The sequence below is a fragment of the Miscanthus floridulus genome, chromosome 7, assembly GCF_019320115.1.
Source record: "Miscanthus floridulus cultivar M001 chromosome 7, ASM1932011v1, whole genome shotgun sequence".
Taxonomy (NCBI): domain Eukaryota; kingdom Viridiplantae; phylum Streptophyta; class Magnoliopsida; order Poales; family Poaceae; genus Miscanthus; species Miscanthus floridulus.
This window is the reverse complement of record NC_089586.1, coordinates 120,650,876-120,722,964: the sequence shown is the minus strand read 5'-3', so window position 1 is coordinate 120,722,964 and position 72,089 is coordinate 120,650,876. Positions and strand designations below refer to the sequence as shown.

General features: G+C 45.1%; 3 protein-coding genes and 1 pseudogene across 3 annotated transcripts in view; 3 read left to right on the top strand and 1 right to left on the bottom strand.

The window, feature by feature from the left end:
• LOC136464506 (laccase-21-like) overlaps positions 1-990 on the top strand; it is a 2,233-nt gene extending 1,243 nt beyond the window's left edge. Inside the window, exons 4-5 of the mRNA XM_066463451.1 lie at positions 1-676; positions 770-990. The exon at positions 1-676 is cut by the window's left edge and continues 416 nt beyond it. Coding sequence (XP_066319548.1) covers positions 1-676; positions 770-900 — 807 coding nt within the window. The 3' untranslated portion in view covers positions 901-990. The remainder of the gene's footprint in view (positions 677-769) is intronic.
• A 23,024-nt stretch (positions 991-24,014) lies between these two features.
• Positions 24,015-51,543, top strand: LOC136467756 (uncharacterized). The gene is made up of 3 exons (XM_066466535.1): positions 24,015-24,273; positions 26,133-26,194; positions 50,811-51,543. Exon 3 carries the CDS (start codon positions 50,866-50,868, stop codon positions 51,253-51,255), a length of 390 nt encoding a protein of 129 aa, XP_066322632.1. The 5' UTR covers positions 24,015-24,273; positions 26,133-26,194; positions 50,811-50,865; the 3' UTR covers positions 51,256-51,543.
• LOC136467755 (putative laccase-9) lies at positions 26,721-37,803 on the top strand. Its single transcript, XM_066466534.1, has 3 exons — positions 26,721-27,534; positions 35,793-37,293; positions 37,412-37,803. Exons 1-3 carry the CDS (start codon positions 27,388-27,390, stop codon positions 37,540-37,542), a joined length of 1,779 nt encoding a protein of 592 aa, XP_066322631.1. The 5' UTR covers positions 26,721-27,387; the 3' UTR covers positions 37,543-37,803.
• On the bottom strand, positions 47,255-49,727 carry LOC136462262 (protein FAR1-RELATED SEQUENCE 5-like; annotated as a pseudogene).
• Positions 51,544-72,089: the final 20,546 nt, after the last annotated feature.

The following is a 72,089-nucleotide window of genomic DNA, read 5'->3' as shown; positions in this document are numbered from 1 at the left end:
AACAGCACCGCCACTGCCGTGCTGGAGTACGCCGACGACGCGGCGGCACCGGACCCGGAGTTCCCCGTCCTGCCGGCCATCAACGACAGCGCGGCGGCGGACGCGTACACGTCGCGCCTACGGTCGCTCGCCAGCGAGGAGCACCCGGTGAACGTGCCTCGCCACGTCCAGGAGCACATGCTCGTCACCCTCGCGGTGAACTTGATCGCGTGCTCGCCCGACGAGCACTGCCAGGGACCCCGTGGCAACCGCTTGGGCGCGAGCCTGAACAACGTCAGCTTCGAGGCGCCGCGGCACGCGAACATCCTCGACGCGTACTACCACAAGGTCCGTGGCCTGCACACGACCGACTTCCCCAGCAACCCGCCGCTGCTGTTCAACTTCACGGGCGACGTCCCTCCGGAGCTCTGGCTCACGAAGCGCGGCACGAAGGTGAAGGTGCTGGAGTACGGCACCACGGTGGAGGTGGTGCTGCAGAACACGGCGATCCTCGGCAGCGATAGCCACCCGATGCACCTGCACGGGTTCAGCTTCTACGTGGTGGGAACGGGTTCCGGCAACTTCGACAGACACAGGGACCCCGCCGGCTACAACTTGGTCGACCCGCCGTACCAGAACACGGTCGCTGTGCCCAGTTTCGGGTGGTCTGCGATCCGTTTCCGTGCCGAAAACCCTGGTGCGTACGTGTTGCTGTTTTGTGTTTGTTGTTTCTATATGCAAGTTTCAGTTATCGGTTCCTCATGATCATGTTTTTGGTATGGTTGTCTAGGTGTGTGGTTCATGCACTGTCACATTGAACGGCACATGGCGTGGGGGATGGACACCGTTTTCATCGTGAAGGATGGGAATGTACCGGAAGCTAATATGTTGCCACCGCCTCCGGGGATGCCTAGGTGTTGATGACCAAAGGTTGATATGGTACCGATTTCATTAGTAGCTTTTTTTTAAGGGAAGATTTCATTACTAGCCAGGCGCCCAGGCCTGGGCCAATTCTCGTTGGGCCTTTGAAAGCAGACTGCAACCCCAAACTCTGGCCAATCAAACTTCACCGATATTGTATTATGGCTAGATCAATTTGTATACTTCTATTGTTTTTCTTCTTTCTTGTTTGTTTATTGATTGTTGTGTGTAGCTAATCGTAACATTTTTTTTAATATCTATATACTTATACCTAATATTAAACAACGAGTTCAACTGTCCTTTTTTACTTTCCAAAATACCATGCATCCTTTACGTCCTATATGTGACCTGTACCCACGACCCGTGTTCATACGAGTATGACTCATGTCCAATGATAATATGAAATTCGATTTCAAAACGCATTGGAACCTGAACACATTTGCTAGTCTATTTAATACTAAAATATGGTAGTTTCACTCTCCGTTCTTTGGTCCGTCGTCCCTTCTTGTGTTCACATGCAAAATCTTCGCTGGTGGCGTGTCATGGCCAAGTCTAAGCCTTTGGGCATCGCGACTCGACGTGGCCTCCCGCATGCACGGGCCTGTGACTTGCTTTCCACATTTTCAACCTCATAATAGATACACATGATAGCTATACATTTAAGTTGAGTCAATCTAAACCCATATCCCCATCTTGGATTAATCATTTATGTACCTAGCATTTATTATAAACCTTAAGATTGATATGATTTAATTAAAATATGGTTTAGTCAAGCGTAACTAAACCTCTTCGCTACAACTAAAAAGCAGGACGAGCCTCGATCGCCCACTCCCTACGCCTACGCCTAACACACACCGTGGTTTTGTATGGTTTTCTCTCCACCATGTGATTGGTTGCATGCGTCCTTTACCTCTCTCTGGTTTTCTTTAAAAAACTAGCTTAGTGAATCAACAAAGCCCCCTCTAATCATTGTGACTCGATGAACAAAACCAAAATCTCTTCCTCACTAGCAACCTGAAAAATCATGCAAAGTTTCCCTGGCCAATAACTACCTTAAAAACTTTTCCTCCTCCTACTCGACCATGCCACTTCCTTTTCCAATCTAATGTTTCCCTATTGGGACTTGGGAGAGAGGAACTCAGCGGCGAATGCTTGAGATCAATGGCTAGCAATGGCACTGCTGGTGGGTTGTCTTCTCGACTTTATCATCTCACATTCTCAATGCCTCAATATCATGCTCTTCGCCTGGGCCTGGGCCATCGTGATGGCTTGCAACGGCAAGCCAGAGCCCGTTGCACTAAATTTGTCTTCGAAAAAGAAGGGGTCCCCATGAGCACCATCTTACCCTTCCTCCTTGCAGCCAACATCTTCTTCAAAGGTTAGAGAGAAAATCACACATAAATGTTGACGCACTCGTACGAAAACCGCATTTTAGTGGTAGTCAAAATTGGTCTATAAAGGTGGGTTTTCCAATCATCTCTAGTCAAGTGCCTATACAACCATTTCTATAAATCAATTTATATAGAGGCAGTTAATGCTTCTAGAAAGCAATTTATAAAGATGGTTGGTAATAACATGGCCTACTTGTATTTTTTTTTCAAAAAAAGGCCGTAAAAACCCTACTAGGGAGGCCACCACATCTAAGAACTTAAAACATATTTTTTGTACCCTAAACGATTTTAAATAAAAATGTCTATCAACTATAAAGGTGCAGATCTCTTCAAGCTCTACAACCTTGATATAATATTCACCTTCATCCAACTACATTTTGAAAAGTTATGTTTTTGTTGCACTAACACTAACCTTCTTTACAAATGCTTTTTATACAAACGATTCGTAACACTAACCGCTTCTAGAAATATTTCTAGAGATGTGGTACTAACCACCCTTGAAAATAGATGATTTTTTTAGGAGCGGCTAGAAACATTGATCGCCTATATAAATTGATTTCTGGATACCGATAATCTCAGAAATCAAGTTTAGAAATGGTTTTTAATGAACCCCTTTCGAAGTAAGAGACATTTGTGTAATAGTATGAGCTTTGAGGATGGCCAACGGATGGCCCAACGGATGGTCAACGGTTAGGTAGGTTTGGTAACTCGCGTGCTCTGACGTGGTGGCCCAACGGATGGTTCTGGTGCTCCAGCCTGTTCACTGGCCGTCAGACGTCAGTGGTATGCTGACAACTCGATCTCTAAACACCTGGTCAAACACTTAACTAATCTACTCTTACTTGATCTTCTCCACCGAGAAATTCCAGCGCAGGTTGACTCCACATGTCATTATGATACAAGTGTTAAATCTTAAAAAGTTCACGAATTAAATGTCAATTATCAAAATCTCTCCCGCTAAACATGTAAGTCAAGTGAAGATGATTACCTAAAGGGCGGATATGGCGATGAGGTCCAATGGAGACCTGTAAAAAAAATTGTGATCTATTTATATATTCATCTTTTCCTATCTTTTCAGTGAATCACACAATAAACTAATATATTCTTGTGAAAATGGTTAGAACGTGATGCCCTCTCGGGCTCACGGCTTCGTGTTAATATAGCCAGGAAGAGCCTCTGGAGTGGCGGTACAACTTGTACAACAAGAAGAAGCTAACTACTTTGATAACTTTAGATTACATCATAAGATTACATCAATTAGGAGATACCTATCCTATCTAACCGAAGCCGTGATACTTGCCTTCACCCGCAATCCAAGCCTGAGCGCACAACCAATCTTCAGGAGATATCAATCAACCAGATATTGCGGTCATGTGATCCTATTGGATATTCTTAACATCCCCCTCAATCACAACTTATCAGCGAGGTTGAGATTGTCTCTGAACATAACCATTTGCTTCTCTAGAAGAGGCTTAGTGAAGCCATCGCGCGATCTGATCCGTAGTGTTGATGAATCTGATGTCTAGGCGCTTTGCTGCAACTTGTTCGCGTACAAAATGAAAATCGATCTCTATATGCTTGGTGCGTGCATGAAATATAGGGTTAGCCGATAGGTACTTTGCGCCAAGATTATCACACCATAAACATGCTGCCAAAGGACGTGGACTACATAACTCATCAAGTAATTTTTGTACCCATATTACCTCTGCAGTAGCGTTGGCCAAAGACTTGTATTCAGCTTCTGTACTTGATCTTGAAATGGTAGGCTGTTTTCTTGCGCACCATGACACTAGGTTGCAACCTAGGAATACAACAAAGCCGCCTGTAGATCGTCTGTCATCAGGGCAATCGGCCCAATCAGCATCCGAAAAAGCACTTACAAGCAGAGTTAGATTTTCTAATTTTTAACCCTAGGCCGATTGTTCCTTGTACATATCTCAATATTCTCTTCACAGCTTCCCAATGAACGGTCGTCGGCGAGTGAAGGAATTGACAAACTTTGTTGACCGAAAAAGACAGATCTAGTCGTGTGAGGGTGAGATACTAGAGAGATCCAACAATGCTCCTGTATCTGGTTGAGTCCTCCACTCCTAACCGAGTGCCACTAGTGACTAAAAGCTTTTTGATAGTATTAAGGGGTGTTTTGACGGGTTTACACAACTGCATATTAACTCTCTTGAGGATATCAGAAGCATATCGTTCCTGTGTCAAAAGCAATCCACCTTTCTTTCTTTGAACCTGTATGCCAAGAAAATAGTGAAGGTTCTCGAGATCTTTGATTGCAAAGTCCTTCTCTAAATCTCGGAGAAGAGCATCAACTGCTTCCTATGATGAACTGGCCATAATTATATCATCAACATATACAAGCATAAAGATGACATGATTTCCTTTTCGATAAAAGAATAATGATGTGTCAGCTTTGGAGGGAACAAAGCCTAGACTCTGAAGTTTACCACACAACCTAGAATACCAGGCCTATGGTGCTTGTTTTAAACCATACAGGGATCTGTCAAGTTTGCATAAGTGATGTGGTTTGGTCTTATCTTCATAACCTTGCGGCTGTTTCATGTATACCTCTTCTTCAAGGAAACCATGCAAGAAAGCGTTCTGAACATCGAGTTGCCTCAAACACCAATCCTTAGACATAGCTAGAGAGAGCACAAGATGAATTGTGGCTGCTTTCACAACAGGACTAAAAGTATCCTCATAATCAATGTCGTATCGTTGTTTGAACCCCTTTGCTACTAGGCGTGCCTTATATATGTCAATTTTCCCATCTGATCTTCTTTTGATTTTATAGACCCACTTGCAATCTATCACATTTTTACCTTTTTGAGGTGGAACTAGATGCCAAGTTTTATTCCTGACCAATGCATCAAATTCAACATCCATAGCACGCTTCCAATTATTATCGACTAAGGCATGTTGCAAATCAATAGGACCTTCAGTGGTGGCTGCTAACTGACCATATCGAATAGTTCCATCTGTGTAAATTTTTGGTTTGCGTATACCTTGTTGTAGACGTGTGGTGGGTCGCTGGAGAGCCGGTGCTGCAGGCGATGTAGAAGATCCAGTGGCTTGATCTGTGGCTGGCGCAGAAGATCCAGCGAGCGAAGATCCAGTGGGTTGATCTGTGGCTGGCGCAGAAGATCCGGCGAGCGGCGGACCCAAGGGAGATTCTCCACCACCGGTTGAAATATCCTATCCCCCCGTCCGTAGAGCCAGGCAAGGTGAGTTTGAGACAGGTGGCGCACGCGGAGAGGATGCTGATGGAGCTGACGCGTTCATCCCGAGCGCAGGAGCTGACGCCACCGGATCCAAGACCGATCATGTCGGCTCCGCAGTGGAAGGTGCAGGTGAATCAGCCTAGGGATCACCGCCTGTTCCTGCCAAAACAGGAAATTGCTCGGGAGCATGAAATGACGCCTGTTTCCAGCCAGATTTAGTTCGTTTGACGCCGAATTTTTTTCATGTGCTGCACGCTTAGACATAGGGTTAGTATGCAGGGAATAATTATCAAAATGATCTGAAGAATTGTCATCCCCAAAATCATGAGAAGGATTTGTCAAAGTTGGAGGAAGGAGGAGAATTTCAGATCGTAATCGAGCACCGGCGTTTGGGTGGAGTTCGGCAAAGGGGAAGACGTGTTCATCGAAGACCACGTCTCGAAAAATATAGACACGTCCTTCATTGACATCCAGACACTTGAACCCCTTGTGTATGTTACTGTATCCTAGGAAGACACAACATTTGGAGCGGAATTGCAACTTGCGAGTGTTATAAGGCCGTAGATTCGGCCAACATGCGTAGCCAAAAGTACGAAGAGAGGAGTAGTCTGGTGTTTGATGAAACAGACATTCAAGAGGAGTTTGGTTATTGATAATTTTACTAGGGAGGCGATTAATAAGATAGGTGGAAGTGATGAAAGCTTCATCCCAAAATTTTAAGGGCATAGAAGCATGGGCTAAAAGCGAGAGACATACTTCAACAATATGGCGATGTTTGCATTCAGCGGAGCCATTTTGTTGATGTGCATAAGGGAATGAGACATGATGCGAGATGCCAATGCGCTGAAAGAAGGCATTCAGCTTTTGATATTCCCCTCCCTAGTCAGTTTGCATAGCGAGAATTTTTCTATCAAATTGGCGTTCAACCATAGCTTGGAATTCATGAAATATTTGAAAAACTTCAGATTTACGACGAAGCAAATAAATCCATGTAAACTTGCTGAAATCATCAATGAAGCTAACGTAATAACTGTTTTTGCCAACAGAAGTGGGCGCAGGACCCAAACATCAGAAAACACAAGTTTTAAGGGACTCAATGAGATACTCGTGGATCTAGGATAGGGTAGCTAGTGACTTTTGCCCTTTTGGAAAGCATCGTAAACAGTTTCTTTATTCAAATTGGCAACAAAGGGAATACTATTTTTGCTATGGACTTGCTGAACGACTGCAAAAGAAGGGTGGCCGAGACGACTATGCCACCTGGACGAAGGAGACTTGACAGCACCAAACGCCCCTTTATTTGATGATGGCCTAGACTTCAACGGGTAGAGGCCGCCTTCACATTCCCCTCTAAGGATGGTTTTTTCGTTGCCTGGTCCTTAATCAAAAAATAGTTGGGATGATATTCAATAAAAGCATGGTTATCGGATGTAAGACGATGAACGGATGTAAGGCTTTTGTTAGCTTCAGGAACATAAAGAACATTGTTTAGGATGAGATTTTGATTTGGGGGTACGAACAAAACTTCGACCCATTTGATTGATTCTCATACCTGCGCCATTAGCAGCATGAACCTTGTCGTTTCCATGGTACTTGTCCCTCACGGTGAGCTTCTCCAGCTCTCCCGTGATGTGGTCGGTAGCACCAGTGTCGGTGTACCAGTTGGTGTCGATCCCATATGACGTAGAGGAGTGTAGGGTCGAGATGGCGGACTAGAGGGGGGGGGGGGTGAATAGTCCTTTCTAAAATTAATTGCGTCGGCTAACTGAAACAAGTGCAAAATTATAACTATCGGTCTAGCTAAGACTACACCCCTCTATCTATGTTCTCTAGCACCTTCCAAAGATATTGATTAAGCAACAAAAGTGCCGGGCTAGCTAGAGCTTGCCTAACCAATTCTAGAAGCAAGGTCACACAAACCTATGCCACTAGTACTTTAAGCAGCAAGGGAGTTCCTATACAAACTAGTAAGCAAAAAGCATAAATATATCTAAGCTTACTAGCAATGCTCAATAACAAGGCAACCAATGCCAAATTAGGGAGCACAATTACTTAGCTACACAAACTAAGCAATGTGACTAATAAGGTTACACAAACCAAATTAGCCACGCAAGGGAGCTACTTCTATGCTACACAAGCAAGAAGGTAACTAGTAAGCTACACAAGTTGACTAATTACAAGAGCAACTACACAAGCACAATGTATATAAAAGTAATTACAAGCTTGTATAACGAGGATGCAAACCAACGGGAAGAACAAGGTTGACACGGTGATTTTTCTCCCGAGGTTCACGTGTTTGCCAACACGCTAGTCCCCGTTGTGTCGACCGCTCACTTGGTGGTTCGGCGGCTAATTGGCATCACCCGCCAAGCCCGCACATCGGGCACCGCAAGAACCTACCTTGAAAGTGAGGGTAGCTCAATGACACGCTCAACTAGAGTTGCTTTTTATGGCTCCCGCGGGGTGAGCACAATGCCCCTCACAAAGCTCTTCTTCGGAGCACCGCACAAGCTTCTTGTGGGCTTCGACAGAGACCACCACCAAGCCATCTAGGAGGTGGCAACCTCCAAGAGTAACAAGCACCACCGGCTTGCAACTCGATCACCTAGTGTCACTTGATGCAACCTCATGATGCAATCGCACTAGAATCGCTCTCTCACACAATCGGATGATCACTATCAAGCATATGTGAGATGGAGGGCTCCCAAGCACTCTCAAGCATGGACACAAAGTCCCTCGAGGTGCTCAGCCCTAGCCATGGCCGAGGCCACCTTCTATTTATAGCCCAATGGGCTAAACTAGCCATTACCCCTTCACTAGGCAAAACTCAGGACGACCGGACGCTCCGGTCATATCGACCGGACGCGGGACCTCAGCGTCTGGTCAACGGATGCTCGCCACGTGTCGCCTCCATTCAACCTCAGTCACTTGATCTCAACGGTCAAGTGATCATTAGACGCAGTTGCTCAAACTGACCAGACACAGCAACCCCCAGCGTCCGGTCGTTTCCAGTAAGGTACCAGTGGCGACCGGACACGTCCGGTCGGTCACGATCGGACACAGCGTCAACGTCCAATGCTTCTCCAACTTTTTTGTGTCGCCTATGTCATCATACGTTAGCCTAACCGGACGCATCCTACCAGCGTCCGGTTAGCGTTCAGTCACTTCCAGCGCCAGCGTCCGGTCGAAGACCAACGCCTGCACGCTCTCGGACGTAGGACCCCAGCGTTCGGTCACCACGTGACCAGCGTCTGGTCCACTCTGTGAGACCCTGTCTTTTCTGTATAGGGCTCCAGTGGCACCGTCGGACTGTCTGCACTCTACGGCCGGACACTCCGCCGGTGGAGTTTCAAACCCTTCTCGCCTCCGTTTCATCGCCGAGTTGATCCACAACAACTCCAACTTCATCTCCTTTGTAAATGTGCCAACACCACCAGGTGTACACCATCATGTGTATGTGTGTTAGCATTTTCACAATAATTTTCCAAAGGATTAGCCACTCAACTTGCCATGCCACTCAATCCTAGCGACGATGCAAAGTTAGATCACTCGAGTGGCACTAGATGACCGATATGCAAACAAGTTTGCCCCTCTTGATAGTATGGTCATCTATCCTAAACCCGGTCATCAACTTCTCTACACACCTATGACCGGTGAAATGAAATGCCCTAGGATATACCTTTGCCTTGCGCATTCCATTCCATCTCCTCCAATGTCGATGCAACACATGCACCAACATGATCAACAATGATATGATCCATTTCATATCATCACGTGATCATATTGGTTCATCGATCTTGACTTCACTTGATTTTCACCGTTGCCTTCGTCCATCGGCGCCAAGTCTTGCTCAAGCTTCACCGCCATGCGGTCCATCGCTCCAAAGCCTCCGACTTGCCCTTCACGCTTGCAACCGGTCCATCAAGCCAAGTCTTGTCTTGATCTTCTTCACCTTGATCACATGACTCAATGTCATGTCTCATGTGCAATGAGCTCCTTCATCATCACATGTGTGAGCTTTGCAATATCTCCAAGCCATTTTCACCTTCATGGCATATGTTGCTCACACATATGTACCTGTGGACTAATCACCTATGTATCTCACATAAACACAATTAGTCCACCTAGGTTGTCACTCAATTACCAAAACCACACAAGGACCTTTTAAGGAGGTAGATCAGGATTGCTCTGGTGGGCTGGTGAAGGAAGCGTCAAAACGCTTGAAGCAGTGGAGTGCGGTGTGGCTCTCCTTGCCACAGAGCTGGCAGATGGGTTTATCATCGTTGTAGTTTATGCCGGGGGCGCCCGCTGTTGTTGTTGTTGCCACGGCTGTGGCCATGCCCGCGTCCTCGGCAACCACTACCACGGTTGAAACCGCCACGGCGTCCACATGTAGCCGTGTTAGCAGATGAACCGGATCCACCGTGTAGGAGATCCATCCGATGTTCCCAGCTCACTAGCTGGGTGTAGAGCTCGCCCAAAGATAGCGGCTCCGTGCGTGCCACGACAACCGAGACTGTTTACACCAAAATTTGGAAGGAAAGTCACAAGGACCTAGAAGCTCCTAGGATCGTACCATCAAGGGATCAGTTGCGGGCGGATTAGAAATAGCTGATTCAGACACAAAATCTAGGAATCGGCTTTCTTCGGACAACGCCAGCAGATAACGACAAGGCTACGCTCAACGGTAGGACGAAAACATGTTGGACTCTACAAAAAGGGAAAGATTAGAGTCCAAGTTATCTTAAGTTAGGAATATTTTTATTTTTATGCCAAATTCTGTAACAAATCATGCTCAAATAGGATTCATGTTTAGGCTCCGGGTATAAATACCAAACCCCAGCTATTGTAAGGGACAACCAATCAATCAAATACAAGTCAATTTACATTTTTTGGCTCCGGCCAACCCTTAGGAGTAGGAGTAGAGTAGATCTCGATGAGTTCTTCAGCGAGTACGGCTGCATCGATCCGGTCAACCTCCACTGCTTGTCTATAAGTACCATCATGGTTTATACCTCTGTTCGTATGGCTGCATCGATTCGGTCGACCCCCACTGCAACTCTGGTATAGGCTAGTTATCGACTCTTGCCTAGTTCAAGTATGGCCTGTGTGATTCTGCCTCACACCCCACTGCTTGAACTAGATCAAGGTCAAGTTATTCGGCTCTACCTTTGAATGGCAGTCTTTGGTAGATTCATTAAGTTACCGATATTGCTTATTGCTTTCATTGTTTATCTAATTACAGCAATATCACTCTGCCCGATTGAGATTGATCTAGGATCGGCCTTATATCTTATTTAACCCATCGTTTGCTAATCTTAAACTGATCTAATCTACATCTTAAATGATGAGTTATGTTTTTATTGGTTGTTTTATATCAATCTTAATCGTGCATAGCTGTGCGGTTAAGGCATGTTCGATCTTGAGTAGATCTATCGGTTAGCGAGAACCGTTTCATGGCCCGTTATCACGGCCTGTGGGATTCTGCCTCTCACCCCACTATTAGCACCGTGGAGCGGGGATCGTTAGTTGATAGATCCATTCCTGAGAAGGCATGACCTTAACTGTGCGCTATGCCTGAATCGGCTGTTTAGCCGATATCGAGTGCTTTCACGAACAGCTCACATCACGAGATCGTTGAAGTAGAGATAAGTCGAAAGATGTGTTAGCCCCATGATCTTGTTATTGTATTACGGCCTGCATGATTCTGCCTCATGCCCCACTGATATTAGTAATGAGTTAGGGTCGTCGAGTCTATTGTTGTTTCTACGGCCTGCATAATTCTGCCTCATGCCCCACTGGTCATGGTGATAGATGAGATCTAACATGTTCATTAAATTTATCTTTATTAGATGGTTGAGTGGTGTTGAATTGTTTCTTTACATAAACAAGAGTTCGGTTACTTGTAATCATTGGCTCAGTGTAAACTGACCATCATCGATATCTTATTGCCATTGATTAATGTTTGCTTAAATGATATTTATTCTGAATGATAACCGATTCTCTTCACACAACCCCATGAGCTCTAACTGACTTATTCTCATGAGTATACTGGGATCGGCTATTTAGCCGATTTCCTTCCTATATCGGCTCTCACAGCCAGTACTTTCAGAACTGTCTGGCAACACCGGCAAGTTCTGCCCTTAATTACTGATGAACTTTCTCTCCTTGTCAATTGCAGGGTCAAATTGACTGGCATGCCTCGGGAGGATTGCGCAGGATCGACCACCCCTGCACTGAAGCTAGGTGGATCTGCTCCATCGAGCGGACCCTTCCGGCTTGCTGCGTGTGTCCTCGGCATGGATGAAAATTCTATGTCGACACACAGTTTCTGGCATGCTCGGTGGGACACCACAATCGTCATGGCGGTTCACAACAACGATGACATCCTTATGGTACATTATGAAGACCTACCTGATGAAGATAGGGATACCATCAACAAAGCTACGGAAGAATTTCAGAAGAAGTGTTTGTTGTCCTACACCAAAACACGTGACAGCACAGTTATTCGAAATTTCCACTACCAAGAGTTCTACTACACGGACAGACAGATACAGTTGAAGCTGAAGACAGGCGTTTCTTTATGGAAGTCATAGACAAATCTATTCGTGATGCCCGATCAAGCCGTAATGAAGCTTTCGTTGACACATTTCACAACGCCATGAAAGAGGCGATTATGGAATTCTAGTTAGTCAGGTTGGATCGACTTGTTACAACATTCTAGATCCATTGACCCAAGGGACTAATCAAGTCAGCACCAGCCAATCAAGAAGCAGCACCAGCTGGTAATGGTGAAGTCCAGGCACTTCAAGGTTCATCCGAACAAACTCCAGGTACTACTATGAATCAGACACAGTACAACCCTAGACCGTCAATACAGCATGTGCAACAGCCGGTGGGGAAAAGTCAGAACCAGATGATCAATTTTGGCACATCAGGCCACATACCGTCGTCAGCTCAAAAAATAGCACCATCGATTCAAAGGATCCGTAGAGATATAGATCCTTATGTCTATAATCAAAGACTTCAAGTAGCAAGCCAGCAGAAGACCCAGCAGATTGAGATTCCACAAGGATATCACTATGGCACAGATTATAACACTCCACATGATGCCAAATCCAGGATATCAGGGCACGAGGGATTTCAATCCACAGATGGGCCAGCAAGTACCAAGAAATCCAAATCCATAAGCTGACGAGTTGCTGCTGAAGGTGACCGAGATGACGAAGAATCAGTTCGGCCTGAAGCCAAAATGGCTGACCTTTTCGTACAAACACCCATATCCAGAGTGGTATAATTTGGTCGCTCTTCTTACAAATTACAAGCTCCCGGAATTCACCAAGTTCACTAGTCAAGACGGTACAAGCACAATAGAGCACGTCAGTCGGTATCTTACACAATTAGGCGAAGCATCAATTGATGATGTCCATCGACTTCGTTTCTTCTCCTTGTCCCTGTCAGGGCTGGCCTTCACTTGGTTCTCGTCGCTACCAGTCAACTTCATTGCCAATTGGGCTAACCTAGAGAAGAAATTTCATACATATTTTTACACTGGGACTGGAGAGAAGAAAATAACCGATTTAACAACCATGAGACAGAGGACTAATGAATCAGGCACTGAGTTCCTTCAGAGATTCCGAGAGACTAAGAACCTATGTTTCTCGTTGAGCTTGGTCGATGATCAGTTAGCTACTTTGGCCGTCCAAGGAATGCTGCCGATATGGAAAGAGAAACTTCTGGGACAGGAATTTGACAACTTGGGTCAATTGGCTCAATGAGTGGCAGCACTTAATAGCCAATTCTAGAGCATACGTAGAGATACCCGATTCCAGAAGAGTACTTCAGTGGCCAAAGCTTACGATCCATATTTAGTCGATGACGGCTATGAAGATGAAGAAGAAGAGGTTGTTGCAGCTGAATGGAATTGGGGCAAGAAGACAATGATGGTGCCAAATCCTTAGGGAAAAGGAGTTGAGGAGAGTTATGACTTTGATGTTACCAAATCGAACAAGCTCTTCAATTTCTTGCTTGAGAAGGGGCAGATCAAGTTGCCCGATGGTCATGTCATGTTGCCCCCTGATCAGTTGAAGAACAAGAAGTTCTGTAAATTCCATAACACTACTTCTCATTCCACTAATGATTGCAAAATCTTCAGGCAGCATATACAGAGAGCTATTCAACAAGGGAGGCTCAAGTTTGATATGCATCGGAAGATGAAAGTTGATGATAATCCTTTCCCAGGGGATCAAAATATAGTTGATGTTGGGCTATTCAAAGGAAAAACTAAGGTTCTAACATTGTCCAAATCAAGAGAAACTAGAACAGTTGATCCCAAGATGCAAATATCGACCGATGAATACAGAGAGATTAGAAAACGTCGTGCCGAACAAAAGAGCCGATACGAGTAGGGGAAGACGTCGAAAGTAGAGACATCAAAGCCACGGGTCACATCTTGAATCTTGTTGAATAAGTGGCAGCGGCAGAAAGAAAAGGATTATCAGCGATGGTTGGAGGATCGAAAATACCAGCGTCAACTAGAAGAAGAAAGGTATGAAAAGAAACAAGCCGAATCGCACTGGAATTGTCCTTTCTTCAGATACTACTGTAATGAAGGTTTGAAGTTGCCTACTAGACATGACTGTCCAGAATGCAGCAATTAATATTGGGAGTTTAGACAATCTCAGATCAACCACTGGTCTATCCATGCCCAGGATGCATATCATCATAATAACATGGACCGGTGCTTAAAAAATAAAAATATTCATGATTGGCTGGGAAAAAGAATTGTTGACCAAGACTGGGCTGATCATAAAGAAGGAGGCAACCAAAGGGAGCATGTCTGGCAGGAAGGCCAGTGGTGCCCAGGAGATTTGACGAGAAGCCAAAAGAGGAGGGTGCAACGTCTAAGGAATAAAGAGTTGGAACAGGCTCAAGTATCTGGTAAACCTCAAGTATGGCGTGTCAAGCAAATAGCCGATAGAAAGCAACCATCGGCTAGTATCCAAATGGCTTTTCTGTTGCCATCAGAGTTCAGAGCTTCGGCAAATCAAGAAGTTTATTCGGATTTCGATGAATCGGAGTATGAAGAGATGGTTGCCAAGTTGACAGTCGTGCAGCAAGCGATATTTGATAGACCAGTCAAACATCGGCACTTGAAGGCGTTGTATATGAAAGGTCTTGTTGATAGGAAGCCGATGAACAGGATGTTGGCAGATGGAGGTGCTTCTGTCAATCTTATGCCATACACCACTTTCTGTAAGCTTAGCAAGGGACCAGGAGATTTGCTTGAGACCGACATGATGCTTAGAGACTTCGGAGGAAATACATCCAAGACCCGGGGGGCAATAAACGTTGAACTAACAATCGGGAGTAAAACTCTGCTCACCACGTTCTTTGTTATTGATGGGAAATGATCATACAGTTTACTCCTCGGTCGTGATTGGATTCATGCGAATTGCTGCTATACCATCGACCATGCATCATTGTTTGATTCAATGGCATGGGGATGATGTCGAACTGGTTCGTGCTGATGAATCCGTAAGCATCACGACTAGCCGATCCAGTCTTTTGGGAACTAGGAGATTTTGAATGTTTCTCTGGCAAGACATGGGAAGGAGGCTTCATTAAAATCAGCAATGAAAGCCAACAGCCGATGCAAGCGATCGGCTCTGAGAGTTTGTTTTAGTAGAAAAGTCACAGCTTCACTGTCGGTCGTTGGATCAAAGGAAAATGAGTATTAAGTCTTAGAGATGGGTTTAGGCCGACAGTATGTGAAGGCTGAGTTAAAGTGTAAGTGCGATTCAGAGTTAATGGATTTCTTAAGGAGAAGTTCTGTTTCGCTTAATAGGACGCTTGACCTAGGTTGATTACTCGTCTGACCTTTTATATTGAAAGTTCTGCGGGACGTTATCCTAGCGTCTGATCAACACTTGGTAGCCGATTCATTCTTGGCTCTAATAGCCGGTACTAGGAGGGTATCGCCTCTAGTTCAAGAAGTAAACATCTTCAAAGATAATGAGAGCCGATACGATATGTATCGCCTATAGAGCAAAAAACACAAAGATTCACAGTCATACATGAAGGCATTGCATTGAGGCACGATCATAAAAGAACAAGAGTCTTCATTCATTGGTTTATCCTAAATACAAACTAATGAAAGACCTTGTTCACCACATCTTGGGTGGATGTGATGTCCACTATGGCCTCGCTGCCATGACGACCTCTTTGAGCAGGTCTTCGTGCTCCTCAGGGCCATCACCAATCAGGGAAACCAACCTCCATAGTATGAAGATCGTGCCTGGTCTGGACTTGCGCTGCAGTTAGAGCCACTGATGCGCCGTGGCGAACGCCGTGAAGGGCAATCTCCTGGACACGGGCCGGGATATCTTGGAGACGAAATGTCGGTGGAGGAACCCCAGGGCATTGACGGCGTCCACGGCTGTGTTCGCCGCCAGTTGGAGAGATTCCAACTGTGCTGTCAAGGCTGTCATTCACAACAAACCTACAGGCGAGTCAGAACTATTCATCATCATGAACAAGAAATGTTGATCTCACCTCATGCGTCGAAGACGCTGGTTCATTGGCATACTCTCCTCCGGAATTTCCTCCGTCGCGCGCTTACCTCGGTTATCTTCGCTGGCCATGGAAGAACGGTTGGATCTATGAAATGGAGAAAGAGAACCGCTACAGGGTTTTGACAGGCGGAGAAGAGTGGAGAAACAGTTGCGAGTAAGGATATATTCGAGGTCGAAACCACCAACCGGTATTTGAAGACCTAGAGCAAAGGGATGGGTGCCTCGGGACGTGTAAAAGGCAATAACAATTAATGGAAGGCGAAGCACCACTTCACTAATGCCGATGGAAATACAGCACTGAGCAACTGAAAGGCAGGAAATCGAAGGGTTCTCTTAATAAAAGCCGTGTTTTCAGACTTGGTTAAACCAAAGAGTCTAGATCGGCTATATCAAATCGGCTCTTTAGCCGAAAAAGAAAGCATAAACAAAAGTAATGCGCAGAGTGCCAAGACAAGAAAATTATCTGTTAAATATCGCCTATTACAAACTACGGGCCGAGGAAAACCTTGCCTACTATGTCATCGACCAAGGTATTAAAAGCTACAGAATTGGCGGCACTCATGAAATCCTTGACCAAGCGCTCCTGCTCCCCAGGGTATGCTGCATCTGGAAAACCATGGGGAAGAAGCTGAAGATTTTGGCCCAAACGGGCTTGGGCGGCAGCCAACACCGTGGCAGCACCATGACGAACGCCATGGAGAGCAACCTCCCTGACACGATTCGGGATGTCATGCAAACGAACCATCGGAACGGCGCCTCTGGCATTGACAAATCCCGCCGCATGATCCACAGCTGATCGAAGGCTCTCCAGTTGAGCAGATAGATCTAAAAGATTCAAAGGGGAGGTGATCAGAGTCTCGGAGACAAAATTGAAAAGAAGCAGAGGTTACAATAGGCATCTCACCTGCAATTCTAGCCTCGGCCTTGGCCAACCTATCCTCCACTAAATCGACCATAGGAGGTGATCGACATCGAATCATGGCCAGGGCTGATTCTGCGAGGGATAGACACTCAGCGAGACTTTGGCCATGTCGATCAATGGAGGCAAGTAGATCATCATTATCAATCTACCTCATCTGATGGCAAGAGGGCTAGCGGCAAGCCGTCGATGAGGAAGGCCCTGAAGGCCGAACGGAGTCGGCCCTGTTCCCTAAGGTAGCGGAGGCATCACGGGATACACCTTCCTGACGACGAAGGCACTGATGCGATGATGTAGATCCGATGAAGACCTTCTCAGGGGGCTCTTGCTGTTCTCCATAATCTCTGACCTATGGAAAAGCAGGAACTATGCTAAGGGTGCAAGGGTTTGAGGCAAAGTGAGTTATACTTGGATCCACTGCCAAGGCCCATTTATATAGCCCAGGAAGGCGAGAAGATAGATTTCGCCAGGAGATATGAAATTGAAATCAGAAATGGAAGCGAATCGGCACTCTAGGAATTCAGGGGACGGATAACGGAAGGATAGCAAATTCGAGCTTATCATTTCCCAAAATTACAAAGCGTCGTGAGACGGATACAAAGAGTCTACATTGACTAGGGATCTACCCACCAAGGCTTCTTTGGATTGAAGGGAGTCTGGGCCCCAACAAGGCCAAAGTCCATCACGAGGCGAGTTGACGTTGGCCCATTGCTAACATTATGCCCAAGGAGAGAGGAAATCGCCCACCTAAACATAAATTCAACCGATTTTTTGATAAATCGGAAAACTATGGGGAAGAAGCCTGTGGCTTTCCTAGTTTATGAACATAAATTCAGTGGAGTAAACAAGGGGAAGGTGTCCACATATTTTAGCCCTTGCAAACACTAGGACAACTTTACGAGCATGGAGAGAAGACTCAGGTGATATCACAAGAATTCTCCAAACTGCAATAGCTGATCCTCTTGCTCGACAGGACGCTAGAATGAGCGACACAATCACCCTATGCACAAGAATTCTCCTAACCACTCAAGATCTACATAGCAAAAAGGATAAACCACGGAGGATCCAGCGGGATCGGAAACACCCAAGGAGGCAGATAGAAGTGGAACATGGCTGAATCGTTGAGTTTGCTCTCACCAGGGTCGGATAGCCATTTTATAGCCGGCTTGGAAGGATGAGTCCAAACGCCCGTGAAGCAATAATGCTCTGAAAAAGTTTTGTAGCATGGGCTCATGGTTTGATATGGATGGCGACGAATAGTAGACCCTCAGGATTCCTTACCCGTGACTACGGGCCTATCGGGAGCACGGACATGGTAATTTTGGAACAAAATTTCTTTTGTTCCAAAATTAGGGGGCATGTGTTTACACCAAAATTTAGAAGGAAAGTCACAAGGACCCAGAAGCTCCCAGGATCGTACCATCAAGAGATCAGTTGCGGGCGGATTAGAAACAGCTAATTCAGACACGAAATCTAGGAATCGGCTTTCTTCGGACAGCGCCAGCAGATAACGACAAGGCTACGCTCAACGCCAGGATGAAAACATGTTGGACTCTACAAAAAGGGAAAGATTAGAGTCCAAGTTATCTTAAATTAGGAATATTTTCATTTTTATGCCAAAGTCTGTAACAAATCGTGCTCAAATAGGATTCATGTCTAGGCTCTGGGTATAAATACCAAACCCCGGCTATTGTAAGGGACAACCAATCAATCAAATATAAGTCAATTTACTTTTTTCAGCTCCGGCCACCCCTTAGGAGTAGGAGTAGAGTAGATCTCAGCGAGTTCTTCAGCGAGTACGGCTGCATCAATCCGATTGACCTCCACTGCTTGTCTATAAGTACCGTCATGGTTTATACCTCTGTTCGTATGGCTGTATCGATCCAGTCGACCTCCACTGCGACTCTGGTATAGGCTAGTTATCGACTCTTGCCTAGTTCAAGTATGGCCTATGTGATTCTGCCTCACACCCCACTGCTTGAACTAGATCGAGGTCAAGTTATTGGCTCTACCTTTGAATGTCAGTCTTTGGTAGATTCATTAAGTTATCGATATTGCTTATTGCTTTCATTGTTCATCTAATTACAGCAATATCACTCAGTCCGATTGAGATTGATCTGGATTGGCCTTATATCTTATTTAACCCATCGTTTGCTAATCTTAAACTGATCCTAATCTACATCTTAAACGATGAGTTATGTTTTTATTGGCTATTTTATATCAATCTTAATCGTGCATAGCGTGCGGTTAAGGCATGTTCGATCTTGAGTAGATCTATCGGTTAGCGAGAACCGTTTCATGGCCCTGTTATCACGGCCTGTGGGATTCTGCCTCTCACCCCACTGTTAGCACCGTGGAGTGGGGATCGTTAGTTGATAGATCCAGTTCCTGAGAAGGCATGACCTTAACTGTGCACTATGCCTGAATCGGCTGTTTAGCCGATATCGAGTGCTTTCACGAACAAGCTCATATCACGAGATCGTTGAAGTATAGATAAGTCGAAAGATGTGTTAGCCCCATGATCTTGTTATTGTATTACGGCCTGCATGATTCTACCTCATGCTCCACTGATATTAGTAATGAGTTAGGGTCAGTCGAGTCTATTGTTGTTTCTACGGCCTGCATGATTCTGCCTCATGCCCACTGATCATGGTGATAGATGAGATCTAACATGTTTATTAAATTTATCTTTATTAGATGGTTGAGTGGTGTTGAATTATTTCTTTACATAAATAGGAGTTCGGTTACTTGTAATCATTGGCTCAGTGTAAACCGACCATCATTGATATCTTATTGCCATTGATTAATGTTTGCTTAAATGATATTTATTCTGAATGATAACCGATTCTCTTCACACGACCCCTTGAGCTCTAATTGACTTATTCTCATGAGTATACTGGGATCGGCTATTGAGCCGATTTCCTTCCATATCGGCTCTCACAGCCGTACTTTCGGAACTGTCTGGCAACACCGGCAAGTTCCGCCCTTAATTACTGATGAACTTTCTCTCCTTGTCAATTGCAGGGTCAAATTGACTGACACGCCTCGGGAGGATTGCGTAGGATCGACCACCCCTGAGCTGAAGCTAGGCGGATCTGCTCCATCAAGCGGGCCCTTCCAGCTTGCTGCATGTGTCCTCGGCACGGGTCGAAATTCTGTGTCGACACACGTTTCTGATTAAAATCCATGTCAAGTCTAGCTAGTACATAGGAGATGATCTCTTCATCTTCAAGACATTTGCTGGTGGCCGCCATGTCGTCAGCAAGAGATTTCACCTTGTTGAAGTAGTCGGCGATTGTAGACGAGCCCTTCTGCACTGTGGCCAACGCCATGCGCGTGTTGATGATACGGCCCCGAGACTGGGAAGCCGTCATCTCTGAGATCACTTTCCAGATCTCGGTCGATGTGGCGCAATTGGAGACTTGCACCTGGATCTCCTTGGAGATATTGGAGAGCAGATAGTTAACGATCTGCTGGTCCTACGCAACCCAAGTTTCATACTCAGTGTTGGGGATGAGTTCAGTCGACTTGTCGGCCGCCTTGGGGATCTGCTTCGCCGGCACCACAATGTCGGACTTGAGATAGTGTGCTATCTGCGCATCGCGAAGAGCAGACAACACCTGGGCGCTCCATAGGGGAAAATTCCCTTTGCCCAGCTTCTCGGTGACGGGACAACCGATCAGAGAGAACGATTGTTGAAGCGCGGAAGAGGAAGCCATCGAGAATATTGTGAACTAACCTAGCTCTGATACCATGTGAAAATGGTTGGAACGTGATGCCCTCTCAGGCTCACGGCTTCATATTAATATAGCCAGGAAGAGCCCCTGGCGTGGTGGCACAACTTGTACAACAAGAAGAAGCTAACTACTTTGGTAACTCTAGATTACATCAATCAGGACATACCTATCCTATCTAACCGAAGCCGTGATACTTGCCTTCACCCGCAATCTAAGCCTGAGCGCACAACCAATCTTCAGGAGATATCAATCAACCAGATATTGCGGTCATGTGATCCTATTGCATATTCTTAACAATTCTTACTCGATCTTTTCTTTTAAGAAGTCCTTGCTACTGAATCAAGTCGATTACTTGAATCCGGATGGGCAAGTTCTACTATAAAGAACCTAACGAGCTGAGCTACGCTAAGTCCATCATCTCTTCCTATCTTAATTCTTATGTAGGCATAGTTTCTCGTATCTTGTATAGCAAAGAATTTTCATCTCTCTATTATTTAGTTCCAATATGACCACCATTTTGTTAGATGACACCCTAATTAACAGTCATAGAAATAATTCTAGTTTCTAGTTTAGACTATTCTTGCACCCCTCGCCAAATCCCGACAATGACTGATTAACACATTGTTGATTTGCGTGGTGGAGCCGTGGAGGTGGTGCCAACATTCAAAGAACACACGGCTTTGGAGAAAGAGACTTACACAAGGTATCTTTCAGTCTATTTTCACAGGATTGTACGTTTGAGTGTCATCCTAAATCCTAAATTCCTCGAAATTTACAGCAAATTTGTATGTTAGTTACATATAGGAAATTTGTTGGATAGGCTTCTTTGTTCCAAAGGAACACGCATGGGTGAAATTTTTCCACGGTGGGCCAGGGTTTTTCTCGTATGCATGTTTAGCACGTTTTGTCCAGAGAGTCCACACTCAGTACATGCATGTGCTCGTCAAGGTGCTCATGTCTGTTACGTTTTAAATTCTTCGAAACCGGTGGCAGCTTTCTCTGGATTATAATACTTTATTAAAACCACCGGCATGAATTTTCGGTTCAAACACAACTCCAGCTCTGACGAAATTTTCTTGGATCTATCCTTAAAGAAGTAACTGATCCACGGCTTTGACTCACCAAATGATTAAAGCCTGCAGGAGGTCAGGTCATGGCGGCAATCACGTCTAGAAGAGACCCCCATTCCGGCTGCCCGCGAGGTGGAAACAGGATTTTTTTTGATGGAAACAGGAGGGGCTTGCCCCTACGGCCCTACCGTGATTTTATCGGAAACGGGATATTTTAGCAGGATATATTCAGAGACAATGAACCAGCTGTTATGCTTCCTGCAGGCTGTGCAAGACATTTTGAGCTGACAACTGAGCATGTCTATCAGTCTATGTCTCCGGATACAGCATGGATTGAAATGTTCTTTCTGAGGGAGGAGATGAAAAAAATCTTTGAAAGCTTCTTCCTATAGGTTACTCATCAGTTTTGATGAAATCTTCATACTAGTATTTTGTCAATGCGGAGTTGGAATGGACTTATGGACCTTTGCTTGCATTGGGCATGAGGTGGCTGACCTTTTCTTTCTTCCACTTACTTTGCCTATACTCTATACCAAACAACAAAACACGGAAGGGACGCAGATTGGCATCCAATCCAGGGTTTTCACTTTCACAAAGGAGAGGATTGGATTGATAATATAATACACTATAATAATAGAAGAAAAGTAGTGATACAAAGATGCAGATGACACTTTCTTGTATATCTAAACCTAAGTGATTTTTTTCGAAAGGCGGCAAAAAGCTTTTGCCATATTTTTATTAGACGATAGAAAGGAAAAAAAGAGGTGTTACAACGTTTTTACAACCTCAACAACAGACTCAACTCTACTAAGGCGTACAGACCCAACCACTCTACTGAGTAAACCTAAGTGATGACACCTTTCAAAAGAAAAACCTAAGTAATAGAGTTTTGAGACAGCTATGCATATCACTTTCGTCTATATCCAATAGCAATATTTAGCTTTGGAGATAAACCTACGCACTCATGTCCCTTTTGTAAATCTAATAGATCTGTATTAGCTAGGTTTTGATTCAATTGATTGATTGATTGATATCACTTTAGTATATCTAACGACCTACGTATTAGCTAGTGCCTATAATATTACAATGAGATAAATATGATAGCCAAATTAAGTTTTGAAAATCTAAAATGTCGACGTCATTTGTGAAGTGTTCGACTTTTGCGCCGGCCGCCCATATGCACTTCACATTGCCAGTTTGATGGTCCGTCCGTCCTACTGCCTATCGGTTCATGGTCATGCATATATACGTGCTCGCTTTCGTAATCCATGCCAGACATGCCCTGCACTGCAATTAAGAACCACTTGAAAAGTCTCTGCGCGCGAATTTCTCTAGTTATTGAAGTCAAAACGACATAATCTACTAGTAGTAATTTACTTCAAAAAAAAGTCAAGACCGATACCCTGGAAATCGGTCTGCTTTTAGCTTGCTTCACGCGGAGTTCAAAGAGTAGTCTGAGATGTTTGGATGACAGACGAACGGACGAACGCCGGCCGGTCGATCAGATCAGGACCTCGCAAGAGGACATTCGCGCTGTTGGTGTCACAGTGTCGCAGACGTGCCCGCCGTGCATACACTCCCCCGATCGGATCACATCACACGTCGCAAAGAGCATCTCTTTTAATTTGAGAGACGCAAGATAACATTTCTGGCTGTTAGTTGGTGTCACATAGCTAGCTTGGTGTCTCGATCAGTCGTACTAACCGTACGTGCATACAAGCCTAGCCAGCTAGGCACGTACACGACCGTTACGTACGTACAGACATGCATGTATTGGAGTATTGTTTACGTACATACGTGCATGGCTGAGCAACTCGCCGTAAATATCCAGCAAAATCTTCTTCGTGATTGCATGGTCAGCACAGCATCCAAAAGCAGGGCCACGTTCATATATATTATTGGTAGTAGTCAAATTGATCACCTCAACCTTCAAGATTAGGTACGGTGTGCCAAATAATCTAAAACAAGCTAGCCCTAACTACTGGCCTGGTCTGCTGCTACAGCATCCAAAAGCAGGGCCATTCGCTGTAAGCCAGCATCTCTCGGAACCCTCCTTGCATGCTGCCGTTCGTTGAAAACTTGCATGCATGCGGCGCGCATTGGGTTCCTTTCGCTATCGGAAACAGTAGGTATGCCGAGTGTTTGAAGGTTTGTCGAGTGTCCATCAAACACTCGGTAAACCTGCTGTGTGCCGAGTGCCGCCCTGAAAACATTGGGCAAACATATCCGTGCCCGCCGCCTGCCCCGCGCCTCTTCGTCACCCAGCCAAGCCACCTCTTCGTCACCCAGCCAAAAGCCGCCGCCCAGGGCCTACTCCTCCGCGTCCAGAACCCCGACGCGACCTCTCGGAGCCACCTCGTCGTCACCACGAACGCCGGCGCGCGCACCTCTGCACCGGCCCTGCCTGCACCAACCCCGACCGGCGTCACGCGATCCGTCTTCACCTAGCCCGCCGGTGAGCAACCCGACCCAAAGCTCCACCTTTTGGCCTTGACAACATCCCTCTCTTGCTTGACTTGGTCAGACACTAATTTCTGTGAATACAACTTATCAATCATTGCTTTACTTCAAGTCTGGCATTGCCAGATGTCTCTGTATGCTTGATAGCTGTTTCTAAACCTTGAAGTAACAGATTGGCATTGGTTGTTCTGTCGATGATGCTTATGTACGGGTAAGCTAGACAGGGATGCAAGCAGCAGAATATGCCATAGTCTTGCTTGGTGCATATATTATGTACAATTGTGCCTGTCTTTTCAGGAATCGGGGAAAAAGTAGGCTCCTTTTTGAAAGGCACACATGAGCATGCCTATACCATGCTGTTGCGTGTAGATTCTTGATTAGTTCAAACATGGGGTCCAGTCCTGTGTTTATTCTTGTTCTTTATCAGTTCAAACAGATTGCCACGAACATGCTTGATTGCCTTCATTTGACAGGAAAACCAATATTCTAAGATTGGCTGGTGAACATGGGGGACATGATTTAGGCTGGTGGTGCCGTTCCACAGCCTTGTCATGCCCTGGTGTTTGTAATATATAAAATCCATGAGCAGAGGTCCCTGAACCATGGTATTATAGTGGGCCTCTGGGTACTCTGTATCTGATCTAACCTTAGACTAATGCAGGCATTAGTTTATGTGTTGCTACCTGTTTGTTTACTTGATATAATATATAGTTGCAGTTAGATATTTGGGGAAATTCTGGTGTGCTCTTTCTTTTTGTGTGTGTGAATTGTACTGCTGGTGTAGTGGTGTTTTTGATTCGTGATGAAGAGAGTGTTTTTGATTCGTGGTGAAGAGAGGTGCGTCTCTGAGATTGGGTGAAAGTGACATGTTTCTGGTGCTTGTGCCGTGTAAGCAAAGACGGTTGATTTTGTTGGTGACCTGGCGCGTTCTTGACTAGAAATAACAAGAGATGAATACCAGTAGTTTGGATGTCAAAATGCATGATTGATCTCCCTGCGAATACATTACTGAATTTCTTTTGTGTGGCAAGGTCATAAATTTCTGTTGTTTATATGTTGTCTTTTTTCACATTTGTGTGGGTAGTACAGTATAAAATTTGGAAATCAGTGGTCCTACATACAACTTTTGTTGATTAATTTGTACTTTTGTAGAATTCATTCTGTAACTTCTTTTACTAATTTGCTGAGGGGATCATTTACATGTCTCTGCAGTTTCACATACCATCGCACCCCTTAAACTGTACTGCTAAACGAAGAAAACATGTAATTTTGCCTCGTGGATAACATAATTGGGATGCTGGCAAGGAACATTCTTTTGTGAAGCATGGACTGTTCCTTCTCTAGCTTTATTGTTAATGTTTGCAAATGAGAGATTTGCAATGACTTTAACTAAATGAAAGGTACTGCCACACTGTTTTAAAACTTCATTTATCTATCATTGTTGGCTGAGAACAACAGTATAAATTGAGTGAGGCCGGGGGGGGGGGGGGGGGGGGGGGGGAGCGGTTGGAAAGGTGCTTGTGCTGAATCTGATTTACCATTTCGTCTATTGACAACTTGACATTTTAGGAATTTCTAACTTAATGGAACCTGTCAAAGAAAGTGGTTTTGGTTATATCACCGCGCAGGGCCGGGCCTCCGGCTCCGGAGCGGGCCGTGCCGTGCCGGCCCACGTGCCTGGGTAAGGCCCAGGCACGTCCTGTTCCTCCAGCTCGGGCCGCTAGCCACGGGCCGGGCCGGGCCAAAAAAATGGGCCTCGGGCCGGGCCGACGGGCTCGGGCTGCATGGCCATATATATGTAGGGGAGGTGCTGCCAAAATTTACAATTGACACTATTATGTTCGTTTGTTGCAGGAGAGTCTATTGCAAGGATCATTCCCCACTGTCCTCGACTCGTCACTTTGCAGGACAGCAAGGTGAGGCATCCTACACCCCTCTTTCCATATCATGTACGTTCTGAGCCAGTCTTTGCCAAGTGTCAGGTATTTGACACTCAGCAAAGAAGACAGGTTTGCTGAGTGTCCCAGAGTTGACACTCGGCAAAGGAGCCAGGTTTGCCAAGTGTCTGGAAGTTGACACTCGGCAAAGGAGCCAGGTTTGCCAAGTGTCAGGTCCGGGACACTCGGCAAACGCGCCGTGACCGTCTCGACGCAGTCACATTACTTTTTTTCGCCGAGCGTCGGTTTCAGCTCTCGGCAAAGTATTTGTTGAGTGCTCGATAGAAAACACTCGGCAAAGTGACGTTTGCCAGCACTGTAGATGTCGTGTGCTGTTTGCCAAGTGTTACACTCGGCAAAGCCTTTGCCAAGTGTTTTTTTTTTATCTTTGCGGAGTGGCTGGCACACGGCAAAGCCAGTGTTTCCGGTAGTGTTTGACCTTGACTCGTTCCAGGCTTCCAGCCTTCCAGGCGACTGTGCATATATGCATGCATGCTGGCATAAACTAGCTAGCAACCCAAGTCGCCGTCGTGCCAGTTCCCGGGTGAAGATTCAAGCCTAGGTAGCTCGGACGTCGTCGTCGTCACACGCTCGCGCCACCGCGGCGAGGCAGTCTGGTAGGCCACACCAATCAACTCACGCTAACGGAGGAGGAGGTGGGCGTTTCAGGCTAGTACGCGGCTTCTGGAGCCACACCGTGCATTTGTCGCCGGGAAAACGCTGATAGGACGCGCGTGGACGAGTTGCTAAGCTAGCCAGGCAGACAATCATTCGAAGTTATCGACCGGACCGGGGTAGTTTAGGTACTCACCCTGTTCGCTTGGTTTCCGCTGGCTTATTCAACCAGCTAACAGTGTTTTTCTCTCACAACAAACCAGCACCAGCCAGCCCAAACCAGCCCAGAAACCAATCAGCGAACACGCCGACTGACTGGTGGCGGTATGACGAATGGAGGATGCACATGTATATGCATCCCCTCGTCGTTGCATTGGCAGCTCTCGCTCTATAAATTAATACCTGCGGCGTCCGAGCCAGATGAGCATCGCAGCAACACAAGGAGATCACATTGCAGAAGCTAGAGCTAGCCTTTTGCATCCTCTCGCTCGCTGCTAAACACACATTATAATCATACACGAAGATCAGAGAGCTGAGCTGAGCTCTAGCTCTGCTGCATGCCCCTTCGGCAACGTCCGACGATGGGCGGTGCAGATAAGATGCCGGCAGGCCGGCTCAGCTGGTTACTGCTAGGCGTGGTGTTAGCCTTTGGAGTTGCAGCTAGCCCGGCCCAGGCCTCCAGGAATACTCACTACGACTTCGTTGTAAGTTGATCCATACATCTCATTTCAACTTGTATATACTACTACCAGTTTAATTTCAGAGATCCAGGCAGTTTGTTTCAGTACGTATAGTATTTGAGGGCACGTGCAGAACAACAGTTGTACATATGTTATCGTTTTGAAATATTTAGCTAAGCTATGTCGATGTGATGATTGCATGCCTTCAGATCATTTGCATATGCGAGCTAGATATCTGATCTAGCGACTATGAATTGTTAGATACTCGATCTGCATGATGAAGTAAGTAGACCTAGCTAGCTGTATTCCGACCGGCACAGATTGACTTCTTACTTGCTTGTCGAGAAACACTAGCTATATATCTTGCTAAGCATAGAAATTACGGAAGCCACAATTTTCCAATTTCCCTGATGTGAGCTGCTGAACATCGTCATCACTCGAGAAAAAAGCTAGCAACGATGAGACACATCTTATTAGCTGCTTGCTAATCTTTTCCATTCCAGCATGCAGCATCGTCTTATCGAAATTAGCCTCTTTGCTAGTTATCCAAGCTCCTTCACGCCCACTGCTTGCTTCGTCCTACACACCATGCAGTAGGCGAACGGCAAAACTGGCCAGAGCAGCAAAGCACGCGATCGATCGATGAGGGAGGATGTCACCTCTCGCTCGTCCCCCACCCTCCCCCGCGCCGTCCGGCATTTCGCCGGCGGACACCAGCCCCAGCCTTCCCCATCCACCCAAGCCGTCCTTCCCCCGTTTGCTGACAGCACCACCAGTTCATCATCTCCCCCTCATCTTCCCCCCCACCGGTGTTCTCCTCTCCCACCCACCATCCTCAGCCAAAAGCTCGTACCTTGACCTCACCGGAGACTAAGGAGGAACTGGAGGAGCTCGACCTCCTCTGTTTTTCTGACACCGACGTCGACAGCCCCTGTCCGAGACGTGCAATCAACATTTCTCTGGAGTCGAGCAAGACGCAAGGACATGAAGACATTGAAGATGCACACAAAGATTCCAGCGACAAGAGACACCAAGGGCAACACGGCAAAGGAAGTACCTCGCCGGATTGCTTCCCTGGTGATTAAGCCGGACAACCACCAGGTATCTTATCGCGACGCGCTTGTCAGGCAAAGGACTTTCAAGCCCCGCTTCCCGCACGACCCATCACGTCGCGGGGATCTGGCCTGGCTCCATGAGCAGCGCAGGAGGTCCCGCTTGAAGCACCATGCGGGCAGCAGCAGGACTTGTCCCCTCAGGAGTGGCCATGTCGCGTCCCTGCCTCGAGCACCTCCCCTCGGCGCAGCTCGCTGGCTTTCACTGCTCAAAGCAAAAGCCGGGAACAGATGCTTCAACTGCTTCGCGTCGGACCACCGCATTGGTGAGTGCCGGTGAACTGCCGAGTCCAGCTGTCCGTTGATGAAGTGCGAAGGGACGTGCTTCGGCAGCTCGGCATCCAGGACCAAGACATGGGAGTCAAGCGCCTCTCTACGGCCATGTTCTTCCTCCACTTCTCCACGCCTGAGCGCCGGACTGCTACTCTGCGGCTCGGCGGTCTCTACGCCGGCCAAACTGCTCTCCGTCTTCTACCTTGGACCAGGCAAGTTAATGCTTCAGCAGACAAGCTTATGTTTAGAGCAAGGGTCTGTTTAGAGGGAATCCCAGAGCATGCTCAGCAGTTAGAGACTATAGCCAAGTTGTTTAATGCACCATCGTTCATAGAGGCAGTTGACACCGAATATGAAAATGATCAAGAACGGGCGTGCATGTGTGTCTGGATTTGGACCGCCAACCCGGACGGTTTAGCAACCACGGCCTCTATGCAAATAGCTGAGCCAATTACTTTCCCTGAAGAATTTTACTGGCAAATGGGGGATGTTGAGTTTCCAACCACTAGGTCTGCTCCTGCAGATATGTTGGAATATCAAGTTATCATTCATCTAGACAGGGTTCATGATTACTCCCCCCTTCCCTCAAGCCTTTCACATGAAAGCATGCATAGTGGAATAAGTGGTCTTCCTGATGATTTAGAAGAGGCAGAATGGCCAGTGAAACATCGGTTTGTTTGGCGGTATGGAGTCCCTGATAATAGAATCCCACCAAGGCGCCGTCCCTCGGTGCATGAAAGAATTGGGACTAGAAGGGATAGATCCCCTTCAGGAGGTTCTGGAGGAGGAGGGCGGAGAGCCATGCAATTCCCTCCCCCAAATCTTCATGATCTCAGGCAGGCAGGCTTAGGAGAATCCAGTGGAAACAATGGACAAGAACAAGGCAGGAGAAGTTTTCATGGTAGAAGGAGAAATGTGAGTACGCAGACTGAAGGAACTGAAGCAAGCACCATAGTAAGCAAGCAGCAGGACACAAGGGGTACCACATCGACCAAGTTTAAGTGCTCTGCGAAGGTTTGGAAACCAATTTCAGGAGTTCCAGATCCAATTTGCTGGTCTGATGCAAGGGAGGTGCAGGTTTACAGTCTGGACCCAATGCTTGGGGAAGCTTTGATGGGAACAACCAACGAATACTGTTCACCATCAGGAAAGAAGCAACAGACAGAGCTAGCAGGTTTGGTGCACTGTTCCAAACCATTGAGGTTCCAGGAGCAACAGGGCAGGAAGTGGGTCCAAGACATGAATTCAAACAAGTTTGAATGCTTGGTAACTAAGCCTGAAAAGCAATCGAGGTATAGGCCAGCCTCTCAGCCTGCCCTGCATCTTGCCGAAAACAAAGTGCAGCAACAGGAATCCCATTTGAAGCCTAAACCAGCAAAAGACAGCTCTGAGAATTTGAAGATACAGGCTTGGGCAACTAGTCTTACTGAAGCAGACCCCCTAATTTTCCCAAACCAAAACAATTTTTTCAGTGGCACTTTGCACGAAGATAACCACCTGAAACCAGGTAATGACCCCATGGCAGAGGAGGCTATACTAGTACCTATACAGAGGACTAGAACAACCTATGAAATGGGCAAGTGGACTAGGGAAGACAGCTATATGGCAGTAGAGGAGCATGGGCAAGAGATCTCGCGGCAACAGAATCTGGAACAGTGTTCAGGGCCTGAAACCAGCCGAGAAGCTGGCCATGAGGGAAGGGGTCACAAGGCACCAAACAAAAATGATAAAATAAATGGTATGCTGGAGATGCAGCAAGCCTACATTATTGCACCTGAGCACTGTGCAAGGGCGACCCCACCCCAAATCAATGCAAAAGGAAAAGACACCAATGGAGAGAAAAAGTCAGATGCTCAACAACACACCCTAACCTCCATCACAACTAAGACGGGTTCGGCTGGTCAGTCTTTCAGTGAAGATGCAAATACGCAGGGGTCAAACAAGACCACACAGTTAGAGACGACAGAGGAGAAAGAAAATAGGGAGCAGGAATATGGTGAAGAGCTATTTCACAACCCTAACACTGATGTTAATGTGCAAAACAATGCTGAAGCTAGGCGAAGCAGCATGCCAGAAATGCAAACTACAGGGAGGGAATGTTCCATACAGGCTACAGTCTTCGAGCCACTAGTGATGACTGTCGGATTGCCTACAGTGAATGAGCTGTAGATCACCCAGTCTGTAACTTCAATTAAAACTCCTATCAAACTGATCACCATTCACAAAGAGGTACCTGCATTGTCTCAAACTGAGGCAGCTACTGCTGAGAAGCACATCCAGGGGAAGGAGGGGAGCACTGAAGAAATGAAAAATACCGGATCTACAACAGTAAATGACATACTGCAGCAAGGCACTGAAACAAACTTACCAGTACCACCACTGCTACATATTGATGACCCTCAATAGAGAGCAATGCAGAAACTGACCTAAGCAGAAGAGAACACTAAAATCAGGAATCACAAGCAAGAGGAGGCTGACCAAAATACAGAAAAATAGCCCGACGCTTATCAGATTTGGTACTCACCAAGCAAGTCCTAAGAGCCATTTTGGAAACATTGAGCAAAGCAAACGGATGCAGAAGCCAAAAGATAAGATCAGCAAGGGAGATGCTAAGGAAGTGCTTATCGCCTCGGTGAAGGAAAACAAGGGCAACAAAGCAGTAGGGAAAGAGAATGAAAGTGTACACACAAGTAAAAGGAAAAGTGAGAGGATTGCTAGTAGACCAAAGTCTAACCTGACAATGCAGGAGCAGGCTACCAGACTCCTCATGAAAAAAATGCAGAATTGTGGACACCAACAAGAATCTGGAAGAGGGCCAGTGCGAAAAATTCAGACAACAGTTTGTTGAGCCTATGAAGGAGATCACTGTGCAAGGCCTTCTTGAGACTTTTCGGCTAAATGGCAATGAAGCTGATCCTCTCGACGCAATAGCGTTGGAGGGGGATGAGTGAACCATGCCTCTCTTCAACTGGGGGGGGGGGGGGGGGGGGGGGGGGGAGGAAGTTGTGTTTGTTTCAATTACCATGAACAAACCAGCATCCTGTGTATCTCGTGTACGGTGGGAGCAAGCTCAGAGGAGAAGGGCTACACTGTGTTATGGTCCATTGTGAACAGTGTAATTTACTTAGTGCATAATAAAGGTGTGCAAGGGAGGAGCAGGAATGGCTATGAGGTTGTTGGTCCAACAGTTATTTTGGGTCAGAGCTACCATAAAAGTGATCATTAATGAACAACAAGAAGATAGGTGGTCAGAAATTTAGTAACTGGGCATAACTGCAGCATAGTGTGTTTGCAAGAAACAAAGATGCAAAATCTCGATGCTACCATTGTATCAGAAGCTTTAGGTCCAAAATTTGTCAACAATTTTACTTATTTACCTACACAAGAAACCAGAGGGGGAGTGTTGCTGGCAGCGAATGAGGACTATTATAACCTGTCAGAGACACAAATCAGAGATCATACAGTGATAGCAAAATTAGAGGCAAAGACATACCCTGTAAGTTGGTGGCTGACAGGAGTATATGGTCCACAATCTGATCAGGATAAAATGCATTTCCTGAAATAAAAAGTTGTAAGCAACCTGATCCAGATAGATGGCTGATCCTGGGGACTTCAACATGATTTTAAGTGCAGAGGATAAAAACAATAGCAACATCAATAGAAGACTAATGGGTGCCTTCAGGAGCACGATTGAGGAACTAGAGTTAAAGGAAATCTCCCTAACAGGCAGAAAGTTCACATGGAGCAACAATGTCACACATACAAGAATTGATAGGTTTTTTTCCACAACAGAATGGGAGCTAATGTTGCCCAATTACAGATTGTATGCTGATTCATCATTAGTATCAGATCATTGCCCCTTAATACTTGCTACAGAAGGATATATCAGAGCTTACAGAGGGTTCAGGTTCAAAACCTTTTGGATAGAAATCCAGGGATTCAGGGAGGAAGTACAACAAGTCTGGAGCAGGAATCTAACCATTTAGAACCCTTTCCTGAAGTTATACACTAAATTGCAATGCACAGCAAAGAGGTTGAGAGGATGGGCAAGAGGAATTATTGGCAATAACAAGTTACTGATGTTGGTTGCCAATCAACTCATTACAATTCTGGACGTGGTATAGGAGTTCAGACAGCTAAGCCAACAGGAGGTGCTGCTAAAAAGAGATCTAAAGAACAGGTATCTTGCCATGGCTGCTATTAAGAAATTAAGGGTAAGGCAAAGATCAAGATTGAAGTACCTTAAGGCAGGAGATGCATCCTCAAAAAATTTCTTCCAGTCAGCTAATGGGAGAAGGAAAAAGAACTACATCCAAACATTGCAAACGCAGCAAGGGTTCCTGCATACATAGGAGGAGAAAGAAGGGGCAATTCTACAACACTTTTCATTTGTACTAGGGATACAAGCAGTTAGGAATCAAACACCGAATTGGGAATCAATTAATATCACAAGGCAAGACCTGAGTCACCTGGAAGAGGAATTCAATGAAGAGGAAGTTAAGCAGGCAATCTAGGACATGCAACTCAATGTTGCACCTGGCCCTAATGGTTTTATTGCAAAGTTCTTCAGGTCATGCTAGGACATAATCAAGGAGGATCTTTGTGCAACATTGCATTACTTCTACAATCTGCACGGGCAACATCTCAAGATGCTAAATTCTACCCACATTGTGCTCATTCCTAAATCTGCTGAAGCTCTGAAAATTGGGGATTATAGACCAATTAGCTTGACTAGTAGCATCACCAAGATTATATCCAAAGTGCTGGCAACCAGGTTGTCCTAGAGTCTGAGCAGTCTTGTGTCAAGAAATCAAAGTGCTTTCATCAGGAAACGAAGCATCCATGACAACTTCCTCTACACACAGAACACCATCAGGCATTTACACAAAACAAACCAACCAACATTGTTTCTCAAGCTCGATATTGCAAAGGCTTTCGACTCGGTGAGATGGGACTATTTGCTGGAGGCTATGGAAAGTATGGGCTTTGGACAAAGATGGAGAGAGTGGATATCATTACTGCTCTCCACAGCATCTTCCTCAATTCTGGTAAACGGATCAAGAACACATTTCTTCAGGCACAAAAAAGGTTTAAGGCAGGGGGATCCTTTGTCACCGATGCTGTTCATACTAGCATTAGAGCCATTGCAGAGAATCCAGTCAATTGTAGAAGACCACTCTTTAATCACCCCAGTGCCATCCCAATCAGCCAAATTTAGAGTGAGCCTTTATGCCGACGACGCTGCTATTTTTGTTAATCCAGTCGGACAAGAGGTTCACACAATCAAAGAGATTTTGGATATTTTTGGGGAGGTGTCTGGCCTCCATATCAACCTCAACAAGTCTGCTGCCTACCCAATTAGGTGTGACAACATCGCTGTAAATGATGTAATGCAAGATATGCCCTGCACGATCAAACATTTCCATGCAAATATTTAGGTCTCCCACTGTCACTCAAAAAACTCAGAAGGGTGGAGGTCCAACCACTAATTGACAGGGTGGCATCAAAATAACCAGCATGGAAGGGAAAGTTAATGGACAAGGCAGGAAGATTGACTTTGGTAAAATCAGTGCTATCAGCAATGCCGGTTTACTTCCTCACAGTTTTCTCCTTGCCAAAATGGGCAATCTAGAAAATAGATAAGATTAGAAGAAGTTTCCTCTGGAAAGGTGAAGAGAATGCTAGTGGAGGTCACTGCCTGGTGAATTGGAAGAAATGCAAGCTGCCTAAAGAGTTGGGAGGATTGGGCATTCTAGACCTGCAAATGTTCAGTAGAGCTCTAAGGTTGACCTAGAGAGGCCTTGGGTTGGATCGCCAACACCCTGTGATAACATAGACATGCAAGTTTTTAGAGTTAGCACTGTTGTCACTATCGGCAATGGTGCGGTGGCCAAGTTTTGGCATTGCAGTTGGCTGCAAGGTAGGCCCTGATTGACATAGCACCAACCTTGTACAAATTGGCATGAAGCAGCGAACAGTTCAACAATAACTCCAAAACAACAACTAGACTCGTGGTCTGTGGCGAATGACAACAGCACAAGAAATGGCAGAATTCATCATCTTGTGGGAATTGATACAGGGCGTACAACTTAGTGATGAAACTGATTCAATAACCTAGCGATGGACTGCTGATGGATCATACACAACCAAATCTGCATACAAGATGCAACTGCAAGGCACCTACTCAGATGGCAGCCAGCATAAAGTCTGGAAAGCATTCGCTGAGGGGAAGGTTAAATTCTTTGCCTGGGTTCTGCTACAAAGGAAAATCTTGATGGCCGACCTGCTATCAGCTAGGCATTGGCAAGGTCCAGCAACCTACCCTTTATGTGACCAAGAGCCTGAAACTACATGCCATCTGTGTCTGCAATGCTACTTTGCAAGGGAGGTGTGGTTCCTGATTGGCAATTGGATAGGGTTGGGTGCCGGCTTTCTCTCAACAGTTGCAACGGATATCCAAGATTGGTGGAATCAAACGTTACAACCATTGAAGGTCAAAGAGAAAAGATCGGCAGCGGCAGTGTTAATGTACGCGACCTAGAACTTATGGATGGAGAGGAATCGGAGAATATTTAAATCCAAAGCTTTGTGGGCAGATCAAGTCTTCGAGCTCATCAAGCAGGACATCTTGTTTCGGTGTCGGGCGTGTGCCACACCTCTCATTAGAGAAGACTTGCACCTCCCTTAGCGCTGCACTGTTTAGTTGTTTTTATTACTGTGTGTCGAGTTCTTTTCATCAAACTATAATAGTTCGTAATTTGTAATCGGTAACCAGAACTTCTATTCTCTTCTTAATTGAAGGGCGGCGCTCCTGCCAATAAGTTCAAAAAAAACCATGCAGAAGGCTCGATTAAGAGGAGACAAGGACTAACGTCGCATGTGATATATATTTTGCAGATCAAGGAGACCAACGTCACCCGGCTCTGCCAGGAGAAGACCATCCTGGCCGTGAACGGGCAGTTCCCCGGGCCGACCATCTACGCGCGCAAGGACGACGTGGTCATCGTCAACGTGTACAACCATGGCAACAAGAACATCACCCTCCACTGGCACGGCGTGCACCAACCGCGGAACCCGTGGTCTGACGGGCCGGAGTACATCACACAGTGCCCCATCCAGCCTGGCGCCAACTTCACATACAAGATCATCTTCACCAAGGAGGAGGGCACGCTGTGGTGGCACGCGCACAGCGACTTCGACCGTGCCACAGTGCACGGTGTCATCGTCATCCACCCCAAGCGCGGCTCCGTCTACCCCTACACAAAGCCGCACAAGGAGATGCCCATCATCCTCGGTGAGTGGTGGAATGCAGATGTGGAGCAAGTTCTCCTGGAGTCCCAGCGGACCGGCGCCGACGTCCAGATTTCGGACGCCAACACCATCAACGGCCAGCCCGGCGACTTCGCCCCATGCTCCAAGAACGACACCTTCAGGATGTTGGTGGAGCACGGCAAGACATACCTACTCCGGGTCATCAACGCGGGGCTCACCAACGAGATGTTCTTCGCCATCGCCGAGCACCGCCTCACGGTGGTCGGCACCGATGGCCGCTACCTCAAGCCGTTCACCATCGACTACATCATGATCTCCCCTGGACAGACCATGAACATGCTCCTCGAGGCCAACCATGCCACCAATGGCTCAGGCGACAACAACCGCTACTACATGGCCGCGAGCCCATTCTTCACCAACATCGGACTCCCGGTCAACGATAAAAACACCACGGCCATTCTAGAATACATGGACGCGCCGCCCTCCGCGGGGCCACCAGACTACCCCGTCCTGCCGGTCATCAACGACACCGTCGCGGCAGCGGCGTACACATCGCAGCTCCGCTCCTTGATCACCAAGGAGCACCCGATCGACGTGCCAATGGAGGTCGACGAGCACATGCTCGTGACGATCTCTGTCAACACGCTCCCCTGTGGGGCCAACGAGACGTGCATGGGCCCCGGCCCTGGAAACAACACCCGCCTTGCAGCGAGCCTGAACAACGTCAGCTTTGTGCCGCCGACCGTCGACATCCTCGACGCCTACTATTACTCCATCAGCGGCGTGTACGAGCCGGACTTCCCCAATAAGCCGCCCTTCTTCTTCAACTTCACCGCCCCCGACCCGACGGTGGAGTTCCAGCTCACGAAGCGGGGCACCAAGGTGAAGGTGGTGGAGTACGGCACCGTGGTGGAGGTGGTGTTCCAGGACACGGCCATCCTCGGTGCCGAGAGCCACCCCATGCACTTGCACGGTTTCAGCTTCTACGTGGTGGGCAGAGGCTTCGGTAATTTCGACAAGGATAAGGACCCGGTCACGTACAACCTGGTCGACCCGCCGTACCAGAACACTGTCTCCGTGCCTACGGGTGGTTGGGCTGCAATGCGCTTCCGCGCAGCAAATCCTGGTGAGTATTTGCTAAATTTGAGCAACAGTGATTGAACTACAGTATATATGCTGCTATATATATATATATGATTTTTTAATCTTACTTTGTGCTGTTTATTTCTTTGCTTGTCTGTTAGGTGTGTGGTTTATGCATTGCCACTTCGATCGTCACACGGTGTGGGGCATGGACACCGTGTTCATTGTGAAAAATGGCAAGACCCCAGGCGCTCAAATGATGCCACGTCCTCCTAACATGCCTAAGTGCTAAGGAAACAAAGGCATGGGCCACGGATGATGCGGTATATGCAAGACAATCGAGCAAAATAAATTTTCTCAGTTGATGATTGAATTAATTATTTGCGGTACATATTTTAATTAGTGTCCTTTGTATTTTTTTGTTTTTCATTTGATTGGAAGTGAAAAATATATTCGTTGTATTCATTATTTGTGTTGTTTTACTCCTATTGCAATCTTTAAAAAGTGTAATTAAACAATGTATTCTACGGAGTTACATTCTGTATCCTGTGAAGATTCAGTATAAATACGTACTTCATATATGTATTCATTTATTTTCGCCATGATAAGACCATGATCATTTAGGTCCCTTTTGGATCCTTAGCAATGAAATCTACGTGAAAATCGAAGTCTAGGCACAAATCCAGCAGGTTGCTGATACCAAGGTATTGCATTTCAGGTTATGGTCTCCTGTTGCATTTGTCTTTGTCAGACCTTGGCATGGATTGAGCAGTGGCGAGCCAACGAGCCTAGTAGGCATCATATAGCCTTGATGACAAAGGCTTCGATCTGGTATATCTTTCGAGGAAAAAACAAGGAGAAAACACATATAACTATATTCTTCCACATGACAAAGACAACAAATTCCAATGGACATGTTGAAATTCTTCTGTGAGGAACACGAACCAACAGATTAATTACATTTTTTCTGTGAGCCTTTCGAGACCCATCAAGAAAAATAAGTGGTACACAGGGAAAATACAGTTTCTAGTGGTGTGATTGTTAGGAGACCACCGAGCCCAGAATGAGAGAATAAAACATTGAGCAGCAGCATGAAGACTACTATCTCGACTCGGCTGTAATGTAACATTTTCCTATATCCCAAGCTCACATAGCTTTGGTTTGATGGTGGCTACAATCCCTATATGTGTCTTCTCCACACATTGCTGAACACCAATCAGTACCCCCCACCAACAAGACAATCACCGGTGCCAAGGTGTAAGTGATGCATGATTACTGGTATCTTAGAATTAGAAATGGTGGTGTATGTCCAACATAGCAAATGCATGGATCATCGTGATTAGCCACACCAACTAGATTAGGTTCAGAGATGACGGACCATCAGTTCTGCTTACTGCAAGCATGAGTGCATGACAATTTGAGTAGGGCATGTCTATGTCTCCAAATACAAGATAGATTTAAATGTTCTTTCTGAGGGAGGAGACGTTTTTTTGGAAAGCTTCTTTCCACAGGTTACTCATCAGTTTTGATGAAATCATCATACTAGTATTATGTCAATGCGGAGATCCAATGGACTTATGGACCCTTGCTTGCATTGGGGATGAGGTGGTTAACCTTTTCTTTCTCTCATTTCGTTTGCCTATACCAAACAAGCAAACATGAAAGGGCCACATAAAGCTAGCTAGATTGACATCTGAATATCCGATCCAGGGGTTTACTTTCACAAAGGAGACGACTGGACTGGTAATACACTATAATAACACAAAAGCAAGTTGTGATACAAAGACGTATATGACACTTTCTTATATATCTAAACCTACTAAGGATGAGTCTTGAGAAAAAGCTACGCATATCACTTCCGTATATCCAACTAGCAAGATGCATGGCCCGTGCAATTAGCATGTGTAGCTAGCTTTTTCATGGTAACATTTAAATCTTTTTATTTACTCAAAAATTGTTTTGCTAATAGTTTTGCTTATTCATTTGACTTTGGTGTCCTCTCTCCATGCACCCCATATATCATTGGCATGAATTATATATAACTACAATTAAAGCTATTTTTATCTCATTTTCCATTTCCATTTTTCCCACTCCTATCCTATCCCATCTTTGTTCAATTTCTAGCAACGCAAAATCAAGATATGCTTTTTTTGAGCTTTGTTAGCTACTATCCACATTGTTCACTTCTTTAGCCCTTGTCATAGGTTAGATTCCACGGCAGTAATCGGATTGTTCGACGTGGGTCGATGCGTGTGTCTCCGGTGACTTAAAAATTCAAAACATAAGGGGTTTATCCTGGTTTAGACGTCTAAGCCCTACGTCTAGTTGTGGAGTTCTTTGTGTTAGGAATACTCAATTGAGTTCTTACAAGACACACACACACACAGAGAGAGAGAGAGAGAGATGTAGGGGGAGCACTATGATGCTATTCTCCTGGCCAGGGACCCGAGCTGGAGGTCCGATCTTGGTTTCGGTGGGTTCCAATGGTTTGTTCCCTTGTACAGGATCCCATGCCCCACCCTATATATCGAGGGGGCGATGGGAGTAGAAGTTCAATGGGTTTCCTAGGGTTTTGAGTCCTAAGCTTTGATCTCCTGGCTACGTCGGCGCCGTCCTTCGTCTTGTAGCGGGGTGAGCTGACAACGCTCCAACTGCCTCTAACATCTTCCACCACCGCTTGGAGTTGACTGTCAGGTGTTGTCTGCTGTCATTGTGTTGTCCCTGGGTTTGCCTTCGCGTGGCGTCCTTCGCATGCTAGGATCCCTCCCACACATAGAGGGAGGCTGCCATGCGGGCCTTGCATTCTACGTAGCGGGTGAGTGGGAGCTCTTTCGTGTTGCATCACGCTTCGGACATGACCATTCATTGGGAGTGGCCAATACAGCCATGCAAGAATGGGGAAACAGAATCCTAGCAGGCCTGCGCTCTACCACTATGCCCGCGTGTTAGACCCTGAATGCCTGACAGATTTTGTAGTATACTCTCGAGGTTTGTCGGGGTTGGAATCTGTCAGGCTAGGCACTTTTCAACCGAGAACCAAAACCGAAATGAACCGAACCAAAATGTCAGTTTTTTTGGTTCTCGGTTTTGGTTCTTGTTTCATGATACTTTGGATCTCGGCTTCGGCGTTTGTTTTGGAGGCAACAACAACCGAGAAACCGTGGAACTAGATAAATCCTAGTGCAGGTGGCGAGCGCCATGGCACCCTACGTCCACCCCACACGCACGATGCACTAGGCCCATTCTGTACAGCCCAGCGAGCCCAACATGCCTCCACACCACCCCGTAAACCACCGACCCCATTTCCCCACTCACGGAGTCATGGTCCATCCTCATCCTGGACGAGCAGGGCGGCTTTGCCCCCAAAACCTAACCCTAGCAAGCGCGAGCACCAAGCGGGGGTCGAGGCAGCGGGCTGGTGGCAGCATGAGCAAGAGCATGTAGGCCTCACGCGGTGGTCGCATGAGCAGGGGTCGCGAGCCTTGCTGAGTAGGGCACGCACGGTGGTGGCCTGAACGGGCATGCGGCGGAGGCACCTACAACGTGCGGGTCTCACGCGGCGGTGCGTAGATCTTGTGGTGGCAGCGCATGGAGCTGCTGCGTCTCACCACACGGCATCGACACGAGCAAGAGCTGAACGGGGAGCTCTCGTGGATCCCCTAATTCTCCTTCTCCTCTGTGTTGAGCTTCAGTTGGCTCGATTTCCACCAAAAAACTGAACTATAAAACCAAAACCGAATCTATGGGTTTCTAGTTTTGAAACAAACCGAACGGTTGTTGATTGTTGAAAACCAAAATTTAACCGAAGAAACCGAACCGAATTTTTGGTTTAAACCGAATGCCCAGCCAGAGGAGCCTGGACTGAGCGAAGGCCAAGGTGTGCATGGCAGTGCTAGCTCGGTTGTTACCCCCATGGTCGGGGGCCTCTTAGGCCCAGCCAAGCCCTTGAGTGGGCGACCTAGATGTGTATTAATTTAGCCTTTTGGTTTGTTTGCTAGGCACTGAGCTCTTCTTCTGAAATGGGACTTCTGAGGCCCACAGAACCAATAGTCAATGGACCAGAGGGTGCACACGAGTGCACCTGATGGGTGTTACCCCGAGCCCTTGGCTAGTTAGGAGAATCAGTCAGGGGGTTAATCGAACTATGATGGCACTAACCTAGGGATTATATCTACTCCTATGTTTCATACTCAATAGGAGACCCTGAGCCCCTCATAGCCTCTGTGCCATCTCTAGGGTGGTGGCGAGGGGATCTTCTCATCTTGACCTTTCGCTCGGTTAAAGAGGAAAGCTTTCACTTCGGGTTCAATTTGTCCATCTAAGGATGTGAGGAGCGCCTTCATGACTCTTGGTCGAGTAATGCCCTCGGTGAGCTAAAACTGGTTAATCCTAAGTGGGGCGCAGTCAGCCCTTCATGGGACTATGACTTTGAGCCTCAGTGTTGTGCCCCATTTACACAGTACGCTGTGGATCCAAGAACTTTGGCTCGGGGCCTTATATGTCGCTTGGCGTCCCACTCCTGTCAACGACTTTGATAGCATACTTCGTTGGCTTAGTTGCATGTTGCGACGGTCAGGCACTCTATGCACCCAAGATAAAAGACCGCTAGTGGGTCTGTCTGTCACGCAGTGCACGTCTGAATGGGAGCTGAATCCAATTCTCTTTTGATTTTGACCGTTGTCCCAAATCGATCCCCAAAGCACTCAAAACACCAATACTTCCCATTGGAGTGTACGTAGGACAACTGGTGACCATATACCCTCTAAACACCTCAGAGAACTCAATGGAAAAAAATGAGAAGTCAAACGGACAAATAGAGCACCAAAACAGGTGAAAACTAGTTGCGGTGAGAACACAACACAGAAAGTCGGCCTGGCCGGTTTACTATTCACCCAAACCGGCATGGCCAACTTACTATTCACATTGGCCTTGCTAGTTTACTATTCAAACCAGCCTGGCTAGTTTTTGGTACTATTTAAACCGGCCTAGCCAGTTCTATAGTCCTTGCAGCCTGAAAACTTCTGTCCAAAAGGGTTTTTTTATCCAAACGAACTCCGATTGACTTGAAATTTGGCAGAGGGGTTCCCAAGGATGCTTAGAAGCTATACCCAAAAGTTCATCACCTAGAAATTAAGGAATCAAAGTGGATAGGTCTTTGTGCTCATGGGGAATCCAGCCAAGCTATTTGGTAGAGATGTTCCTCAAAGGTCCCAGCACATACCAATCCACTCAAATCAACTCCAAACAGGCAAAATCACAAGATCCAACAAAGCGATCAAGAGGAGAAAAGAGTGGAGAAAAACCAAATCAAACCAAAACTCAAACTAGATCTTGACATAAGAATTTCAGAGGACATGATTTCTTTATTGCCAATATCAACAATGTCTGGTCTTACACATAGATAGTGGTTTCAATCACTCATTTGTGAGATCTCTCAATTAGTACAGATCTCAGGCTAGAAAACAATAAACTATGCCTAGAGACAAATAAAAGTAATGGAAGAGATGGGATGGTTTGGGCAGCCTCCCCTCTTATTTATAGAGCTATTACACAATCCTAAACTTGTCTTTAGATATTTTGCCTGAACCACTTAACCCTAGGGGCAAAATGGTCCAAGTGAAGATCCATGCATTCAACAGTCATGAGCCCTTCACGAAGTAGCTTCTCCTCGATATGAACTCTTCGATGATGCCACGTGCCCCCTAAACTCTACTCTTAGGATTTGAGGCCCAAACTAGGCAAACCGTCTATCCATGGTGTTGAGGACGAAACCACCAAACCCAGCTGGAGTAGCGTATCCGCTACGCTCCTCCATGATCTCGACGTGTGTTACCACTTGTCCTCAACCGCCCTATCACCAAGTCCCCGTGCCTCGCTTGACTTGGTCAACTATCGTCTTGACTTGCTCAACATGGTCTACTCCTCCACATGTACACTTGCTTGTGAATATCCCCAAGTGTCAGCTACCCACAGTCAGTCTTCTAGCCCTTGGTCCCTTAGTCCAAGCCTCCACGTCCGTCCTTCACCATTCTCAGTCCATCGGCATGAACTCTCTTGGCCTTTTTCATTGTCATTGACTGTATTAGTGCTCCACATCCGTGCACCACAAGGCAAGAGACATGTTGCACAAACACCACACTCACACAATGGTTAGTCACCAAACTCAACCAAAGCTTTATCATCTCCTGACATTACTCATCATCAACACACACATGGGCATATATCAACCATGTGTTCTCACCATCACTCTTGTTCCTTTGGTCCAGATGTGGTCGTGTGCCATCCGTGCCGTCCGTAGACTGGCCTTCAAACCCTTGGAATCATGGGCTAGAGGAGCCCTCAGGCCCTTCGTGGGGGTCGATTTGTCAGTGAGCGGGGTGATTTTTTCGCACGCGCCCTACCCATAGCATGGAGTATTTTTGATATGTTTTCATTCTTGCTCCGGTTGTGGAGTTAATGCATACGGCATGCCATGCTCCTTTTTGGGCAAACCAGCCACCACATGGCATCGACCCGTGTTGCCTACAACCATGGCATTTTGAGCATATGGATCCAGGCTGCCGTGCCCATCGTGGAGGATTTAAGGGAGCACGGTCCCTTGATCTGCATGAGGGCACACATGGGCGGCGTTAGCAGGCTGACACTATAGATTCGTCACATTGTGGCACTAGTTATTATGGGGTTGGACACGACGGTTTAGGGATGCCCATCAGGCTTGCCATAATGGTGAGTGATTGCCCTCACGCGATTGGGTTGTTCGGGTCGTCATTGTGAATAGGGTCTGGCCCTTTGGGGGTTGAGGGGGGCAAACGAATGATCTACCGCTCATGGTCAATTGGACAGTTGCTGTTGTTTTGGCTATTCATTGCCTCGGCCTATAAATAGCCCCATCGATAGAGGAGGGATTCACAAGAGGAAGGCAAACACCCTTCAAAAGCTTATCATCTAGTACTAGTCGCAATGGGAGGAAGGCCAGAGTGGGACGACGCCTCCCACATGAATCTTCATGGTGGTGACGGTGAAAGGCCCTAGTTTAATTTGGTTTTGTTAATTAAGTGACAACTTAGGTCGACTAACATGTGTTTGATGTGAAGTACACAGGTACACTAGTGTGAGCAACACTTAAAGCCATGGTGGAGAGGTGGCTTGGTTTTGTTGCAAGTTCTCAATTGGAGCTTTGGAGAGGCTCATTGCATATGAGACATGACATGGTGTCATGTGGCTAGGTGGAGAAGATCAAGTGACATGGCTTGGCTACGAAGGACTAGGTTGCTAGGGTGAAGGGCAAGTTAGAGGCTCGGGTGCAACGGACCGTGTGGCGGTGAAGTTAGAGCAAGGACTTGGTGCCGATAGACCAGGTGCAACGGTGAAGAGCAAGCAAAGTTGCGATCGATGAACCAATAAGGCCACATGATGATATGAAGTCGATCATATCATCTATAAGATATCAAGCCATGGATTACTTCTGATGATTACAAGTGGCTTGATGGAGGTTGGATGCTCGTGTGGCATCATTGAGTATGGAGATGAAATGGAATGCACAAGGCAAAGATATATTTGTATGACAGTTCATTCCACGGTCTAAGGTTGATGAGAGAAGTGCTTGACTGGGTTTATGATAGATAGTTGTACTATCAAGAGGGGTTTTCTTGTGCGATAAAAGGTTATCTAGTGCCACTAGGTGAGATCTAACTCGCATTGCATTTAGATCGAGTGGCGTGGAAAACAACAAGTGAAAATCTTTGCGAAATGTTTGTGAAAGGCTAACTCACATGTACAAGTTGGTGGAAGACTTGGGGAGTTCGCACAGAGTGAAGTATTGTTTCTACACTCATCGAAGATGTCCTATGTGGCACTGAAGTGCACACCGGAGTTCTCGGGCAATGGCGGCTAGCGGCAGTATTCAGAAATGCACACAGTGGCTTCCAGTGTGCACCGGACGTGAATCACTAGAGAGGTCTGGTGCAAAGGTAACAAAGCGCGGGAAGTTCAAATCTAGCCACCGGAGCTACTATTCAATGAGACCACCAGAGGTGCCACTGGATAGGAGTTCCAAGGAGGTTGTTGGCACGCGGTTGAAGAAGTTGCACGCACCGTTGTTGTCTGGTGGTCACCGGACTTGTGCACCGGATGGTGAACAGTGCCAACAACTAGTTTCAGAGACATTGGAAGTCGACCGTTAGGGGCATCCGGTGTGATGTCCGGTGGTGCACCGGACATATCCGGTGGTGCACACGCAGAAAGTGCATCTTTTAGGCAACGACTAGTTTGGCTAGTTTGGTTTGGTGGGCTATATATATGTGGGTTGCCCGGCCATTTGAGGTTGGTGTGGATATTTTCACCAAGACTGAATGGACAAACAATAATATAATTTGTTTTTTTTTATTTTCCCTATAATTTTGTGTTCTCTTATCCGTTCAACTGTAATCAACAAATGAGCTGAAAACTTTGTAAGAATTTGGCTGTGTGGGTTCGCAGACTGGAACATTTATTTTTTCAAAAAGAATCTAAACCTAAGTGATGAGTTTTGAGAAAGCTACGCATATCACTTTCCTATATGCAATAGGAATATTAGCTTTGGTGATAAACCTACGCATGCATATCCCTTTTGTAAATCTAATAGATCCGTATTAGCTTTCGATTCAATTGATTGATTGATTGATATCACTTAATATATCTAACGACTTAAATACTAGCTATTGCCTATAATATTACAATGAGATAAATATGGTAGCCAAGTTAAGTTTTGAAAATCTAAAAGGTCAATGTCATTTGTGAAGTTCTAAACATCGATGTCATCTGTGAAGGGGCTATCACATCCAACTTCAAATAAGTATCAGCTTCGTGTTCGACTTCTGCGCCGGACCTCGTCGGCCGGCCACTCCTATATATGCGCATCACATTGCCAGTCAGTTCGTTACTAGGCTATTGGACATCTGCCGATCGAACGTGGAGCCATGGAGGTGGTGCCGACATTCAACGAACACACAGCCGGTTTTGGAGAAGGCTCTGGATCAGGTGGAAATCATGTTCATGTGCAAACTTTGGAAACTATCGATCTAGACCACGGGCTGCGCATCCGATGGCTAGGGATGGAGGTGGGGCTTTTTTGCACTTAAACACCCGCCCCCAGCACTGCTAATCATGTTGTTTTGCAAATCACCCCTCCTCTAATCGCAGCGCACCCAGCAAATAGGTCCGTGTTATCGCCCGGCCCGTTCGTCTTTTCCATCGAAAGCAGGCGAGATCCCGCCGCCGCGTGCCCGCGACTCGCCGGTGGGCCGCCCTCCGCCTCGCCGCTCTCTGCCGCCGCCGTTCCCTGCACGCCTGGCTGTGACTCTCGCCCAGCGCAGCCGGATGGACGCCGTGCTGGTGCTCCGGGTCCTACTCTCCGTCGCGCGCCCGAGGAGCACGGCCCTCGGCAAGGTGCCGGGCTCCGTGGCGGCATACCGGAGGATGGACCAGTACGCCACGGCGCGGGCCACGCCGGGGGTGCTCGTCCTGCGCGTCGACGTGCCCATCTGCTTCGCCAACGCCAGCTACCTGCGGGAGAGAGTCTCGCCGGACGAGATGGTCTGAACTCTGAAGCTCTGAATATCATTGACATGAACACTAGGGTCTACAGTGTGTCTGACTGTACTTCTTGAAATTGAATGTACTCATAGAAGATGACGAAGTATATAAACTAGTATCTTTGCAATTTCAGTCTATTTTTTCACCGAAAGTGCTTTGCAATTTTTCATGCAGTTGAGTTCAGTTCAGTTGAGTCACAGAATTGAAAATAAACTAGTATCTTGTGCATTTCAAAAGGAGTTCACAGAAAGTGGTTAACTAAATTCTTCTTCTGAACTATGGCTTCAGCCACAAGGTCATATTGCAGGTACACTCGAACTGCAATTAAAAAAAAAGGAGCATGGTACAGTCGTACATTGCAGTGAACTCAAAATCCAAAGTACATTGCAGTGTTTACAAGAAGCACAAGAGTAAATTGTTCAATTGAAATATCAGTCAACAACATTGTTTGGGCAGTTACGTGCATCATGATCCCCTTCTTGCTTACATTTTCGACACGTCTGTTTACCTTTACCCTTACTTCCAGCCTTCTTCTCCTTCGTCTCCTTGCTCTTCTTAATTCTTTTGCATATCCCTTTCGAGTTGACATCATTTGGTGGATGTATATCGACCTCTTTTGGAATTTTACTACCGAGGAAAGATTCATATTCATCCTGTTTTTCAACTCTCATAGCAGGCATGATCTTTTGGAGAGGCTCTGCTAGGTTGGATAAACTAGAATATAAACAGTCCATCCCTTGTTCAGAGCTCTTGGCCATTTGAATAAGATCTTCAAACTTGTTGCGTGAATCTAAAATCTTTTTCCGCATGGCCACCTCCATAGGATCTTTAGGCTTTTCATCTAGTAGGTTACCTTCCTCATCAAAGAATAGTTCCCTATAAAATTGAAGATCTGATCAAGACTATTGTACAAAACAGAAAATATAGGTGAACAGAGAGGGAAAAAATAAGTACACACCTTTTACATCTTTTCTCCCATCGCTTCATTATATATAACGATGGTATCTCAGTTTGCTTCTCGGCTCTAAGCACTTGGATGATATGACGACATGGGATGCCATAAGACTCATATAATTTACAGGAGCACCTACCAAACATGTTCGACTTGTTCATCTGAACAAGTCGATCTTTTCCAGTTTGGCTGCTGATGGTGAAACATTTTATATCTGCACACTCTGAAATACCTTGAATAATGCAATGGTCTCTTGCAGCTAAGATTTGTTCCTAAAATTTACTGAAAACTTCATGTGTATATATCAGACTACATTGCTTCTCCATGGCCCATGGTGTCATCAATTTAGGAGTGGTGTGAAGACTTGTATTGTCAGCTTTCAATTCCTCTTGGCGCTGGCACTCCAAAGCTGTGTCAAACCTTAGCCAGAACTCAACAAAGGTCAACTTTCTACGAATGAAACGGTTAAAAAAAGAATTTGCACTCTCCGATCGTGATGTAGTCCTAAGCATTCCTGCTAGAGGTATGTCCAAAAAGTATACCGAAATCCATGAGTTGCGAATGGCAAACCTAGTGGAAAACCAATCGTTTCCCATGAGTTCATAATCTGTTATGATAGCATTCCATTGTGACACAAAATCATCTGAATTCTCGGTCCCCCAAACACACTTGTTTAGTCTTTCCCAAAACTTTTCATCTTTTCTTATAGAGGGCCCCACCTTCTCAGATACCTTTTCCATGATATGCCACATGCAAAGTCTATGAGCTGTATCTGGCAGAATCTGAGCAATAGCAGCCTTCATGCTCGCATCTTCATCGGTTGTGATTAGATGAGGTGCTACTCCACCCATAGCCTTAAGAAAGGTGTTAAACAACCATACATATGAATCGATCTTTTCATCTGCTAAGAATGCTGCCCCAAGGAAAACACTTTGCAAGTGATGATTAACTCCAGTGAATGGCACAAATTTCATGTTATACTGGTTGGTGGTATATGTTGCATCTACTGAAACCACATCACCAAAAACACTATAGTTTTTCCTGCATAAAGCATCTGCCCAAAATACGCGAACAAGTCGTCCTTGTTCATCCACCATAAACTCATAAAAGAAGGCTAGATTTACTTCCTTCTTTCGCTCAAGTTGTGCCACAAACATTTGTGCATCTCCATCCTTGATTTTGGTTCTGAGATCACGGTAATAGTTTTTCAAATCCATTAGTGTGCACCCAACATTCTGAAACCCACCCTCACTGACATGGAGAAGTCGATATGCCTGTGAGGTACCAATGCTAGCCTTATGACAATTGAACAAAGCACTCTTTGCCCTCTCACTGACATTACGGTTGGATCTTAGCAAATGCCTCTTATCTGGCGACACAAAACCATGGTTGTGTTTCTCAACCATTGAAAATATTCGATACTTCTTGTCGCTACCAAGCTTGACGACAATATGTGCCTCACAACCACATCTGGTTTTCATCACATTATGTGTCTTTCTTTTTTTCCCAGAATCATCACTAACATTTGTTACGTTCTCCTTTCTATACCCTTCCCTTGAACAACAGTACCTCTTGAATAATATTTCCTCATTTTGCTTCTTGTGCTGACCAACATGAACTGAGAAACCAGCTTCATGTGCATACGACTTGTAAAATTCCTCCACATCTGTGAGTGTATCAAAGATCATTCCAACCATTGGCTTCAAATGTTCTTTGGAACTTACTGCTGTACTCGGAAAAGATTTTGGCCGTGGTGTGCTTGGATGTTCAAGGTGGGCTCCAACTCCGGCGTCGTTGACGGCATGATCCTCAGCGGAAATGGGATCAACGGCGACAACGACATCAACAGCCTGATCCATGGCGGCGGCCTCGATGGAGACGGGATCAATGGCGATGACGGCATCAACAGCGACGACGGCATGAACGGCAACGTCACGCACGCCGGACTCCATGGTAGCGGCGGCGCAGACTCACGGCGCAACTCTTGATGAGTCTCCTCCTCCTACAGACTCACGTATGAGATGAGCATCAGACTCACGTATGACATGAACAAGCTAACGACTCCATGCCGGACTCACGTAAGAACAGGAGGATACTCACGTACGAACTGATTCAGATTAGTCTGGGCGTCGTCCTGATTCGTCTTCGCGTCAGCGTCTAGCGAATCAATGTCGACGTCTAGTGAATCCGGGAGCCAGGAGGTGGTGGCGCGCCTGCGATGCCGTCCTCGTCCTGCCCGCCTCGCCGAACAGCTCGTGGCCGCCGTCGGCACCCAGGAAAAATGAAACAACAAGAAACGAAACGACGCCAAACTATCGACACAGACCTGTTTGTTGGGGGGTGATTTGCAAAACAACATGATTAGCAGTGCTGGGGGCGGGCGTTTAAGTGCAAAAAAGCCACACCTCCATCTCTAGCCATCGGATGTGCAGCCCATGGTCTAGATCGATAGTTTCCAAAGTTTGCACAGGAACATGGTTTCCACCTTTTTTAACCGTTTCATTCGTAGAAAGTTGACCTTTGTTGAGTTCTGGCTAAGGTTTGACACAGCTTTGGAGTGCCAGCGCCAAGAGGAATTGAAAGCTGACAATACAAGTCTTCACACCACTCCTAAATTGATGACACCATGGGCCATGGAGAAGCAATGTAGTCTGATATATACACATGAAGTTTTCAGTAAATTTCAGGAACAAATCTTAGCTGCAAGAGACCATTGCATTATTCAAGGTATTTCAGAGTGTGCAGATATAAAATGTTTCACCATCAGCAGCCAAACTGGAAAAGATCGACTTGTTCAGATGAACAAGTCGAACATGTTTGGTAGGTGCTCCTGTAAATTATATGAGTCTTATGGCATCCCATGTCGTCATATCATCCAAGTGCTTAGAGCCGAGAAGCAAACTGAGATACCATCGTTATATATAATGAAGCGATGGGAGAAAAGATGTAAAAGGTGTGTACTTATTTTTTCCCTCTCTGTTCACCTATATTTTCTGTTTTGTACAATAGTCTTGATCAGATCTTCAATTTTATAGGGAACTATTCTTTGATGAGGAAGGTAACCTACTAGATGAAAAGCCTAAAGATCCTATGGAGGTGGCCATGCGGAAAAAGATTTTAGATTCACGCAACAAGTTTGAAGATCTTATTCAAATGGCCAAGAGCTCTGAACAAGGGATGGACTTTTTATATTCTAGTTTATCCAACCTAGCAGAGCCTCTCCAAAAGATCATGCCTGCTATGAGAGTTGAAAAACAGGATGAATATGAATCTTTCCTTGGTAGTAAAATTCCAAAAGAGGTCGATATACATCCACCAAATGATGTCAACTCGAAAGGGATATGCAAAAGAATTAAGAAGAGCAAGGAGACGAAGGAGAAGAAGGCTGGAAGTAAGGGTAAAGGTAAACAGACGTGTCGAAAATGTAAGCAAGAAGGGGATCATGATGCACGTAACTGCCCAAACAATGTTGTTGACTGATATTTCAATTGAACAATTTACTCTTGTGCTTCTTGTAAACACTGCAATGTACTTTGGATTTTGAGTTCACTGCAATGTACGACTGTACCATGCTCCTTTTTTTTAATTGCAGTTCGAGTGTACCTGCAATATGACCTTGTGGCTGAAGCCATAGTTCAGAAGAAGAATTTAGTTAACCACTTTCTGTGAACTCCTTTTGAAATGCACAAGATACTAGTTTATTTTCAATTCTGTGACTCAACTGAACTGAACTCAACTGCATGAAAAATTGCAAAGCACTTTCGGTGAAAAAATAGACTGAAATTGCAAAGATACTAGTTTATATACTTCGTCATCTTCTATGAGTACATTCAATTTCAAGAAGTACAGTCAGACACACTGTAGAACCTAGTGTTCATGTCAATGATATTCAGAGCTTCAGAGTTCAGACCATCTCGTCCGGCGAGACTCTCTCCCGCAGGTAGCTGGTGTTGGCGAAGCAGATGGGCGCGTCGACGCGCAGGACGAGCACCCCCGGCGTGGCCCGCGCCGTGGCGTACTGGTCCATCCTCCGGTACGCCGCCGCGGAGCCCGGCACCTTGCCGAGGGCCGTGCTCCTCGGGCGCGCGACGGAGAGTAGGACCCGGAGCACCAGCACGGCGTCCATCCGGCTGCGCTGGGCGAGAGTCGCAGCCAGGCGCGCAGGGAACGGCGGCGGCGGAGAGCGGCGAGGCGGAGGGCGGCCCGCCGGCGAGTCGCGGGCACGCGGCGGCGGGATCTCGCCTGCGTCCGATGGAAAAGATGAACGGGCCGGGCGATAACATGGACCTGTTTGCTGGGTGCGCTGCGATTAGAGGAGGGGTGATTTGCAAAACAACATGATTAGCAGTGCTGGGGGTGGGCGTTTAAGTGCAAAAAAGCCCCACCTCCATCTCTAGCCATCGGATGCGCAGCCCGTGGTCTAGATCGATAGTTTCCAAAGTTTGCACAGGAACATGGTTTCCACCTGATCCAGAGCCTAGTGGGCCAAGTTTTTTCTCGTATGCATGTTTAGCACGTTTTGTCGACAGTCCACACTCAGTACATGTACATGCATGTGCTCGTCGAGGTGCTCATGTTTGTTAACGTTTAAATTCTTCGGAACCGCCGGCAACATTCTCTGGATTCTATCTTTTTCGATCTTTATTAAAAAGTTTTAAACCACCGGCATGCCGTCATGCATTTTCGGTTCAAACTCATCTCCAACTCTGACGAAAATTTCTTCGATCTATCCAAAGAAGTAATTGATCCATGGCTTTGACTCACCAAATGATTGAAGCTTGGAGGTCATGGCGGCACGTCTAGAAGAGACCCCATTCTTGCTGTGTCCGCGAGGTGGAAACGGGATATTTTAGCAGGATAATATATTCAGAGACGACGAACCATATGTGCTGCTTCCTGCAGGCTGTGCATGACAATTTGAGCATGTCTATGTCTCCGGATACAACATAGATTGAAATGTTCTTTCTGAAAAAACTTCAGACTAGTATTTTGTCAATGCAAAGTTGGAATGGACTTATTATGGACCTTTGCTTGCATCGGGCATGAGAGGTGGCTGACCTTTTCTTTCTTCCATTTACTTTGCCTAAACCAAACAACAAAACACAAAAGGGACATAGATTGGCATCCGATCAGGGTTTAACGACTTTCAACTATTGGACTGATAATAACAGAAAAGAAAGTAGTTATTATACAAAGATGCGCATGGTGCTTTCTTAGAGCATCTCCCAGAGTACCATATTTCCCTTCCCAATCCTTGGTTTTTAGCAAGTTGAGAAAAAAACCCTCTCCAACAACTCCTAATCCATGCTCGCGTGTAGTTTTGCGCGTAGTCATGGTCGCACGGATACTGCTTTCCCATGCGTATCGGTCGGTCAATCTAAAGGTGGAAGGGTGTGAGAAATAATAAGAGTAGGAAAGGGTTCCTGATACAAATGTACGAAAGAGAAAGAATATATAAAAGTGGTTACGATAATTTAGAAATAGTATAGGATTCCTAATGTAAAATTATCTTCTATATTTTAGGAGCGGATTACTAGAAACTCTTGGAGATGACCTTTTCTTTTCCTCCCAATACTTTTTTAGGAGTTACAAAACTACATGCTTTTGGGAGGAAAAAATAGAATACTCTTGGAGATGCTCTTATATATCTATCTAAACGTAAGTGATGAGTTTTGAGAAAGCTAAACATATCACTTTCGTATATCCAATGGGAATATTAGCTTCGGAGATAAATCTACGCACGCATATCCCTTTTGTAAATCTAATAGAGATCCGTATTAGCTTTCGATTCAATTGATTGATATCACTTAGTATATCTAGCGACCTAAATACTAACTAGTGCCTATAATATTACAATGAGATAATTATGGTAGCCAAATTGAGTTTTTTTTTAAATCTAAAAGGACGACGTCATCTAAACGTCGATGTCATCTGTGAAGGGGGCTGTCACGCCCAACTTAAGTATCAGCTTCGTGTTCGACTTTTGCGCCACATTGCCAGCTTGTTCGTTACAGCTGGGCTATTGTCCTACTGCATGCCTATTGGTTCATGCATACGTGCTCGCTTTTCGTAATCCATGCAAAGAACCAGTTGAAAAGTCTCTGCGCACGAAATTCCCTAGTTATTAAAGTCAAAACGGCATAATCTACTGGTACACTCCTAATAAAGAAGTCAAGACCGATACGTCCTGGCAATTGGTCTGCTTTTTGGCTTGCGTCACGCGGAGTTCAAACAGATGTCTGAGATGTTGGGATGACTGGGACTGACGGACGAACGCCGGCCGGCCGATCAGATCAGGACTCGCAAGCGGACATTCTTGCTGTTGGTGTCACAGTGTCGCAGACGTGCCCGCTGTGCATACACGCCGGCCCGATCGGATCATCATCACAAGTCGCAAGAGAACATTTTTTTGTGAAAGACGCAAGGGAACATTTCTGGCTGTTAGTTGGTGTCACACAGTGTCTCAGGCGTACTCACCGTGCAGTGCATACAAGTAAGCAAGCCTAGCCAACTAGGTACGTACAAACATGCATGTATTGGAGTATTGTTTATGTATATACGTGCATGACTGAGCAACTCGCCGAAAATATCCAGCCCGATGCCCCGATTGCTTGGTCTGGTTCTTGAACATCTATACAGGACAGCAGAGGTCTCTGTGTCACTGTGCGTCAATATATATAGCATGCATGCATGCCAGTGGCGGAACCAGGGGCGCCCCCCACCCCCCAACCCCCAGCACAGTACATTTTTTTAGTACCTATATAAATATTCAAATTTATAGCACAAAAGATATCAATTTTTACTCATTTTTACTAAGATATTATGATTTTGGTTATAAATAGTGTAAAAGTTTTTAAAAAGTTATTGAAATATATAATTATGTATATTTTATCATACTAAAAAATACGATCATCATATGTGTCCGGCCCCCTTAATCAAAATTACTAGTTCCGCCTCCTATGCATGCTGATATGTCTGAGACATGCCCTCATCCGTTGATTTAAAAAAAATACACGAGGCTAAAGTCCGTTTGTCTGTTTCGCGTTATGCGACTGCGTCATGTTTTAAAACCATATGTAAATTTGAAATTTCAAACCTAGCTAGAGTACGTCTTTGACACAGCCACACCCACACGCAGCTGTCACACATATGCTAATACATACTGTGGCTGCATCAGACGTCGAAGAAAAAGAGCTGCAACAATTTATTATTAGTCAATGGACACATAACACCAGAAAGCTTAATTTAACTTGGGACGGAAGAAACAGACCAGATCAGCTCAACCTGTTTGGATAGAAGTTTAGTCCATGTTTTGGATGGCAGTTAGAAGGCCTAAACATTAAGTAATCATGGTCTAATAAAAACTAATAGAGGCAAATTGATGAGTAGAACACATTAGAAAAAAAAACTTTTCACTAGTCCATATTTAGCCTATTATCCGACGACGGACTAAACTAGCAACCCGAATGTCGCCGTCGTGCCGGTTCCCGGTGAAGATTCAAGCGTAGCTAGCTCGGACTCAGATGTCGTCGTCGCCGTCACACGCTCGCGCCACCGCGGCGAGGCAGTAGTAGAGATCGAGCTAGGAGGCCACGCCAATCAACTCATGCTAACGGAGGAGAGGGTGTTCTAGGGTAAAACGTGGCTTCTTGAGCCACACCGTGCAGTGCTCACTACCCCAGATCTGGACATCACTGTCGGTTCAAAAACCCCCTTCACTGTCGGATTTTGAACCGACAATGGCATACCGGCAGTGATGGGGGTTGACATCACTGTCGGTTCTTAAGAACTGACACTGATCTACAGGCAACCGTGTCAGTTCCTAGCTCCACCCGGCAGTGTCCAGTTGAACAACACTGCCGATTTGTAGTCCCAACCGACAGTGATGGTTGCTTCAAGAGTGTCGGTTTTTTGCTCAAGCCAGCAATGTTGAGCAAGCCTACACTGTCGGTTCATGGCACAAGCCGGCAGTGTTGAGCAAGCCAACACTGTCGGTTCATGGCTCAAGCCGACAGTGTTGAGCAAGCCAACACCATCGGTTTGTTGCTAACCGGTAGTGATGGTTATGACAACACTGTCGGTTTGTTGATAACCGATAGTGATGGTTACGACAATACTACCGGTTTGTTGCTAACCGGCAGTGATGGCCCGTTCACATTTTATTGTTTTATAATTTATTTTAATTTATATTTTTTCGTGGAATCGGGTTTCGCTTTATATACGCTATGTAGATGACAGGTCCATCAATATTAAACATTACAAATGTTACGGTTACAGTTCAAATGTTCTTATCAAGATCTCGATCCCTCAAAATAAAAAAGAAATTATTTGATAAGATGAAGCATGCTTCTCGGACTTCTTACAATAATCTAGCGAGCCGCTCTGGGCCATACTGGTCCTTGAACTTCACGGATTATGCAATGAAAAATACTTCATCTTTTTCCAATACCTCGGCTAAGATGAATTTTGCCAGCTCCGATTGCAGTGCGACGATCTCCATGTCTAACAGCCTTTCGTAGTTATATTTCTTGCGCCGTCGTTCAAAAAAAGGTGATATCCAAAGAGGAATCAATAAATTATTTTATTGAATTATTAACAAACATAAATGAAATGAGGATTATACACACCAACTTATCTACTTCTTTCGATTTCCCGCCGATGTAGTGAAGCATTGCCCACATTACATAAAACCCGCATTCATTGTTTCCCGCCGACTGTTTTAGGTACTTCCCCTCCATTTCGATAACCTTGAATGGGACCTGCGTCCCACCGATATGTCTTCTTCGGACACTGTGCAACATTAAAAGGAGAAACATTAGAAAGCGGTATGTGTGACTAGAAAATAATATATTATTAGGATCACTTACTAATTCAGCACTGCCACCAGTGCATCCAGATGATGAAATAGTTTTTTCTTCGAGTCCCACACCCCATTCAGATTTTTAGCAAGATTGACATAAATGAAGACGAAATGATTTCTAGCCTACACATACTCGTAGTTGTAGGCTAGAAGTATGTGGATTTTGTTCTTCATCTTGAATTCATAAAAAACAGCAATCAATCTCTCTTTTAGGTCTTCCACGTCACATCCATGGAGCCCTAAACATGTCTTCTCATTGACTCACAAGGGGTCCAAGAAGCCTATGTTATCCCATTTGTTTTTTAGTATGCAAAATTTTGCTATACACCTATATAAAATCATGGAAATTGCTTAAAAGTTAACAATTTGTGTCTCGAGAGAGTAGTTAATTATAATATCGTGCACGTAGGGTACTTACATAGTCCACAGTGTCAACATTTGTGAATCAAGAGAGCGTTTCTGGTATAGCTGGAACAAGCACTTCCACTCGACATCGAACTTCTCTTCTTCAGAATAATGAAAAACATGTGGCGAACAGATAATAACCTCAAAACTAAAGTCCTCCATCTCTATTGCTTGAGCCATGTAATATTCATGCAACTGGCGCATATATGTTGTCAAATTTTTATACTCGTCATTGAGAACCAAAAGATTGCTCCTTTCATACTTCATTGCCGGTGTTCCCGTCCCTTGTACACCATAATAGATGTTCGCGGCCTCTTCCTTGGTTAATTCGGGGTTGTCTTCAACGTACTTCTGTATTTTCCTTAAATCTTCATTGTGCATTTCATCGGCTCTTATTGTAGCGTACTGATTTTGTGTTTGCCTGTTGAATTTGGACTTCAACAAACACGGAGGCTGTGAGGCACATAGATTGAAGAAACTAACACAATCTTCCTTCGAGATGTGTGCTGTAAATTTTTCTTCAATCAAGTTTGTAACGCTACCACTGAACGACCTTTTTCTTTTTTTGGTCCACTTTGAGAGCATTAGCGACTGAATCCAAGGACCTTTTCTACGACTGCAAGGATGCCTTTGATCTTGTTTTGGGCTGAGGTGGAGAAGGAGGAGGAGGATGACAACGAGAATTCTATTTTTCCAGGGCTGATGAAGATGGAGGAGGAGGAGGAGTCTTCTCTTTTCTCGGGGCTAATGAAGATGGAGTCAGACGAGGAGGAATAGAAGGAGACCTATGTCTTCTCGGGGGTGATGGCAAGGGGTGAGGAGGGGAGTGATCTCTGTTGAGAGATGGTGAGTGATCATCGCGGGTGGGCGAAGACTCATAGTCGTCCTCATCATCAAAGGACAATTGGTGGTCAAGCTTAATGAAGCGCTTGCGCCAAGCCACTTGAGAGCCCTTGTTATGACCAAGTTTCAGCCTGTCTTCCGCTGCGGGGTACTCAATGTGTATCTTGTTATACTTCTTATCAAGTATTCTGTCAATGGTGACGTGAGTGTACCCCTATGGTATTGGGCAGCCATTAATGGTCCCGTCTCCCGTAGACTAGGCCTAGCCGAGCACTACCTTGTCCTTTGTCCATTCCTAACGGATGTACAACTTGACATTGACAGGTTCAGTGATGCTGTCCACCGGATGAGGCACATTCGCATCTTCTTCATCGAGCGGGGTCGATCGGCAGTTGTTGCGACCCCTAAATTGTGGGCTAAAGACAGTAGGAGTATGGTTTTGTGTTACTCCTGACCCCTTGGACAACAAAATTTGCTGGACTCGTGCTTCAACAGTCGCCACAATCCGTGTGTTCATTCTATCTTCTATCTCTTTTAGTCACCTCAAATACTCTGCCTCCTAATCCGCTCTACCCCTCGAGCGGCTCCGGTAAGTGTAAGATTCTTCGAGGAATGCTAGTTTCCAAGGAACAACACTGGTTTCTCTAGTGTGACCAGGGTGCTCCTTGGTTCCGAGTGCTTGGGTGAGCATGTCTTTCTCTCTATTATAAGTGTAAGTCCCTTGCCTCACCTCCTTAGTTACCTGGGAGATCCTCTAGATGAGTTCGCTCATGGGTGGATTTATGGAGCTAAAGCTCCCGTCCTCGGCGTGGCGTACATTCCTCCCCATACAGTATAATAACGATCTTGGCTCCCAATGTGTGGTCTTAACCTAAACGCCTTCCTCAGCAAAGCGATCCATCTTTTCAAGTTCTGCTTCAAATTCTAGCATCTTTTTGGCGTAGCCACGAGAGCTGAGATGATGAGGATTCGTCACTTTCTGCGAGTTCTCCTTATTCTTCCTGCTCAGTTCTAAGTACTCCTCAGATAACCTGTATTCCTTGAAATCCTGCCAGAAGTCCTTCTGCTTGCTAAACTATCCACCATCAAAATCTGTCTCTTTATTTTGGAGGACAAAATTCTTGTACGATGTCCTCTTGAAATTCTTAAAGCATGTCCCCATGATTTCTTTTGCTTTTTTCTTGACTACCTCCTTGTCATACTCCATTGGAAAGTGAAATACTCTGGGATCTTGATGTCCCATATGTAATCCTTCTCACTTTCGGGAAACCTCCGTGGGTCATTTTCTTTCCCATTCCACTTTCTGTACCTAATCGGGATGAAGTCCCTTACAAGTAACCCGAGGATAGTCTTGTATTTGGTCAAAGCTATAGGCAGTGAGAGTGGATCCCTGAATTCATCGAACTCAGTGATGTGCCAGTGTGCATTCCTACCAATAGGAATCTTTGACACGCCTCGCTTGGATTTGGCCTTCCTGCTACCCGAACCCTCTGTCTCCTTGGCTGACGGAGGCTCCTGCTGGAGACACCAAGTAAGCTATGACCCTCTCAATTGATTAGCGTGTGTGGCTACATAGTCACATGATACCAAAGTTACCTAGCCATCTTGGTCATTTTGACCCAGATTGAGCAGGCCGGACGGGGTCCATGGCTGCTCGTTCTCACCGTCCTGATTGACACTATCACCATTTGTTGGATCATGCGACTCTCCTGTCCCAGCGATATCAGCCGCTTCTTGTTGCCGATCTGTTTTTCGGTGACAGGGTAACAGGCGACGATGAGTTATGGCTATGACATGATCGTGGTTAGTTTTGGCTGTGAACAACTACTAATAGCATATGTGTGTGTGTGTATATATATAATATGTTTAATGCAAAGTCTAATAATAAGTCCACATACAACAAAGTCATATAATAGCATATGTTCACCTAGAATAAATTCATTGTTTGATTGACCACATACAACAAAGTCCACCTACTGTTCTACAAAACTAAGCCTACATCAACTTTTAAATAAGAAAAATAATGACCATAGCCATAAATAAAAAGCATGATATCTTTCCAAGACTAAGGAGCAATTCTCCTAATCTTCACATCTCCGGCGGGTGGCTTCTCTTCAATCTCCAGTGCCAACGGATGGCCATGGTTTGCATTCATTGGACCATAGTAGGCCGGTTGCCCATGGTTTGCAAGGTAGGCCGGATGACTATAGTAGGCCCTCAAAGCTTCAGCTTTTGTGTTGTATTTTTTGTGCAAATTACCAGGGTAGCGATTGACTTGAGCATAACAATCTTTCCAGGTTCGATAAATCCCAGGCATGTGACCAACATGCACTACATACCATGCCATGGTTGCCTATACATTTAAGTAAATTAGGTTGTCATTCAAACATGATGTATCAGAATATTAAGTTCATATACAGCTAATGAACAAATACTATCTAGATAAAGAGGCATCGAGCAAGCTATATTGTGAGAGGAGGTACTTGCAGCATCTAGCAAATTAAATTGTTCTTCATGATTTTAGCATGAAAAAGCTTGTCCAACACCGGTTGAGATGGTTTGGACATGCCCAACGAAGACCTCCAGAGGCACCGGTGTGTAGTTGAATCCTAGGCTAGGATAGTAACGTGAAGAGACAGAGGAAGACCGAAGTTGACTTGGGTAGAGGCAATAAAAGGAGACTTGAAAGGATGGAATATACCCAAAGACTTAGCCTTAGATGGGAGTTCTTAGAAAATAGCGTTGTTGTTGTTGTTGTAACAAAGACTTTCTCATCTAAAAAGTTAAAACAGTTGTTTAAAATGCCAACATTCAACACAGAACCAAAATTATATAGGAACCATGGAGTGGACCAACATCTGGTTAAGCTCATTCTAATTGCAAGCCTTTATAGGCTGTATACTGATGCACAATACCAAAATTATATAGGAACCATGGAGTGGACCATGCTACCATAGTTCTAGCAAATATCACACTAAAAGTGGAGTTACCAAATACCAAGCACATACCACTCAACATGGCCAATTTAAACAGTTGCTTCCTAAAGGCTAGATCATGCCATCAAGTTAAGCTGCGAAGCAAAAACTGCCACTCTTAAACATTGCAATACCACAATAAGAACGACATTTATGTGCAGAGTAATTGTGTCATCTTATTGAACCCTCATATCTGAATGATAAATTATACAACATGATTATAAGTATATGACAGTGAATGAACAGAGTTTAACCACATTAGGTACTTTTGCTAGTACTCCTACAATGGATTGGCCTAATGTTTTTTCTACCACTAAGTAACTGTAGTTCTTCTCATAAGTTGGCTTTCAAAAAAATAATACTAGCAAAGCAGGTGTAAAGATGTTGATCAAGCTTCCAGATAATTTTATACAATGCAGTTCTTCTCATAGGTCAGCGGTATAGATAAACAGATCACACCAGCACTCATCGTGGGGCATTTTATCAAACACATAGCGGGCAATGAGCCATGCACTCACCATGGGGGTGGGAAAGCAGCTGTCCATGTGCTCCTGAAGGCCTCGGCGGTGAGAGTGCAGGCGTGGAGGAGGGGCACGGCCGGCGTCATGGACGAGGAATGAGGGCACGGACGGCGCGGTGGTCCGGCATGGGGCGGTGGATGGCGTCGCTGGAGCTAGCGTAGGACTAATGGGGATGCATCGAGGGGACGCACGAGCATCAATGTCGAAGAAGAGGAGCGTGGGGCTAGGAACGGCGGCGTGGGGCTAGGAACGGTGGCGCGGGGGGTGATGAATGGGTGCGCGGGGAATGATGGTGCCCATCGACATAGGGTGGTGCTCCGACGACGCGAGGGGAGGGGTTGGCGCGGAGTTGAAATGACTTTGAAAAATTTCAACCCACACCTTTCTTTTATACCAATGGTTCATCACTTTCAGTTGTAAGTTCTAAACTGATAGTGATGAGGAAACATCACTGCCGGGCCATACCTCGAATCGGCAGTGATGGGGTGTAGCAGTTCTGGGTTAAGTAGGATATCTTTTCCCTTTCTTTCGAATTCCTCCAACAGCTCAATGGTTAAGACTCCACAATTTAGCCTCCGAGACCCGTGTTCGAGTCCTAGGCAGCCCAATTTTTTGGTTTAATTTTATAAATTATTAAATGACTTTGGAAAATTTCACCCCGCACCTTGCTGTTATTCCAATGGTTCATCACGGCCGGTTGTAAGTCTAAACCGATAGTGATGAGGCAACATCACTGTCGGGTCATTCTTTGAACCGATAGTGATGGCAGTGTAGCAGTAACGGGTTAAGTAGGATGTCTTTTCCCTTTTTTGAATTCCTCCGACCAGCTCAACGGTTAAGACCTGATTTTAGCCCCCGAGACTCATGTTCGAGTCCCAGGCGGCCCAAATTTTTTGGTTTAATTTTATAATTTATTAAGCTCTCTAAAAGGTCAAAAAAATATCCTTAACACACCTCCTATACTAGCGCAGCGTTTAAGGCTCAGAACTCTGCTTCCCGAGACCTGAGCTCGAACCCGAGGGCTGGCTCAATTTTTTTTAATTTTTTATAAATCATTGCTGGTTTTCAAAATAAACCGACAGTGATAATCAGCATCACTGTCGGTTTTGTCTCATCACTGTCAGTTTTTTGAAACCAATAGTGATGTTTATATATATTAAAAAATTTCTTTTATATACTGAATAAATAGAAGCATGTGTATTCCTATGTCGAAATAGCTTAAATTTTTTTTGGCAAACATGTACACCCAAATTAAGGCTCCAAATAAGATCTTAGGTTATTCTGATCATTTTTTTATTTATTATATTTTTCTGTGTGCTGAATGAGATAAAAGAGGTTGAATTTTATCTTGGACCCAATAGATTTTTTTATCGACCTCCACAAAATTCTTATCCCTAGGGCACATTAGAGCCTGTGTAAAAGTTTGGCACCATTCCGGATCTTTTTGTGGGTAGACTCAGTTCAACCTATAATTAATCAGTGTCATCGCGCGGAAATTCAATTAAACCTCCGAAAGTAGCAAACCATCTTTGAAAAATCCCAAACTAGGTATTTTCTTCACACGTGGCATGTGCAAGCCTAAGAAAAAGTTTGAGACCAATACGATACCGGAATGCGTATGAACCACAGAAACCTTGATACCCTATGTGTGTAGTCATGGTTCGATGAAAGGGCTCATGTACCTCTGTGAAGCATGTATAGTCCGCCTATGTTGAAATGGCTTGAATTTTTTTGGCAAACATGTATACTCAAATTAAGGCCCCAAACAAGATCTGAGGTTTTGTTGATCATTTTTTATTAATATATTTTTCTCTGTGCTGAATGAGACAAAAGAGGGTGAATTACATCTTGGACCCAATAGATTTTTTCATCGACCTCCACAAAATACTTATCCCTAGGGCACATTAGAGCCTGTGTAAATGTTTGGCACCATTCCAGATCTTTTCGTGGATAGACTCAGTTTAACCTATAATTAATCGGTGTCGTCGCGTGGAAATTTAATTAAACCTCAGAAAGTAGCAAACCATCTCTAGAAAATCCCAAACTTGGTGTTTCCTTCACCTATGTCACGTGCAAGCTTGAGAATAATTTTTAGACGAATATGACACCAAAATGTATATTTCTAGTTGCCCAACAAATGTTACATAAATTACATGCATGACAATAATTAAACACACAAGCCGCACAAATTAAAATTAGAACCTAATTAAACTATGACCTTGCAAACCTAGCTAAATAAACATTAATTACTATCAGAATCACTGTCGGGATCAATCGGGCCACGCACACTAACATGCCTCTGTAGCCACATATGGTAATTGATGTCATGGATTATGTATCCGCTTGTATCGATGGAGGTCAATACCCATATGAATGCACTCTCTCGTGCCTCACAATACCAAAAGAATGGTCGGCCATAGATGTAACCTACTGAATGACCACTGCCCCTATTATTAATCATTATGTAGTACTGGCGTCCTTCTGTACTGAGCTGGCCAAGGTTTTCATTGAAGAAGTCCCAATCGTACCTGAGTTGCTCTCTAGCTTGGTCTAGAACGGCCCACAAGCCACATGCAGCATAGGTAAGGTCCTGAAGTGCAATCTGCATGCAGAGAAAAAGGAAAAAACAGAGAATGTTATTACAATAATAAACAACAAATAACCACGACTCGGGTATAAGTGACCATTTTACCACATCCGCACTGTTGTAGCTCGCAAACCATTCGCTTGCTTGCGGAATGGGGATATCACCAGCATTCAAAGCAAGTGCCTTAAAGTGCGAGAAATCAGGCACATCATAGCAAACACGTCGAAGTGCCTTTAAATAGAAGCGCACGGTACTAAATTGGGCACTTATGACGTCTGGGCTCTGTTTTCCCGTCTCGTGGATATGGTTCCGATGATTTGCACCCCTCAAAGGGATGGAAAAACTGAGTTCACACGTCCATAGCCGACCACTTGAATTAGATGTCGTGTTCTCGACGATGTCCACGATAAAGAACCAGTTAAGTGCTGTTCGCAGTCAATCTATTGGGGATATAGTTTGCGACATATATGTATGCAACAATGATATTAAACTAATTACACTTATTTGTTAGCATCAAAAAACAAAAAATATTGGAAAATATTTCTTACAATAGCTGGAATAGGGAATCGTGGAATGGCCACATTAGGAGCGAATGGCTCATCGCCAGGGTGGAAACCTTGTTCTTGTGGTGGGGGAGGTCCATTGTTCATACCACCTGATCGATAAAATACAAAAAAAATATGAAAATAAAATATATGCACAAAAAAATCTTCCAAGTAAAATATGGCAACATAATTAAATATAGATCGAATGCAAGGAATAAAAATATATATAAATATAGAATGCAAAGAAACATGAATATAAATATAGATCAAATGAATATAGATAGAATATTGGACAAGACAACATATCAATACCATTGAAAAATACAGGAGCCATGACCAAATCACGTAGAGAGAGTGAATTTCTTGAGAAGTGAGAGTGAAACGTGAGAAATGGAACTGTGAGAGTTCGTGGGTTGGTGGGATCGATGTATATGGCCGACGGTTTGTTTTATATAGGAGGGCATGGACATCACTGTCGGTTTTTAAATAGAACCGACAGTGAAAGTTAATATCACTGTCAGTTTTTAAATAGAACCAACAGTCAAAGTGAATATCTCTGTCGGTTTGTAATTAGAACCGACACTGAAGGTGCATATATGTAAAGGATATATTTACTTAGATAGTACAGTGGGAAAGTTTTAACAACAATGATATATCTATTTAGATAGTACAGTGGGAAAGTTTTAACAACAACGATATATTTATTTAGATAGTATAGAAATACATCAAAAAATAACAAAAATATTAGAAATAAGTTACATATACGATAACAAATAATTATACTAAAATTCCATATATGACAACAAAGACCTATTTGTGTACATGTCAATGTTACAATCAATGTGTATCAACATATTATAATTTAACCACCTCAGTAGCATTCTTCTAGCACCAACTAGGGTCAAACAGCAGCATCGAGGTGGTCTACGAGCTATACCGATTGGAGATGACAAGGTGGCATTGATGAATCCATGCCTCTACTGTACATGGCCTTTTTCTTGGTGTAGTCTAGATAAGCATCACAGCGGATGGCTCTGTGAACCTCGCAGCATCTTCAATCTTTGGCGTTGCTCTATCTTCAGTAGCATTCTTCTAGTACCTCTTGTGTGCACCATTTTGGTGGACTACGATGCATAACGATATTTGTGGTTTGTTGTGAGAGGAAAACACCGTATCATGACTGATGAGCCTTGGCTAAAACCAACATGCATGGAGAGGCTCTCTAGCAAGGCGACATTTTATAGGCTAGCTGTCGTGGTAGGTGGGAGCAGTGCTCCTGCTATGGTGATCAGTGGGAGCACTGCTGGCCCATGAGGGAATATTCATATCACTGTCGGTTTTGATAAAAAACCGGTAGTGATAGGGGTCATTAGTGCCAGTTTTCAGAACCGACAGTAATTCCATGTATCACTGTCGGTTTTTAAGAAAAAACCGACAGTGATAGGGCTGATAAACAGTGCTGCTGCCGTAGGCGCTCAGCTTTTATTTTTTTGAAATCAGAGCCACTACCGCGGGCTCTGGATAAAATAATTTTGTCCCGCCTGGGTTTTGAACTGAGGGAGCGAGAAAGAGGGATTAGTGGCTTAACCGCTGCGTTAAAGGAGGATTTACGTTAGGAAATATTTTGTTATCATTTTTATAGTTTAAGTTGGGGTTCATTTAATTCTATAAAAATAAAAAAAGGTTTGCAGCACCTAGATTCGAACCAAGGGCGCAGGCTTCACAGTAGCTGGCTTTTACCGCTGCGCTATGATAGGGAGTATGTCAAGGTACATTTTCTTTTTTGTTTTATCCTCTAAACGGGAGTTAATTAATTTGAGGTCTAGATTATAGGCCTTAACCGCTGCGCTAGCATTAAGGATTATGTTAGTTTAGGTTATGTTTTTTCTTTTATCCATTTAGTGCATGTAAATACATATAATTTATTGTAAAATAATAAAAATATTTTTGTCTTGATTATTTAATTCTATGATAATTAATTAATGGTCTATAATTATCAAATAATAGTATTTCTAAACATCATCTCAATATTTGATTACATAGTTAATTATTTAATGTTAGAGAAGCACACAAAATATAAATTAGATTACATAGTTGGTGAACAACGTCCGAATAATGATTACATAGTTAATAATATTCTAATTATCTTTAGGTGCATCAACAATGAGGGCCTCATTGTGATCAAGCCGTACGTAAGCAGGTTCGTCACCCTCTTGAAGGATAGGTAGGGGTACGTTCGCCCCAAATAGAGGCATTTCCTGATAACCCCTGTAGTCTTCTTCATCTGTCACTCCATCGACACCGACAATCTTTCTTTTCCCTTCTAGGACTACTTTTAGTCTTCCTTTTGTCTTGTTGTCTCTTGCATAGAAGACTTGCATAACATCTCTTGCAAGGACGAAGGGATCATCTCTGTATGCGGTCTTAGTGAGATCAACGGTAGTGAACCCTTCGTTGTCAGTGTTGATTTTCTCGAGCCAGACCCACTAGCAACGAAAAAGAGCTACCTTCAATGGACCATAGGCTAGCTCTCATATCTTCTCTATGAAACCATAGTATGTCACCTGCACATTGCCATTTTTGTCATGACCATCAAAACGAAGACCACAATTTTGGTATATGCTCTTTCTATCTTGCTTTTTTGTGTAAAATGTGAATCCATTGATCTCATACCCTTGGTACTTAAGATATGTACTCGAAGGTCCCTTGGCTATGGCTTCCAGTTGATTACCCAACTTTATTCCAAGCAAGCGGCGTCGCAACCAGTTGATAAATTTCTCCTTATGTTTTTATCTAGCCAAGCCTATGACCTGCTCAGATATAGAGTTTGCAACGATTGCCTATGCTAGTCAATGTATGGCATCACACCCTCGGCTTGCTGGAGAACAGCGAACTGTGCCTATCTAAAAGAAATAGGGTCATCTACTATAACAGATTTCTCCTCGATCGTTTCTTTGCCACGTAGTCTTCCCTTGTGATGAGATTCTGGAACTCTGACCCTTTTGATGTCTAGATAATATGTGCAGAACTCAATGGCCTCCTCTGTTGACCATCCTTCAACCATGCCCCCTTCTGGCCTGAATCTGTTCCTAACATACCTCCTAAAAATTTTCATCAATCTTTCAAAAGGGAACATCTGATGCAGGTACATTGGGCCAAGGGCTCTAATTTAGTCAACAAGATGAATGAACAGATACAATGAGATATCATGGTAAGTCGGCGGGAAATGCATCTCAAGCCTAACGAGAGTTTCGGCTATGTCCTGCTGCAGCTGCTCTAGCGTAGACACATCAATGATCTTTTTTGAGATTACTTTGAAGAACGAGCACAACTTTATGATTGGGGCATAGACCTTTGGGGGTAGGATACCACATAGGGCAACAGGGAGCAGCTGAGTCATAATGACATTGTCGACACAGAATTTGATCCTGTGCTGAGGACACACACAGCAAGCCAGAAGGGTCCGCTCGATGGAGCAAATCCGCCTAGCTTTAGCGCAGGGGTGGTCGATCCTGCGCAATCCTTCCGAGGTGTGCCAATCAATTTGACCCTGCAATTGACAAGGAGAGAAAGTTCATCAGTAATTAAGGGCGAAACTTGTCAGTGTTGCCAGACAGTCCTGAATGTACGACTGTGAGAGCTCATGGGGTCGTGTGAAGAGAATCGGTTATCATTCAGGATAAACATCATTTAAACGAACATTAATCAATGGCAATAAGATATCAATGATGATCAGTCCATACCGAGCCAATGATTACGAGTAACCGAACTCCTTTTTATATAAAGAAACAATTCAACATCACTTAATCATTTAATAAAGACAAATCTAATGAACATGTTAGATCTCATCTATCGCCATGACCAGTGGGGCATGAGGCAGAATCATGCAGGCCGTAGAAACAACAATAAACTCAACGAACCTAACTCATTAATAATATCAGTGGGGCATGAGGTAGAATCATGCAGGCCATAATATAATAACAAGATCATGGGACTAACACATCTTTCAACTTATCTCTACTTCAACGATCTTGTGATGTGAACTATTTGTGAAAGCATTCGATATCGGCTAAACAGCCGATTCATGCATAGCGCACAGTTAAGGTCATGTCTTCTCAGGAACGGATCTATCAACCAACGATCTCCACTCCACGGTGCCAACAGTGGGGTGAGAGGCAGAATCCCACAGGTCGTGTTGACAGGCCATGAAACGGTTCTCGCTAACCGATAGATCTACTCAAGGTCGAACATGCCTTAACCGCACGCTATGCACGATTAAGATTGACGCAAAATAGCCGATAAAAACATAACTCATTGCTTAAGATGTAGATTAGATCAATTTTAGATTAGCAAACAATGAGTTAAACAAGATATAAGGCCGATGCAGATCAATCTCAATCGGGTAGAGTGATATTGCTGTAATTATATAAGCAATGAAAGCAATAAGCAATATCAGTAACTTAATAAATCTACCAAAGACTGCCACTCTAAGATAGAGCCAATAACTTGACCTTGATCCAATTCAAGCAGTGTGGTGTGAGGTAGAATCACACATGCCATACTTGAATTAGGCAAGAGTCAATAACTAGCTTATACCAGAGCCACAGTGGGGGTCGACCGGATTGATGCAGCCATACGAACAGAGGTATAAACCATGACGGTACTTACAACAAGCAGTGGAGGTCGACTGGATTGATGCAGCTGTACTTGCTGAAGAACTCGTCGAGATCTACTCTACTCCTACTCCAAAGGGGTGGCCGGAGCCAAAAAAGTAATTAACTTGTATTTGATTGATTGATTCATTCTTACAATAGCTGGGGTTTGGTATTTATACCCGGAGCCTAAACATGAGTCCTACTCGAGCATGATTTGTTACAACCTTTGGCATAAAATGAAAACATTCCTAATTTAAGATAACTTGGACTCTAATTTTTCCCTTTTTGTAGAGTCCGACATGTAATTTCCCGGTGCCAACCGTAGTTCATCATTGCTGTCTGCTAACATCACCCTAATATATCTGATTCCAGAGTTGTATTTGAATCGGCTGACATCGATCTTTCTTGACTGGCACAACCCTAAAAGCCTGTGAGTTCCCGCGTTCTTTCTCCCAAATTTTGGTGTAAACACATGCCCCCCAATTTTGGGAAAAAATGGTTTTATCCCAAAATTCTGACTCATCGGTTTACCGTGCCGCAACCGTCCTTATCCAAGAAATACGCATAACTCCTGACTTTTCGGCCTGAGCCTCACATAACATCAATAGTGCCTCTTTTGATGCACTCAGCCTTTTTGTTTTCCCCTCTTTTTTGGAGCCAACTTCAACAGCCGACGCCGCCGTTACCGGGGACCCAAACCCTAGCAAATCCGCCGTTCTGTTTCTGATTCCAACCTCACACCCCTGGTGAAATCTATCTTCTCGCCTTCCTGGGCTATATAAACGGGCCTTGGCAGTTGATCTAAGGATAACTCACTTTGCCTCAAACCTTCTGCACCCTTAGCGTAGTTCCTGTGTTTCCGTAGGTCAGAGATCATGGAGAATAGCAAGAGGTTTCCTGAGAAGGTCTTCATCAGGTCTGCATCATCGCGTCAGCGCCTTCATTGTCAGGAGGGTATATCCCGTGATGCCTCCGCTGCCTTGGGGAACAGGGCCTACTCCATTCGGCCTTTAGGGCCTTCCTCGTCGATGGCTTGCCGCCAGCCCCCTTGCCATCAGATGAGGCAGATTGATAATGATGATCTGCTTGCCTCCATTGATCGACATGGCTAGAGTCTCGCTGAGCATTTATCCCTCACAGAATTGGCCCTGGCCATGGTTCGATGCCGATCACCTCCTGTGGTTGATTCGGTGGAGGATAGGTTGCCATGGCCAAGGCCAGAATTGCGGGTGAGATACTTGTCGTAACCTCTGCTTCTTTTCAATTTTGTCTTTGAGACTCTGATCATCTCCCCTTTGAATCTTTTAGATCTATCTGCCCAACTAGAGAGCCTTCGATCAGCTACGGATCATGCAGCGGGATTTGTCAATGCCAGGGGCGTCGTTCTGGTGGTTCATTTGCATGACATCCCGAATTGTGTTAGGGAGGTTGCTCTCTATGGCGTTCGTCATGGCGCTGCCATAGCGTTGGCTGCCGCCTAAGCCCGTTTGAGCCAAAATCTTTAGCTTCTTCTCATGGTTTCTCAGATGCGGTGCACCCTGGGGATCATGAGTGTCTGACTGAAGATTTCCTTAGCGCTGCTGACTCTATGGCCTTCAACACCCTAGCCGATGACATAGCAGGCAAAGTGTTTTTCGGCCCATGACTTGTAATAGGCGACATTTAGCAAAAAATTTCCTCATCTTGAGCGATTTCCCTTTTGTTTTTGTGCTTCATACCATACGTATCGCTCTTCTGTATAATTGATACGCATTGTACCAGTTTTCACCCCTTCGGGTCTATTTTTGTGCTAGCAACGATACCCTCCCAATATCGGCCATTAGAGGCGACGGCCGAGCAAATAGGTTGTTAAGTATCAATCCAAATGCTAGGGTAATACTCCTTCAAATATTCCCTATTTGACTGCTCTGCCGAATTCTCTTTCTCTTCTTAGTACCTCCAAAATACAAGTATTGCCAAGCGCATATTTGATCCGATAAGGTCTTTCCTAGTTGGGTGACCTTTCGCCGAACCTGCTGCTCCCTAACCCGATCGGTGATTTTACTTTCCAGATTAAGTATCCTTCAGAAAATTGCTTAACCCTGACCTCTTAATCGTAATATCTTGCAATCATCAGTTTATTGGCTTCAATACTTTTGAAGAGCATGCAACCGAAGGCAACCAAAGTCTTTAACGTCATCCATCATAAGATTTTTGTAGACTTCAGCTGTCAAATCGTTCTGTAACATAACACGCCTCGATCCAGTCTGAATTTCCCAAGGAAGAACTGCGTTATGGCCATACACAAGTTTGTAAGGTGATGTTTTAATTGATCCATGATAGGCCATCATGTATGCCCATAATGCCTCATTAAGCATCGAATGCCACTTCCTTGGTTGTTCCTCAATTTACTTCTTGATCAGCTTAATCATAATTTGATCAGATGCCTCTGCCTGGCCATTAGCCTGAGCATAGTAAGGAGAGGAATTTAGTAGCTTGATACCCATACAGGTAGCAAAGTCCCCGAATTCTTCCAATGTGAATATTGTCCCTTGATCGGTAGTTATAGTTTGAGGGATCCCAAAACGATATACAATGTGTTCCCTGACAAAATTAATCATGTCCTTTGAGGTTACTATCTTCAAAGGAATTGCCTCGACCCATTTGGTGAAGTAATCTATTGCTACCAATATAAATTTGTGCCCTTTGTTCAAAGGCAGAAGAATCTGGCCGATCAGATCGACTCCCCAACCTCAAAACGACCATGGCTTAATTATTGGATTCATGGCCGATGCAGGCGATCTCTAGACATTGCCAAAGTGTTGACAATCCTGACACCCCTTGTAATATTTAAAACAATCTTTCAGCATCGTTGGCCAAAAATATCCAGCTCTGTGGATAATCCATTTCATCTTATAAGCCGATTGATGAGCTCCACATATCC

What these genes read in the sequence shown, in the direction of transcription:
- LOC136467755 (XM_066466534.1), top strand. Translation starts at nt 27,388, where the DNA reads ATGCCCCTTCGGCAACGTCCGACGATGGGCGGTGCAGATAAGATGCCG. An exon ending in ATACTCACTACGACTTCGTT is followed by an intron (nt 27,535 to 35,792) that starts GTAAGTTGATCC and finishes TATATTTTGCAG; the next exon opens with ATCAAGGAGACCAACGTCAC. An exon ending in CTTCCGCGCAGCAAATCCTG is followed by an intron (nt 37,294 to 37,411) that starts GTGAGTATTTGC and finishes CTTGTCTGTTAG; the next exon opens with GTGTGTGGTTTATGCATTGC.
- LOC136467756 (XM_066466535.1), top strand. Translation starts at nt 50,866, where the DNA reads ATGGAGGTGGCCATGCGGAAAAAGATTTTAGATTCACGCAACAAGTTT.